This window comes from Parasteatoda tepidariorum, chromosome 4 (genome assembly GCF_982258835.1).
Source record: "Parasteatoda tepidariorum strain Cologne lab strain chromosome 4, Ptep-v5.0, whole genome shotgun sequence".
NCBI classification, from domain to species: domain Eukaryota; kingdom Metazoa; phylum Arthropoda; class Arachnida; order Araneae; family Theridiidae; genus Parasteatoda; species Parasteatoda tepidariorum.
In genome coordinates this window covers 72,893,832-72,965,705 of record NC_141758.1, presented here as the reverse complement: position 1 = coordinate 72,965,705, position 71,874 = coordinate 72,893,832, and the positions used below count along the sequence as shown (strand labels likewise).

At 28.6% G+C, this 71,874-nt stretch overlaps 1 protein-coding gene across 1 annotated transcript; it reads left to right on the top strand.

Annotated features, from left to right (window-relative positions):
* The first annotated feature begins 34,229 nt into the window (after positions 1-34,229).
* On the top strand, positions 34,230-46,282 carry LOC107452879 (uncharacterized). The gene is made up of 6 exons (XM_016069504.4): positions 34,230-34,347; positions 37,462-37,546; positions 40,584-40,649; positions 40,791-40,856; positions 42,340-42,420; positions 45,734-46,282. The coding sequence occupies exons 1-6, from the start codon at positions 34,345-34,347 to the stop codon at positions 46,147-46,149; spliced, it is 717 nt and encodes a 238-aa protein (XP_015924990.1). The 5' UTR covers positions 34,230-34,344; the 3' UTR covers positions 46,150-46,282.
* Positions 46,283-71,874: the final 25,592 nt, after the last annotated feature.

The window sequence follows — 71,874 nt, the reverse complement described above, 5'->3', positions numbered from 1 at the left end:
TTTTTTTTGTTTCTGTTTTTGTTTTTGTTTCTGCCGGTTACGTACGGTTTCTGTTTTTTTTTCTGTTTTTATATTTGAGAACGGAGGTCTATGATTTTGAGCATAACATAACGCTCAACGAACAAACCAAACGCTCAAAAATATTACTCTTTGAGCGTTATTGACTTTTTTAGCCTTCATGCATTTTTGAAGCAAATAAAGTTTATATATATATATATATATATATATATATATATATATATATATATATATATATATATATATACAAATGTGATAAATGAAGATAAAAGCAAGAAAAAATTATGGACATAAGAAAAAAAGTTGGAGGAGGGTTAAATAATAATTAAAAAAATAACGAACAACTGATTTAAAAAAAAAAAAGGATGAAATTTTATTTAAAAAACGGAAGAAAAAAAAAAGATATAATCTTTTCATCAGCCCACATGATTATATCCGCAAAAAAGAGTGCTTTCTGATATTGTATCAATATAGCCAAAGCAAAATATATTAATACAATAGTGTGAGGAGCGCTCAAAAATTTTATGTATATATATATATATATATATATATATATATATATATATATATATATATATATATATATATATATATACATATATATATATATATATATATATACACTACCGGTCAAAAGTTTGCGAAAATTTTGAAATCTACAAAAAAAAGGTCTAAATTCAAATGTTCATAGAACTACGAAAAATCATTCAAAATGCATGAAAATTTGATATGTTCTAAAGTGAACCTTCTACAGTTAGATACATATGATCAAATTGCAATACTTCGTTTTTTGCGAACTGAATCCAGCTTTTCATCATGGGTTGTTTCTATGGTGAAAAAAGTTGTTAAGTTAGAACGCTTGCCAAACTTGCAAAAAAAATTTTTTGCACTTTCTGCTGATAGAAAATAGATATTTGAACCATTCTATGTGAGTCCTCAAAATTTCAGATCGATTTGATTTTTTTTGACGAAGTTATAGAATTTTGAAAAACATGTGTACTATTCTCGATTTTTGAGCACTCCACATATGCGGTCTTTTGGTCCATACATCTTCTACCAAAGAACTTTTTAATTTTAACGTTTTCTATATTTTCAAATAATTAATATTGGTTATAAAACAAATATTCTTATTCATTATTGTAATTATTGTTATTAAAAAGAATTTATTATGAATATGATTAAAACAATGTCTCATAGATGTCACATTTCATCGAAAATTTGTTTGTTCTTGCAAACGATGCTCTGATATTTCGAATAGAAATCAGTTATGGGACATTTTACAACAGGAATGGAACTCTATATCACTTAAAGTGATTAATGGTTTGTTAGAACGAATGCCACGCATATGTAAGGCAATAATAAAAGTAAAAGGTGGATGGTTCGAGGAATCTAAGATTTAAATGTTAATTTATTTAATTACAAAATACGAATAAGAATATGTTATATATTTGACCTGTTGTAAATAAAATAGTTTAGTAAAAATGCGAATTTTTTATACTACTGATATTATTTTTTAGAATTATTTATGTAATTATTGTTATAACATTTTATTTTAATTTAATGTAAAGTAAAAATATCACAACAAGACTAATACACATGAGCAATAAATATAACAATAATAATTACAATAAAGAATAAGAGTATTTGTTTTATAATAATCATTAATTATTTGAAAATATAGAAAACATTAATATTAAAATTTTCTTTGGTAGGAGACGTATGGACCAAAAGACCGCATATGTGGAATGCTCAGAAATCGAAAAAAGTACACATATTTTTCAAAATTCTATAACTTCGTCAAAAAGAATCAAATCGATCTGAAATTTTGAGGGCTTACATGGAACGGTTCAAATAACTATTTTCTATCAACAGAAAGTATAAAAAATTTTTTTTGCAAGTTTGGCAAGTGTTCAAACTTATCAACTTTTTTCACCATAGAAACAACCCATGATGAAAAGCTGGATTCAGTTCGCAAAAAACGAAGTATTGCAATTTGATCATATGTAACTAACTGTAGAGGGTTCACTTTAGAACATATCAAATTTTCACTCCATTTGAATGATTTTTCGCAGTTCTGTGAACATTTGAATTTAGACCTTTTCTTTGAAGATTTCAAAATTTTCGCAAACTTTTGACCGGTAGTGTATATATATATGTATATATATATATATATATATCGTATATATAAAGACTATATATAATATATATATATATATATATATATATATATATATATATATATATATATATATATATATATATATATATATATATATATATATATATATATATATATATATATATATATATATATATATATATATATATATATATATATATATATATATATATATATATATATATATATATATATATATATACGAAGCATAAATTTACTTAGAAAAACAAATCTTTGTTTAAAAAAATCTTTACAATGGTTTCCTCTTTTTGGAGCTTGATCACTGACAAGCGGTCAAAAGTTTGAGAACTTTTCTTTTTTAAACAACTAAGCAGTTAATATCTAGGAATTTCACTATTTGTAACATATTTTTTTCTCTGACAAGTAAAGGTACTGGTGCTGGATAAATCATGGAAAGATTTCTATGCTACTAACTTTATCTAAATAATATTTCTTTAGCAATAAATATTTTGGGATATTTTTAAATGACGAACTGTTATTTACTAATTTAAAAGATCATGCTTGAAGCTTTTAGAAATAGTTGCTGATCGAGTTGAGGAAAAAAGTATGCTTATCTAGAGAGTAAGTATACTTTTCTGCTTGATTTGGTGTCCCTTTGCAATCAGTCTCAATCTTTGAATTGTTCAATTAATTCAGCAGCTTATGCCGCTAAGAAAAACTAAATTAATTAAAAAATTTGGACAATTTTAAATACTAATTTTATAACTTATCAGAGTAATAACGCATCTTAATATGCAATCCAGACATCAGAAATTAAAACTAATTAATTTGGTGTTAAGTTGTGTATTTATAAGAGGCCCACACCTGCAAGTAGAAGCCCGGTGCGTTTAGTTCAAACAGAACATCTGGCTGTAACAGATGAACACATAGGATAAAAATTATCACGTTCAGTAAAACAATATATTTAACCCTAGGTTAGTTACATCTTCCTTCGTCAAAGAGCTGAACTAAAGGGTTAATCAACACTTCCTGTTATTATATATACATTCTTAACATCTGCATTCATAAAACGTAAGACAATGTAAGGCAACTTCCGGAAGAATTTTTGCACATCTGTTACGCAATATAAGCTTCACATATTTTAATGAAATTTATTCAATTCCATGATTTTCTAAGATCTATGGCTTTCCATCTATTTTACGAAATTATGAAATATGCAAATCCGAAATCCATTATTATTTAAAATCAGTAATTATCCATAAATTAGAATTTAAAATGCTATATATCAAAATCAAAAATCTTTGATTACCTAAAATCCGTGCTAAGCCATTCATTTTACCAATTAAGATTAAAATTACTAAATGTGAAAATTTATGTTTCATGATTAGCTGAAGTAAATCAATCTATTAATCATGATAATAGATTGATTTACTTTATTAAATACTGCATGATATTAAAATAAATTATGATTAAAATTATTAAATTGCCTTTATAATAATTTTCTCCATTTTTGCGCAATTGAGGATCGCAACATTGTGGTTTTAAAATGTATTCAGACCAGTTTAAACGAGTTCTATGAAATCTCCAAATTTTAACAGCATTACTATAGAAAATATTTATTATTTCTTTTATATTTTATTTAGATTTATACTTCTTTATATTTTATTATTAGAAAATATTTATTATTTCTTTTATATTTTTTCCTCATCTGTTATACAATAAAAATTTTACAGATTTTAATGAAATTTATTCAATTCCATGAACTTTCTAAGATCCATGACTTTCCATCTATTTTAACAAATTATGAAATATGCAAATCCAAAAGCCATTATTATTTAAAATCCGTAATTATCCATAAATTATAATTGAAATTGCTAAATATAAAAATCAAAAATCTTTGATTACCTAAAATTGTTGCTAAGCCTTTCATTTCACCAAATTAAGATTAAAATTGTTAAATGCGAAAATCTGTGTTCCATGATTATCTAAAGTAAATCAATCTATTAATCATGATAATAGATTGATTTACTTTATTAAATACTACATGATATTAAAATAAATTATGATTAAAATTATTAAATTGCCTTTATAATAATTTTCCCCATTTATTTTGGAATTCGCAATTGAGGATGGCAACATTGTGATTTTAAAATGTATTCAGATCAGTTTAAACGAGTTCTAGAAAGTCTCCAAATTACTATAAAAAATATTTATTATTTCTTTTATATTTTATTTAATAACAGTCAAAAAAATTTTGAATTTTAAGGTGCAATTTTTTACATTCTTTTAAAGAATGCAATTTAACAATGGCAGAATGCAAAATACAAAAAGCAAAATTGGTTGAATAGCTCCTGAAAAATACGACTATTTTAACTATATTACTATTTTAAAAATACGAATTTTTTCACGAAAAAGTATGCTTATCAAAGTAAGTACGTTTTCTTTTCTGATCTCGCAACTGGTATGTTGTTTGTAATTAGCGTATGTCGAACTAATTCCTAGAACGTGAAAATCCGATCTTTAGATCGAAAGTTATTCAGGGTGGACTGTTTTTTATTTTTAGCATTGTACTACATACATGTTATATAAGTCAAATACATGTTATATTAAGCATACTATTATTTTAAAATTTAATTTTATGCAAAATATCGTAATCTCATTTTAGTGTCTCCTAATAACATAACTCGAATTTTTTTCTTTTTAAAAATTTACTACTTTGTGTCGGTTTTTTTACTCAATTATTAGTTAAAAACATTCGATTAGAACGTCCAAAATGGGAACATCGAATTATAAAAATAAGAATTTAGTGCATAAAAATTCGATTACAAAATCAAACTTTACTCAGTATATGTTTAATCTTTAAATTTACCAATAGTATGCCTGTATATTTAATCCGATTTAAAGTAAAATAGTGTCGAGGTGGCTCAGGGGATAGAACCTTCACCTCCGAATCTGGTGCTCCAGGTTCGAATTCCAAGGTTGCTGGTTACTACGAATTCTGATCTCGGCGTTCACCGACCACAGTGCTGACGTAAAATATCCCAAGTGGTAAATGGAGCATTGGTTAGAATCCACTAGCCGTCAGGCTAACCGTGTGAGGTTTTCAGGGTTTTTCTTTTCACTTAACCATTTTGTTTCAACGTCTGATCCAAGAGTTCTTTTCAAGGTTGGGTTCAAAATTACAAGGCTACAGTGTTGAGCATCGATTGTCTTAAACTATGAATCAGGTCGGCGTTTCAATGACTGTAAAATAAAATAAAATTGAAATAAAAATATTTAAAAAACAAAAGATTTCATTAAACAAACAATGTTTTAAAAATTTCATTTTTGATATTATTTCATACTTTTTTAAAGTCTGATATATTGGAAATGGCCAACAATGACCTAAATTAGTGTGGTTCATAAAGTTTTCCAGTTAGCAAGAACCAAATTAACTTAAAAGTTGAATAATTAGAAAGCTTCAAACTGATTCGTTTAAAAAACGCATCCGTTCTGTTGTGCACTTTATTGTGACGTTATTTTTTGATTCGCCTTATTATGATGGTAATTCATGTGATGTTTACAAGCATGAAGAATGCTTTCTTGTATTCAAAGACATGTCACCTTTGAAGTACTGAGCGTTTGAATAGATCTTAAAAATATATTCAAAACAATATTAATTAAAAAACCGAAAGACAATTGATAAAGAGTAATAATTTAAATTTAAAGTATTTCAATATAAAAATATAAATAACTATGCATCAAAAAAATATATATTAAAAATTTGTGTTACAATTTTATGAAAAATATGTTCACGGAGTATGTTACGTCGCCTTAAATTCACTTTTATTTTCAAAATAAATAAATTAATTAATTTAAAAATAATCATTAATTTATTAATGGTTTCAAAACTTTTCATTACATAGTTGATATCGAATTATTTCGGTTTTCTTCATAGTACTTAATTTAGTTGTTTACTTAAGGAAATATTCTTATTAGAGTGAACTAATTTGAAGTATGTTTCCCACGCGCTTTTTTTAAAACATTACTTTTTCATGGATTCAGTATTTTCAGGGAAGTTACATAGATGGCGCGCACATATCACATTTGACAGTTAAGTAGTTGCAATAGTGCTGAGTTTACTGCTTCTGATAGTGGAAAAATAAGTTCTATTCTATGTATAATTCTATATTGTGAAAAAAAATATTATTTTGGGGGATCATTTTGCTTGAAAAAATAATTTTCAAACAAAAGCTTTTTCACTTTTTCCTTTATTTTACCACATGATAATTTTTTAATAGCTTATGTATTTTAAATTAGTATATTTTTGAAATACGTGATTTTTCTTAAAAGTTTTTTTTTAAAGAATAGATTCGATAACGATTTTTCTTTTGCGTAAGATCTGTTCGTACTGATAGTTTTTAAAAGTGCAATTAAAAATCTTCGCTTATATTTAGAATTGGTTTCAAACCTTTTTAAAATTTTTATTTTAAACATAAAAACTGAAAAGTTTCCAATTTAATTTTATAACTCATTTTAAACTTAAGAACTTAAATGTTAAAAAATATTTTCCATTTTTTTAAAAATGATTTTAGATAACAATTGTAAATATGTTGGAAATATTTAATCAGTATCTTTTAAAATTCCTGTTTATTCTAATATTTGTTCATTTCTGAGATTTTTTTTTTTTTTTTTGCATTTAAACATTTTATTTTACCACATTCTCTAGTTTTATATTTCATAAATCTGTACAAACATGCTAAAACATGCTTGAAATTTGAAATGTCTGACAAATTAAGATAAAGAAAAATGACTATTTCAAGTGTTTGTTGAACTTTTTGTTACCTCTTTATGGTAATTAAGGAAATAAATTACCTAATCAAGCTCTGTATAACAAAATATAGAGTCCTAGCAAACAATTATTTGAGAGCTCCTACTTAGACTCGTAAAGTCAACGTTCTATGACCATTTTACATATATATTAATTTTATTTATAGCTGTTTTATTTCATAAAATAAATTAAATAAATTTCATTAAATAGATAATACTGACAATAATAGAATAAACTGTAGAGTGTATGACAAAAAACAGAAACATTCAATAAAAAAATTAAGTTTTTTACCTAACCATTCCATTTGCTGACTATTTTTACCGTTTTAGTGTATCATAAATATAATTCATGAATTCTTGATTTAGGCAATTGAACTAACATTTCGTATAATAATTTCAAGAAATGAGACTATTTTCTAAACAAAATATCATAAACTATAGGATGTATAATTAAAACAGAAGTATAATAGAACAGAATTTATAGTAGAATAGAAAATTTTGTAATATCCAATCTCTTTAAAAATAAAAGCAAATCCTTTACTTTATCTATTCAATTTCTAAACGATCCATTTAAATCTAATTTTTTTTAAGGAGGATTAAAACCTAATAATTATATTTCCAAGTCATTTGTCTGAAAATAATGCTGACATAATACTTTTTTCATGTTATTTATAGAAATGAAAGAAGTAACAAATTTTAGTATTCTGTATAGATTTACCTTCCCTTTATAATTTACGCTACATTTTACATTTATCATAAATTATTGTTTTAATAAATAAATTCACTAAATTAGTCCACGCTAAGCATTTGCCACCTCGCCAAATGCGATAAAATCGTAAATTTGGCGAATAATTTTTTGCTCTGGAAAGAAAAGAATATATTTAGCTCGATCCTCAAAATTACGTTAAAATAAATTTTTCTAAACAAATCAGTATTTTTTAATCGATTACAGTATTTTTCATTAGATGCGCTACACAACCGATTAGAATTGGGTCCAAATAATATAAGCCTTAAACAAACTTCCGTAAAATACAGATTAAACCCCGTTAAATAATTCTATAGAGAAAAAAATTACTCATAAAAAATTGTTAAGATTTGCATTTGGCGGAGATTTTCGGAAATTGGCGAATACTGGCTAATTTACTGGCTGATAATTTGAAATCCCTAGAGCGGGCCCTAAACTGTCTGGTTTTAATTTCTTAGACCTACGCATATTTTGTCTTTAAATTTATTTACAACACTTTCAGAAATAAAACACTTACTTTTGACGATTCAGAAATACTTGAGTTATATTTCGTTAATTTTGAGAATTATTTTACACCAAAATTATGTGATTTGTTACTCCGGAATATATGACAAAAGTGTTTCTTCATCTCAAAACCTTGTCTCAGTGCATTGTGGGAGATTTTTTTAAAACTAGAATGACGAAACTAGCATGAAGGCTAGACGGTCAAAAATAAAGTGGCACTGGTGGTTGAGGTGGTCGAGGAGTTTGCCTCGCACCAGAAAGATCCCGGGTTCGAATCCCGCTTCAGGCTGAGTGCAATTTATTTCTCTGTTCTGTTTGTCTTTCATGTGTTATTAAGATAACATAGCCCACTATAAAGTGATTAATAGTAAAGTTAGATATATTAGGCTTCTTCTTTTTCGATTTTTTTTTTTTTTAGTTTTTTGGGGGAAAAATAGAATGATGAAATATTTCGTAACTATTGACGGAATTCGAGTCGTGATTGCTCAGGGGACAGAGCGTTCGCCATCTAATGAGGAGAACCGGGTTCGAGTCCCAGCGATAGCGGATCGATATGAATTCCGCATCCAGATTGCACCGACCACAATGCTGACGTAAAATATCCTCAGTGGTAGACCGATCATGAGATAGAGTCCCCTTGCCGTCAGGCTAACCGTGGGAGGTAGTTTTCCTCTCCATGTAAAGCAAATGCGGGTTAATTCCATCAAAAAGTCCTCCAGTAAGGCAAATTTCTCCCAGTACTTGATCCTGGAGTTCCCTTGTCTTCTGGATTGTGTTTAAAATTACAAGGCTACGGAGTTGAACATTAGTAGTCGCGAACCCAAATAATTGAGTCTGCTGTTCAACGACAGTTATTAAATAAAATAAAGTATTGATGGAATTCGTTTCCTCAAGGAAGTGACGATAGTTGTTTCGTCAATTTAACGAAATGTTTTTTCGGAACATTTACTAGGAAACGGTTTTGTCAAAAATGAAAAGAGTTTCGTGAAATTTGGGTAAGCATTTTCTTACAATAAACAACCGTTTTTTTCCCTAATGGCTGTTACTGAATTATTACGTTCCTCGCCAAGAAAGATGCCAGAAGTATTGTTCATTTAACGTTACCACGTGAGCACCTGTGATCCTGAGCAATATTTGCACCCGTGAGAAACATTACCCGCACCACAGATGCCTATTCATTGAGTAGGTCACATACACACACCACAGGATCCATGCCCTGAGTTGGTTTCGAATTCATGACCACTAGTTTCACAGTCAGGCAATCTAAACGTTCTGCTAATCTGTCGAAACTGAAGCTAACTTAGGTCTAACATGGAGAAAAAAATAATTCTTAGGAAAATTTCAGGCAAAAGTAGTTTTACTGGCAATATATTTACTTCTAATCTGTAAAAATAAAAGCCCTTCAATGGAACATTGAATGAACTTCTTTAATTTATCTACATTAGATCCCACTCTCACAAATAATGACAACAAATTTATAAAAATAATCATAAGTACATATTCAACTTTAATAAATGAATTTAAATGAGTTAATGAAAAAAGCTTGTTTAATAAAATAAACATTAAGCGAATTGTATAAAATAAATTATTCACTGTGTTCCGTATGCGCCGTCCTTCAACGATACCAAAACTGAATTAAAAAAGTATACACATTATTGTATATTATTTAATATTCATACAAAAAAAAATTCAGCAGGGATGAAGCATAAACTTCATCAAAATCTCTTAAATCACACTAGAGGAAGGTGACATGAAAAACATCAAAACCAGTTTAATTGCTTAATGACACTTGGTGTTTCTAATAATCACCTCTAAAATCACATCTGTTTCCTCCGACAATCAAATGGGTTTCAATGCTTTCAGTTCTGATTGACGATTCATTACATTTCGATATTGTTTTAGTTTTTTTTCGTGCTAGCTAAAATATTGTTTTTTTTTAAAACTTTTTCCTTAAATTTCATTTTTCAAGGTTTCTAAAAATATATATCAATGATAGTTGAAGAAACACATACAAAAAGCCCTATATAAACAAATTTATTCAAAAAAAATTTTTTTTTAACTACTCAATTTATCAGCAAACTTACTGATTTTACATGTATGCGAAAATTGGCTTTGTTGTAATACGGATGACTTATAAAAAGACTGCGAATAGTTTTTCTTAAAAGCAAATTCAAAACAATGTTTTTTAATGTTCTTATTTTCGTCCATTTATTATATAGTTAAATGTATCTGTAGAACAAGAAATGAAGTAGACTATTCACAGGTGTTGCTGTCACCTGGTCTAGCTGTATATATTTGTATGTCTATGCTGCTGCTAATGAGGATCTAAGCACAGTCTGGAAAATTCAAATCAATATGCTATTATCCAGCTGTAACATGAAATAAAAAAAAAAGCATCTGCTTAGTTAGCCCTTTGCTGAAAATCTTCCGTGATAATATTGATTATTTATTTATTTTTTATTATTCGTTATTTTTTTTATTTTTTCTTTATTTAAATGCACCTCTTAACTCAATATATATTCTTTTAATATTTTTAAAAATAGGCTTTTTTTTACTCAAATGCTTTGCTTGTTTTATTTGCTTGTTTTTGCTTGTTTTGTCAAATAATTGATTAAAAATGTTGACTGTTTTTGAAATAGAAGAATGTAATCTAATAAAAGTTTATATAACATATAATTAGTGAAAATGTATGTATAATATAAATTCTATTTTTATATATTTTGCGTACTGTAATTATATGAAACTTTAGGTAGAGCATTTGTTTAAAAATTGCGCAATGCGCAATGTAATTATGTAATTTTGTATAAGGCAATTAGTTAAATCTTTAGGTAGTGCATTTATTCAAACATTTGTGCTATGTAATTATGCCAAACTTTTAGGCAGTACATTTACGTTAGATTTTGTGAAATACGATTGCATAAATCTTCAGATAGAGCATTTATTCAAACATTTGTGTAATATAATTCTGTAAAACTCAGGGCACTTAAGCTAGATTTTGTATAATTTAATTATCTAAAACTTATTGCAATGCATTTCTGCAAAGATTTCTGCAATGTAATTATATAAACGTTAAGGCTGTGGATGAATGTTAAATTTTGTCTAATGTAATTACATAAAATTTCTGACTGTGAATTCGTATGTACCGTAGTGTAGGTATCTGAGTTATGTGTACCGAAATTTTGCAAAACTTTAGTCAATGCATTTAAGTAAATATTTTTACAATATAATTTCATAAAACTTAATGAATTGCATTTATGCGCAGATTTGTGTAATACAATTATATAAAAATATTAACGGTGTAAAACTATGGACAATATACAGTCGGACTTCCATTTAACGAACTTCCATTTCGCGAATTTTTCTATTTTGCGAATTTTTTTGAAGAGCCAAGAACATTTTGGAAATTTCTTCGTATGTAACGTATGTTTGTTTCTTCGTATGATTCGAAAATGTATGTAACACTGGTGATGTAACACTAGTGTTATAGTGTAACACTGGATAATGTTTTGCTCTACTCTTGTTTTCCATGCAGATTTCTTTTATGGTTAAGATTTATAAAATAAATAGTAGATACTAATTTACAAGCTAAAGGTGTGTCCATTGCGTTTTTTTTAATTATGTCTAGTGTTTATGAGTTTAAAAACTGTTTTGTGTTTAAGCATTTTAAAAGGTGATTTTCTGTTTAACGAACTTTCCATGTAACGAACTAACGATTTAGCAACTTCGTTAAATAGAGGTTCGACTATAATTATATAAAAATTAAAGCAATGGATTTGCGTGCAGATCTGTATACTGTAATTGGGGAAAATTGTTCGCAGTGAATTTAGGTAAAAACTTATTATATGAAATTTTGTACAGTACATTTATGTGCAGATTTGTGTGTTACAATAATGCAAAACTTTAGACAGTGCAATTAGGTTAAAATTTGGGCAATGTAATTACTATGTAAAACAGGTGGATTTATGTGCAGATCTTATTTGCAAATGGAAAATTTCATGCAGTGCATTTAAGTAAACATTTGTGCTACGTAAATATATAAAACTTAAAACAGTGCACTCATGTGCAGATTTGTATAGTGAAGTTTTACGTGAAACTTATAACAATGTCATTTTATAAAATATTGCATTTATATGCAGATTTGTGTACTGTATTTCTGTAAAAATTTTGGCAGTGTATTTAGGTAAAAAAATTACGTAAAAGCTAGAGGGAAAAATTAATTTTTGTAGAAACTAATTACTAATTAATTTATGAAGCAAGAGACTGAGTTTAAGGACATGAAATAAGCAGTTCTAAATAAATATTTGTTTTTAATATTATTTATGACACATCTAAGGATTTAAGTTATGTATCCACTCATTGTTATGTATCGAAATATTTTTTTTTAAAGTTCTAAGCATTTGAAGCTCTTAAATAAACAAAATGCTAGCAATATTTCTTCTCCAAATAAATTGAAGAAAACAACAATTATTTTAAAGAACAAATGGGACTTCTGAAAAAAAGTGCCATCGGAAAAAAGTTTTATGCATTACTTGGTGATTGAGAATCAAATAAAATTTCGATTCGGCCCTTTTTCATTTGGTAAAAGAATGAATTTTTAACCGATATCGATGAAAACAAGAAAAAAAAAGAAATATTATAGTAAAAAAGTAATAAAAATTGCTGTTCAAAGATTATTTTTTATACTTTGTTTCTCTGATTGGTTTGAATCTCTGGAGACGGCGATTTGAAGCGAAGCAAAGAATTCCTTATATTTATTTTGAGCGGCTAGTTCTCCCAATGCTCCTATCGATCAGTTGTTTGCTTATTGGTGGGTGAGGAGACAGCTGCTTCAGATTGATGAATGAGTTAAAAGCAGCGCCACCTTTCTACTGTGTTTCCATACGACGTTAATTTTCTATCACGCCAAATTCTTGAACGCCAAGATTTCGCCAAAAGTAAAAAGATGCTCGTAATAAATGATCTGAAGTAAACATATAATTCTGAAACCAAATTTCAAAATTTTGTTAATTATTGCAGCGAACTAGGATTTTTAATGATATTTTTCAATGCAATTTATATAGCTTCAAAATGTTAAAGAATAATAGGAATAATATCTAAATATTTTTAAGAATGTTAGTTTCTCTTCGGTAGATTAAAAACATATACAGCCGAAATTTCTTCCAAAATATCTTAAAAACATGATTTTTACTTCAATTTAAAACCAGGCAATAAGAGAACACTTCTCCAAAACTTTTTGATTGGTGTTTTATCGAAGCTCAATCATAAAGTTATTCTCCATACTTTTTCAAAAAAAGTCCTGATAATATTTAAATTAAATTAAATATGTATTGTTAAAAATGGGAACTTAGTTTAAAAATTCAATTCATATAGCACAACTTTATTGAATATAGCAAAAGGTTTATTATTCATATACATTCACAGAATTAAAGCTATAAAATCTATGTGCATTTTTTCTTTAATTATTACATTTCAAGTAATTTCAATTCTATTTTCTTACGGATATAATTGAGAGACATCGAATTTTAGTGATTAGATATTAAAAAAACGAAAATGTCCTCACATATTTTTTTCTAATTCCGCTATATTTTCTAATAGAATGTTGTGCATAATTTTTTCTACATTTATTTTTTAATTTAAGGACGTTCTACAGATAATAAACTTTCCACATGAACATAACAAGATTTATTATTCTGTTATCAAATCATACACTCATTTATTTACATGTATGATACATTTCTCGAGAAGAGCTTATTCCTTCATTAATTGTTCAAAATTCTTTCAGTTTCGTTAGTGTCTTCCATCATAAATGATCATTGAAATTGTTCATTATTTAAATCATCTAGTTAATTAGCTTGTGATCAATTGCATCGTGTTTAGTAGGATACTCAAAGAAAATATCTTTTTGAAAAACTTTTGTTTTAATCATCGGATTTTCTCGTACAAAAAGAAAACTATCCTAACACAACAAGGTACACAAGGTTAACTTTATATAGGATAATTAATTGGTATTTGCTATTAGTCAAGTAAGGAAATCAAACACAAGAACGTCATTTGTCTGACTAAACTCACCTTTTTTCTACGTGTTCTGTTTATTTTTCGTTTTTTTTTAAATTTAAATATTAAGGGTGGCAGAATTTTGAAAAACAGGGTCTTGAAAATTTAGTCAAGAGAGCGGTCGAAAGTTTGGGCCCTTTGATATTAACTTCACTTTTTATGAACTTCACTATAACTTAATTTTCAAGTAAAAATAAACTTTTTAAGCAAAATTAAAAATATTTGCACACTATTTTAAGTCTTATTCATTCAGCTATTGGCTCTTATTTTAATTAGTAACAGTCGAACAACATTTTGAATTTAACGTAATTTGGGTTGAAAAATAAAAGAGTAATATTTTTAACTTTCATTCTCCATGAACTACGAGGCTGATTTCGTTTAAATCTTGTACTTCATCATTTAAAATTAGTTATTAAGTTTAAAATGATAAAAAAAAAAATTCTGCCCAAAAACTGAAAATTTAAAGCAAAATGATAATTAACTATCAAAAAACATATATATTTCTACATTAAAACATGTTTTTGATAAAAGCGTGAAAAAATTTCTTAATTTACTCAAAAATCTCTCTATATGGTGAAATACTCAAAAAAAGAAATTAGAATTTATAAGCCCGAGTTTCTGACCGATCTATTTGAATTGTATTTTCAGAATGCAGCTATCCACACTATTTTGAGCTTTAAGAATCAAAATCCTACGGAAAAAATGGAATGTTTATTTAGAAAAGGTAAGTGTTTGTGTCTGATTATTAGCTCTAATTAATTAAAATATTGAGATTGATACAAAAATTTGCAAACCATTAAAATTAAGTTTATTATCTGACAGTCCGATCAATTAAAAAATAAGAGGTCTTCAGGGTAGTATTTTTATTTCTTTTTGCGCACTGCACCCTACCCATTTTATACTTGTGTTGGTTGGAACTGGCTTAGAGTACTACTAGAATGTCTTTAAATTATTTTTAACGGTCTGCTGTAGTTGAAGATCATATATTGTCATGTCGGATGTCATGTTGGTTTACTAGGGGGCTTTGCTAAACTCTCCCTTCTTCATTCATTTCGATGAGGATTGCTCTAACAAACCATTCAAGAAAATCCTTCTCTAAGAATCTGGGAATCTTGATTTTGTTCGATGATAATCAAATCACTCCATAAATAGCCTGTTCAATGATAATCAAGCCACTCCATAAACATCCTGTTCGATTATAACCAAGCCAATCCATAAATAGCCTGTTCGATGATAACCAAACCAATCCATAAATAGCCTGTTCGATGATAACCAAGCTAATCCATAAATAGCCAGTTCGATGATATCCAAGCCAATCCATAAATAGCCAGTTCGATGATAACCAAGCCAATCCATAAATAGCCAGTTCGATGATAATCAAACCAATCCATATTTAGCCTGTTCGATGATAACCAAGCCAATCCATAAATAGCCAGTTCGATGATAACCTAGCCAATCCATAAATAGTTCGATGATAACCATAAGCAAACTCGACTGTGTGAGTTCGGTGGCTGAGTCTATCACAGTAAAATCTCTTCTAAGTTGAACCACAATATCGTACCATAAAGCTGCTCAAATTTGTATATTAAGTTGACAAATTAAAGTTTCCTTTCTAGTTTCACCTCTATAGTATAGTGTAATCAAGTTTCAACATAACGCCATATTTACAGCTCGTACGAGATTATAACAGCTAATAAGATAGTAGCAACTAATTGGAATAATACTTATGGTAATATTATGGTACAACACGCATCAAAATGTTTCAATATTGTATTGATATTAGCAATAATGAACATAGTCCCATTGTGAATTCTGTTAGATAATATTTTAAACAGTTTGATTTTCTGTATTATAATTTTTTATATTAAATTGACGATTGATTTTATCTACTAATTTAATTGTTTAATTGTATTAGCTTGATACCTGAAATATTGAAAAATAAATAACATTTTGTTAATTTTAAAGTACAGAAACATTACTGTTGCTCACAAGAAAAGGGCCTATATTTTTCCGATATTGGCCCTATATAGAATTGTGCATTTCGCCCAATATTTTATAGACACTTTTCAAACAATATCGGCATTTTATAGAACTGTTATTGCCATTTATTAAAAGCCATTCTAGAACCAATATTAAAAAGTCTGGACATTGGTTCTTCGATGCATTTTTAGAGGACCTTTATTGGGCCAATTTTGAGCCCAACTGGGACCAAGGTAAAATTATAAATAAATAAATCAAGATAAAAGCAACTGGTCGAAAATTTACAGGAAAACAAAAAAAGAAAAAAAAAGATTTGACAACAAGATATTTTTAGCAAACCCCGCCTAATTTGGTTACCATAATTTACAGAGTAGCCTACAATCATAAAAAGGAAAAAATAATATTCATCTATACTTCAAACTATATAAGATAAAAAAAAAGATTGATCTTTAATTTTTTTTTTTTTTAATGGATTGAAAGATCCTCCCTTCAGTTACTCTACAATCCCCATGGTGGCCTTTTATTCATTTATACTTTTTTCTTCCTCAAAGTCAAATCTTTTTTTAAAAAAATATAATTCTGTTTATGAGATGTATTATAATTATAAGAGCACCCGTTTCGCTCCGACCACGTGCTGACGCAAAACATCCCCGGTTGTAGGCGAATAGTGCGCTATATAGCCTTCAGGCTCACAGGGGAGGTTTTTGTGGTTTCCTCTCCATGTAACGAAAATGCAGATAAGTTTAATCAAAAAGTCCTCTATGAAGACTAGTTTCGTCCAATGCTTAGACACAGGAGTTTTCTTGTTTTCTGGGTTGGATTCAAAATTACAAAGCAACGGAGATTAACATTGTTAGTCGTGAAATCAGAATTTGGTAAACTGTATACCATCGGTTTTAACATAAAATAAAAGGAAAAGGAACATGTTAATCGTTACGGATTAATTTCGTACACGCGAATCGTACTGAATTTAAAAACAAATCAACTCTACTTGAAAAAAATTCAACTTAGTATAAAATATATGACACAATACGAAGTAATAAATGAGTAATTTTACTGGTTAACAATCTATAACGATAATCTTATGTTTTTATCGCTCTTAGACTCTCACTTTTTCAAAATTTTCCATACAAATGCTTTGATTTATGTCAGGAAATTATGTCAGAATTTATATCCGGATTTCTTTCTCGTTTTTTTTTTTTATTTTTTATTTTTTTTGAGACAAAGTGTGAGCGAACAAAAGGAAAATCTCGAGAGAAATACATTTTTCTACAACAATGTTTAAACATATCATTATTTAAGGTAAAAGAAAAGTTGAAAAAAAATCACGAAAAAATAATGCTTAAAATTGAAATAATTTTCAAACAAATTGGATTTTAAAAAAAAATTAATTTTTGAAATATTAACAAAAATGTCGTTTTCAACTCTGCAGTTGCATTTCAATGGGCAGTAGATGAGCCAAAATATTTGTTTTATCTACTTTCACTGCCGGTGAAATTTTAACTAATAGTTGATTTTTTTTTCTTTACGCACGCATTCCTTATATATATTTCTCTATAAATTCTAGTAAAAAGTCTTCATAATTTCAAGTTTCGAAATCTTATGGTTTCAAATGGAAAAACAAAATAAAACTTGAAGTTGAACTAGGAAATAGTATTATTTATAGTTTAAAAATTAACAATAGCTCTAAGTATTGGAAGTATTTATAAATTTACCTAAAAGGGGAAAGAGAGTCTCGTTATTTGTTTACTTATGCTGACAGGTAGGAGGGTGTAAGCAATAAAAAAAATTTTTTATTGGAAACTCGACAGAGTTTTTTTATTACGACTCGACAGAGTTAATGAGCATCAGTCACCTCATCACACGAACTCTCGGACATGGGTCCAGTGCCCTACTGACCAGGCTATCCCGTCCAAGGGTTGTTGATATTGCGATTATATAGTTATATCTTGTTAGTATATAGCTGCGATTATATACTAACAAGAGGAAAAGGATTCAAAAGATTCAAAATCACAAAAAATAATAAATAAAAAATTAAATAAATAAATCGCTTATGTGGTTTCTATTTAGTTTTATCATTTGCTCTTCCTTATATACTTCGCTTGAATTGTTCCTGAAATAAAACGTAGTTTGAATTCGCAACAATCAAATTTAATTAGAATTTTTTCTTTTTTTTAAAGAATTATAAATGTGCCTTAAGAACAATTTTGAGTAAATTGCAATTGCGTATGTTTTGTTGCGCATAGTTATAAAATTAAGAAAATTGAAAAGAATGATGGGGAAAAAATAAGGAAAGAAAAGGAAAAGAAGAAAAAGAAATGAAAATTATTCATGTGTGTATAGTCATCTGCACTGTGCAATTTTGTACTAATCTATATTAATATCTAGAAAGATTTTTATAAAACTGGGACAATTACCTTCCACTCAAACAGAGTTATTCTCTTATATTATTTTTTGATGAAACTTTCTTAATAATTACTTAAAACTACAGTTTTAACTAACATTTAATTGTACCTAACATTAGATAAAGTTAATTCTAGTCGTAAGAAAAATGCGTATCAATTCATTTTATGCAAATTTAGAAACATGTTTAATAGCAAAATGTTCAATTAATGAAACAGTATGACTATTAGTCATATTTCCATAGTTTACACCACTAAAAATATTAACTTTCCTTGAATATAGAATATTTTTCTACATTTAATTCTATGGCATCATTCCTTGGCACCATCTCAATAATTTTTTATCGCCAAACGAAAGAGTTCGATAGCAATAGGGCAACCGCACATTTGCTCAGGCTCAAATGGCGAAAACGAAACACAGGCTGCGCGTTGACAGATGTAAATGAATGTATCAATCATGTAGCCAGTGGCGCCCCTGCCCCTAATGGAGCGAAATAATGCCCCACTGGGTGCGCCCCTGGGAGAAAGAACACCTGTAATCGCTAATCTCTTAGGATGCTCTCCCCTCTTCCACACCCAACTTATACCTTTTAAGATTCTTCAAAACTTTTCGTCCGTGTTGTAAATCTCTTTAGTGAAACATCTCTTTCACAGGTTGAGTGTTTAGGTTAACGTTGAAGGTTGATTGGTAGGTTAATCCTAGCGCCAGATACACGGTATTTAAATATTGGATATTTTGATTATAGACCTAAGGCTACATTTTCTACTTCAAGAAAAGAATTGAGGCTGATGTGTTTACCACAAATGATAGTCACTATTTTTGTTCTCCTTTATTAATGAAAACATTTTAGTTATTAATCTTATGGTTTGAAATTCATCTTTTGTAAGAAAATGTAATTCATTTTTACTAGTTTTGTTTGAAATAATTATTACATTAAGAAACAATCCACACTAGGGGAAAATACTTTAGGTCAGGATTATTTCCTTGAAAAGAGATAAATTTTTTTAAGACATTTACGATATTAAATATTTTTAGAACGTATACAATTTTTTATGGATTCTTTTTCGCTCTTGTTTAAGAAAATAAATTATTTTGCAAATGTTAGATCTATGTAAATTTCTTTAGTGAAGCATTTACTTCTCAGGTTGAGTGTTTAGGTTAACGCTGAAGGTTAAATGTTTAGGTTAACATTGAAGGTTGAGTGATAGGTTAGTTCTAGCACCAGATATACAATATTTAAATTTTGGATATTTTTATTATAGATTAAAAGCTGTATTTTCCACTTCTAGAAAAATTGAAAACTGAGCGAAACAAGTTATTTTGCAAATGATTTCAAGCTGTTTATACATTTACTTAGAGTGGATATTTGTTCAAACTTTTCGTCTTTAATTTATTTTATAATCGTCTTTTAACAGATGAGCCAATTTTGGGCTTATAATTACTAATGTTCAACTCCGTAACCTTGTAATTTTTAACCCAATCCAGATGACAAGGGAACTCACGGATCAAATATTGGAAGGGGGGGATTTGACTTCGTGGAGGACTTTTGATGAAACTAACCCGCATTTGCGTTACATGGAGAGGAAGACCACGAGAACCTCACACTGTAAGCTTGACTGCAAGGGGACTCTATCCCATACGTCCATCTACCAATGGGGATTTTACGTCAGCACTGTGGTCGGTGCGATCAGGGTGAGGAATTCATATCGACCAGCCATTGCTGGGATTCGAACCCGGTTCACTTCACTTGAAGGCGAACGCTTTTCCCCCTGAGCTTTCCTCTTTAGTGAAACATCTATTTTCACAGGTTGAGTGTTTAGATTAACGCTGAAAGATGATTGGTAGAATAGTCCCAGTGCCAGATACACGGTATTTAAATATTGGATATTTTTATTGTAGACCAAAGGCTGCATTTTCTACTTCAAGAAAACAACTGAGGCTGATGTGTTTACCACAAATGGTAGTCGCTATTTTTGTTCCTTTATTAATAAAGGCATTTTTGTTATTAATCTTATGGTTTGAAACTCAACTTTTGTAAGAAAATGTAATTAATTTTTACTAGTTTTGTTTAAAATAATTATTACACTTAGAAATAATTTGTACTTATGAAAGCATTTTAGGTTTGGATTATTTCCTTAAATAAAGATTAAAATTTTCATGACAGCTAAGATAAAAAAATTTTTGAACAAATACGATTTTTTACAGATTTTTTGCTGTTCCTTTTAGTGAAAGAATGTTTTATACAAAAGATTTTTAAGTTGTATACAGATTTACTCAAAGAATATTCTCAAAGATTCTTCAAAGTTTTTCATCCTTCTTCTAAATTTCTTTTGTGAAACATCTCTTTCGCAGGTTGAAAGTTTAGATTAATGTTTAAAGTTGATTGGTGGATTAATCCTTGCACCAGATGTATTTAAATATTGGATATTTTGATTATAGACTTAAAGCTGCATTTTCTACTATTTCAAGAAGGGATTTTAAACAAATTAAAAAGATCATGCACTATTTTATAAAATTCATTTATCTAAAAACAATTCCATGCAAAATATAACTTTTTGTAAATAATTATTATTCTACTTAATAATAGAAAAAAAAATTAATGGTAAGGTATGCATTTTTGCATCATTTTAAAAAAGTTAATTTTACATGGCAAAATACAAAAGGACGAAATTGGTCGAATAGTTTTTAAAAAAAAAACAAATTTTAAAAAAATCGAATTTGAAAAAAATATTTTTTTTTTAACAACACTTTGATTTTTTACAAACTATTGATTGATTTTGCTCGATTTTTGCATTCTACAATGTAAATTTATATTAAAATAAATTATGTAAAAATTATATACCTTACAATTCAAAATTTTTCGACTATTGTTAAATAAAATAATAAAAAATCACAATATTTACTAAAAGTTATTTTTGGATAAACGAATTTCATAATTGTGTGAAAAAAAATTTCAATTCACTTAAAAAGTTTTTGAACTATGGCTAGCGGTGAAGAAAGAAAATTTAACAGTGAGGGGTCTCAAGCTTTAGACCGTTCTCTTGACCAAACTACTGTATTTCGGGTATCTGAAATCCGAGTCTATCAAAATATGCGAATGCTTTTTCCAAATATGCTAATTCGGAGAAAGAAAGTTTCTGTGTCTGATCTGATTTCATAACTTAAAACATCGTTTATAATTAATTAGCATATTAGAGACATCCTCTCGGACCCTTAATACTCGGACCTAGAACGTGAAGATCGGATCTTTCGATCAAAAGTTATTCAGGATGGTCCGTTGTTTTAGCACTGTACAATATACAGGAGCATCTATTGAAAAAAAAACAGCCGAAAAAATTACAAACAAGACCTCTTAGAGGAAGCATTTACGTCTCGGCACATGGATTTGCTACAAAAATTATTTCTTTGATCTTAACTGTTTCCCTGTTATAAATATTTGAAAACCTGCCAGTCTGATATTGAACTTGAACTTTTTGGTACAAAAGAAAGTTTCTTGTGGAAAAAAGAAATATGAAAAAATGGCTAAATGAGATATAGTTAAGCCTATTTATCATGAAGAAATAATTTTTACTACATCTGATTTTTTAATTTTAAATAGTTATTAGTTTTCGTTCCCTGCCAACAACAAACCAATGAAAGGAGAAAAGAATACATTTTGAAACACGTGATCTTCAAAAATTAAATAATAACTCAATTAAACATCCTTCTAATTCCACAGAAAATGCGGAAACACGTGTTCTCGGCCTCACACTAAGATGTTTTTAAAAGAATACACCTGCCTTTAAACATCGCTTCTAAAATGAAAACTGCTGCTGCAAAGAGATGTTGCACCTGTTTCGGTGAAATCGCGCGTTAAGCTTCAAAGAAATGCCCTTGCGTGTGTTTTCGATCAAGTTTAAAAATGGATGTGCGGGCACAACGTGTTACTCAAATTAACTTCTATCTGAAATTGGAAAGAAAGATTGCGAAATTTCTCGGGTTTGAGTTGAAAGTTTCTCAAGGTTTGTGCGCAGAGTAGTTTTTAAATGTAAAACTCAAAAGTGAAATTTGATGCAAATTTCATTAAAGCATTGCATCTCAATTTAACGTTTTCTTTTTCACCTGTTTTGAAATATGTTCAAGTCATTTTTATTTGAAAACAATTAAGGCAATTCTTATTCAATGTAGCAAATTTTCTTTCACAGTATTTATGGATAAGTCAAAAATGAAATGCAATTTAATGATTAGGAAAAATACAATATCTAGACTTTCTAATATTAAAAAAATTTATGATTGTATTCCAAGTTGAAGAATATTATAATTAGAGTTCGACATTCTAAAAAAGTGGAATATCTTATTAGAATAACTTATATTATATTTTAAAATGCATATTTTTTTCTACAACTCAAAACTTACAAATTAAAAAATGTCACTTCTGGAACTTTTTTCTCATTTTTGGATCACATATATATTTTATAAAAGCTATACATTGTATACATATATTTTATAAAAGCTATCATTTGGACAGGAAGATTTAAGTTTTATTTAATTTCTCACATTTATAGCATTATTTATGTACGTTAGAGACAAAAACAATGACTGATATATTTGTTTAAAGAAGCATTTGAATAAATGTTTTCTAAAACATTTTTTCCACTCTATTTGCAAACGGAAGGTGAGTCATTTTCGGAACTTTCTTCTCATTTCTGGTGTCCTTATATATATTTAAAAAGTCATTATAAAGTAATACATTGCTGTTGGAAAGCAAAAATTTAAGTTTTATCTAATTTCTCTCAATTATTGCATTATTTATGTACGTTAGAGACAAAAACAATGACTGATATATTTGTTTAAAGAAGCATTAGAATATATGTTTTCTAAAATATTTTTCCTACTCTTCTTGCAAATGAAGAATGTGTCATTTTCCTTGCAAGTGAGTCATTTTCGGAATTTCCTTCTCATTTTTAATGTCCTTGTATATATTTTACAGAACTCTTTACCAGGTTATTAATTGTAGTTCGGACAGGAAAATTTTTAGTTTTATCTAATTTCTCTCATTTATAGCAGTATTTTTGTATGTGGAGACAAAAACAATGACTGAAATATTTGTTTAAAAAAGCATTAGAATATATGTTTTCTAAAATATTTTTCCTACTCTTCTTGCAAATGGAAAGTGAGTCATTTTCGGAATTTCCTTCTCATTTTTAATGTCCTTGTATATATTTTACAGAAATCTTTACCAGGTTATTAATTGTAGTTTGGACAGAAAAATTTTAGTTTTATCGAATTTTTCTCATTTATAACAGTATTTTTGTATGTGGCGACAAAAACAATGACTGAAATATTTGTTTAAAAAAGCATTTGAATATACGTTTCCTGAAATATTTTTCCTACTCTACTTGCAAATGGAAAGTGAGCCATTTTCGGAATTTTCTTCTCATTTTTAGTGTCCTTGTATATATTTTATAAGACTCATTACGAGGTTATTAATTGTAGTTTGGACAGAAAAATTTTAGTTTTATCTAATTTTTCTCATTTATAACAGTATTTTCGTATGTGGAGACAAAAACAATGACTGAAATATTTGTTTAAAAAAGCATTTGAATATACGTTTCCTGAAATATTTTTCCTACTCTACTTGCAAATGGAAAGTGAGCCATTTTCGGAATTTTCTTCTCATTTTTAGTGTCCTTGTATACATTTTACAAAACTCATTACGAGGTTATTAATTGTAGTTTGGGCAGGAAAGTATTAGTCTTATCTAATCTGTCTCATTTATAACAGTATTTTCGTATGTGGAGACAAAAACAATGACTAAAATATTTGTTTATTGAAGCATTTGAATAAATGTTTTCTAAAACTTTTTGTCTACTCTACTTGCAAATGGAAAGTGAGTCATTTCTGGAACTTTCTTCTTATTTCTGGAGCACACATACATTTCAGAAAGGTCATTATTAAGCTATACATGGTCGTTCGGACCCGAAAATTTTAGTTTTATCTAATTTCTCTCATATATAGCAGAATTTATGTATATTGAGATAAAAAAAAAAACAATGATTAAAATATTTGTTTATTGAAGCAGTTAAATAAATGTTTCTTTAAAACTTTTTGTCTACTCTACTTGTAAATGGAAAGTGAGTCACTTCTGGAGCTTTTCTCTTCCTCAAAAGAAATACTCGAATCGCTCTCTTACCTCCTTTCCTTCAAGTCATTCACAACCTTTTAACTTGTCATCAAAATGCTCTGCGTAAACGTCTCCGCGGGGATGCAAGAAGAAAAAAAAAAAGATCCTCGAGAAATATCAGCAGTTTCGTTTTTCTTTTTCGTTTCTACATGTGATAGGAGTAAAGGGGCAAGGCATGCATGGCTAAACATCATCAGCCCGCTCTGCCTCCAGCCAAACTTTGTTGACGCCCTCTCTACCCCCCAGCAGCTTGGCGCGTGCCAACATTTTTCGGGGCAATACCTTCACTGCACCGCAAAGCTCGCCCGTGACCAAAAAGGCGATAGGGTTGCTTTTGGCGAATTTTCCTTTTATTCTCCATTGAAAGACACTCAACATCGCCAATATTTATTTTAAAAAATCATTATTAAATTAAATTTTTTCTTCAAAATACGAAATCTGTATTTATAACGTAATATAAATAATTGTACATAAAAATTTATTCATGAATGAACTGTACATAAGTGAATGAATTTTACATAAAAATTGAATAACAAAAATATTCATGTTGGAAGGTTAAGTGTAAATAGATATTTAAAAGCGATAGGAACTATGCGTCACATACTTTAATATAAAATTGTTTCAAGCTAAAATATTAATGTGGCCTTTCGGTGATATTATATAATCTTTATTAGCATAGAAAAGTCTCACTTATTTATGAAAAATGAAAAATTATTTTTAACTATTCTCATGTAGTTGTGTTTCTTGGATGAACTAACCAATGTAAAAATTCAACTGACCAACATCGGAGTTTTTATTTAGACAGGTACTAACTTTTCAAATTAAGACCGAATTTTTAATCAGGGTTAGGTTTCAAATAAGTTAAGATCAAGGTTCTAGACGAGGTACAAATTATATTGGCCAAAGTATAACTTTTTACTAAGGAAGGCAATTACACAGCAAATTAAGAGAGGGCTTCTAATTAAAGCAGGACTTCTATCCAAGGTTTAAATTCTATTGATCAAAATACAACTTTTTACTAAGGTAAGCAATTACACTACTAATCGAAACAATACTTCTAATTAAAGTATGACTTTCGATTGGTCAAAGTACAATTTTTCATTTGAGTTAGGCAATCGCATTGCTATACAAGAGAGGACTTCTAATCAAGATAAGACTTCAAACCAAGATAGAAATTCTATTGGTCAATACATAACATTTTGTTCAAAGGAATACAATTGCACTGCTAACCTAGGGAGGACTTCTAATCAATGAAAATTTTGAACCAAGGTAAGAATTCTATTTCGCCATATCACAAAGGGAAGGTAACTACACTACTAACCAAGACAGAATTTCTGATAAAAGAAATACTTCAAAACCAAAGAAGTAATTCTATTGACTAATGTCTAACTTTTAGGTTGACATTTTCACTATTAAGCAAGGCATGCCAAAATTTTTAATCAAGATTGCTCTAAAAAATTAGATATTAAAAGAGAATCGCAATATGACTTCTAGGTTCTTCCTAGTGTTGCTGATGTCCTAGTCATTGTAAACTTAAACTAGAAATGGTTCCAACTCGCATAGCCAGAATCTAAACCTGAGCTACTTATAAAAGTAATAAGAACTCTATTTAAATGATTAGAAGCGTTAACTTTTTATAATTAGAGAGAATTAACTTCTTAACTAAATGTTCAGGTTGTTTTGAACAATTACTTGAAGGGAAGCTCAGAAACTGGCTCAAAAAGTAAAAAAAAACTAAATTACAAGATTATAAGTAGTAGATTCTAAAAACTCAAACAAGTATTACGTACTATTGAACTATGTTGTGTAAAAACTCACATAAATATTTATGACACTTAATATTATCTATATTAGTAGAAATGCTTAAAAACGGTCAAAAATTTTATTGCTATTTCATTTTTTACTAAAATAAGTTTAAACTAGAAGAATTTAATGGTTGAATTTTTCTCATATTTAGCAGAAAACAATGAAATGTAAATTGAACTGAAAAAATTTATCGATCAGCAAGCCAAAGGGGATTCAAAATCTGCAATACATTTTTAAATAATGCTATTCATGCTTTACCTATGTTTATAATCATTTTCAAATTTTAAGCAACTTACAGGAAATACTAATAAGTAAAAGAATGTTATGTGACGAAGAGAGCAGAATGGAAAAAGGTTCTAAAGCAGACATTATCCCGTCTTTGTATTCGAGTCGATAACGAAGATGAAGAAATGAATGTTAAAAAGGAATTCTCATTTTCCCATGAAATCAATTATTAGCGAGTGGGAAAATGGATGTTGTTCTAGATCTTTTATGCCCTCACATTTTGCGACTAGTTTAACTTTAACGTCATAAACAAACATAAAGAGACGTAAGAGTGATAAAGAATCAGGTTAACATAAGCATTAATAAAATAGCAGCACAACAAGATCAAATAGGAAAGAAAAAAAAACAGACGATAATTTTGGAACTTTTTGGAGTTGGTTGTTTTATAGACTTAATTTTTTTGTTTTTATTTTAACCAGTGTGCATTTTTTATGTTTTTTTTTTATCTTATATTAAGTTAAAGGTAGCTTTATGTTCTTTTCGTGATTGACTTATTCATAATTACTGTCTTGGAGACGATCTAGATATGAATCCAGAAAATGACAAGGAATTTTGTGACGTCTTAAGAAATGTATATTTGCAGAAATTGAAAACCATACATTCTTATTGAGTACTTATACTTCAAGAAGAAGATCATGGATACCCTACATATGTGGTCAATGACGTTAGTGGCAGCTGATCGTTTATAAGCAAAATAGCACGTTAAAGTTGAACTAAGTTTTTCCTGCTCTGCGTGAACAGCTCTGTATCACGCATCGAATTTATTGAAATATAATTCTTCCTCGCTTTCTTACGTCCTTCCTAGGTTTTTTCACTTAACTTAGATTTACTATCTGTTTATGTATTTTATTGTAACCGTGATATATTTTTGTTTTGTGTGTCTGGCAACTTCGATTCATAATTAGTTTGTTTATGTTCTACATGGCTTCGTGCCGGTCTTTGCGTGAAGTAAGCCAAAGAATTGAAATCTTAGTGATAGAATCTTTGTGTAAGAATATAGAACTTGTCACTTAAGAGAATTGATACTTGATGAATTTGGTTTACTCGAAATTGAATGGTAAGAACAGTTGCTAACGTAATCAAACGCCACGTTGCAGCAACCAATCAGGATCGAGATACCCATACTACGTCACTTGTAGGTATCTCAATAGAGGATAAACATAAATTGATGCACTTATTGCAACATATGTCTTGAAATATTGTGGCGTTAATAAAACTCTATCTAGAAAAAAAGTACCAATTGGTAACTAGCGATCACAGTTTTCTCTTTTTTGCAATTAATCGTCATTATATTATTTTTTCTAAGGCCTTTTTCGCGATAATTTTAATTGTCAAAAGTTATCAACAAAAAAAAAATCGAAAAATTTAAAAAAATTATATTAAATATAATTGTTTGTGTACAATTGGATACCTGCTAGTGACGTCATTGTATCTAAATCGAGACATTTGTCGATTCAGAAGCCAATCAGGTTCGCCACACACGCGTGACGTTGCCCAGAGGTATCCAATTAAATCTATTTTAAATTACAAGGTGTATTCACTTCATTTCTTCTCCAGTTACAGGTATCCAATTACTTGTTAATTAAAGTTTTCTTTTATCGAAAATACATAAAAAATATACGTACTAATTAATTAATTAACTGTTTAACTATTTGAAAGATATTCTACTACATGCAAAAGTTAGTGGCTCGTTATCTAAGAAAAATTTCTCCTGACCATGTTTGTGAGATGTCTCTTAACATTTTTAGATAAAAATTAAGTTTTAATTAACCGCAATTTATATGTTTGGATAAATTTTTTCACCATATTTTCACACTGGAAAAAAATGCTATAAAGCTCAATTTCTTTGTATAAGAACATCAGTTTGAGTTTTACATGTTTAATCAGTCATCGTAGAAGTTAAGAAACTTTAAAAAATATTTACATGTATAATCAATAAATGAATACAGCAGTAGCTGCCTTACTCACCCCAAATTGTCTCATATGAAAAAGATAAAAATGTTTGCAAAAATAATTTTTTCTCTCTATTTTCTTTGAATTATTGTCATTTTTTATACAAGAATAAAATTTGCAAGGATGATATGTTGCTAATATATCAGAGTTTCACTTTTATATTTGCTTAACACCAGTTCCAGTTTCATTTATTTTTCAATTAAAACAAATTTTGAATGGTGTGATAAATTTTTACGCACTCTACCTTTGCGTCGACTTAACTTGAAAAGATTGACGAAGTTGACATTGAACATATAACACATGGATCAATAAGTTCCGAGACTAACCCAGAGATGGCTCTCGTAGTAAACCAGTAACCAGGTCTTTCTAGAGTACTAACCTTTGCTTGAAACGTGTCAAAATTTTAAGTCGATCGGACCAGAAACAGCTGAGTTATCGAGGTTGGAGTAAAGTCGTTTTGTAGTTTGTTTAAAAAATGGAAAAAACAGAGTTTCGTGTTCTGATAAAACATTGTTTTTTAATGGGTAAAAACACCGTGCAAGCGAAACAATGGATTGACAAATGTTACCCGGACTCTTGTCCATCAAAAGCAACGATTTGTCGGTGGTTTGCCGAGTTTAAACGTGGTCGTACCGACACAAATGACGCGGAACGCTCGGGTAGACCTGTGGAAGCCGTTACACCGGAAAATGTGAGTGAAGTGACAAAAATTATAATGAAAGATCGTTGCTGAGATGACACAGATATCATATGGAAGTGTATTTACTATCCTTCATGAAAAATTGAGCATGAAAAAGGTTTTTTCCAAGTGGGTGCCGCGATTGCTTTCGATGGAACAAAAACAGCAACGAGTCGATGATTCAGAAAGCTGTTTATCGCTATTTACTCGCAACAAAAAATATTTTTTGCGTCGTTACGTGACATGCACATGCAGAGAAAAAAAATCCTTTTTCACCAAGACAATGCACCCTGCCACAAGTCGATGAAAACAATGGCAAAATTGAACGAATTGGGCTTTGATCTGCTTCCCCACCCCCCATACTCGCCAGATTTAGCCCCCAGTGACTACTGGCTCTTTGCTGATCTTAAAAAAGTGCTCCAGGGAAAAAGATTTGGCTCAAATGAGGAGGTCATCGCTGAAACTGAAGCTTATTTTGAAGCGAAAGATAATTTTTTTATAAACATGGTATTGAAAAATTGGAAAAGCGTTGGAACGATTGTATCACCCTAAAAGGTGATTATGTTGATGAATAAAAAAAAATTTGCAAAAAAAATGTTGTTTTCATTGTTAGTCTCGGGACTTATTGATCCATGTGTTAAAGTAGCAACATTGTAGAGGTTAGTGAGCATATGCAACTTGGTGGAGTTGAAGAATCTGGTGAACACACACAACTTGATTTGCTATTACAGTGGATTCAGCATTAAACTTACCTCGTTGTAGAAACTAGAGAACATTAGTTATTTAATTTGGTAAAGAATTTAAATAATGATAGCGATATGCTTACTTTAACTTGGTAGCATTTGAGAATGTAATGAACAGATGCAACTCCACTTTCCAGCACTGTAGAAACAGTTTGCTTACATCCTAGAAGCTAAAAAACATAAGGCTTTAACTTGACAGCATTAAAGAATTAAGTAAATATAATATACTTGATAGCACTAAAGAAGCAAGTTTAAAAAATATATTTTAACCTCACATTGCAAAAAGCTGGTTAATCTAAGTTTTGATTTGTAATAAAACAGTGAACATAGAATGCCTTTGATGCTAATCTGCTAATGTGATGCACTTAAAGCATTGTAAACTATCGTTCATTTTAACATTTTATTACTATCAGTTTGATAATTGTTAGGATTTATTCCTTTTAATTTGTTTCTCATTTTAGTTAATTCGAGCACTATTTGAATTATTGAAAATTATAGATGACGTGTTTGTTGTTTAAATGTGACCTATAAATTTTTCTTAGACTCTAAAATAAGGCTTTAATTTTAAAAAAGCGTAATTTTTTCAATTTTTTTAATTGCCGTATAAAATGTAGTAGGCAGGTGTGGTAGGCAGAGGAAAGAGAAAAAAAAAAGCATAAAACCCCCGAAAAAGAGCACCGGATAAAAGCTCCGAAGAAAAGTACCTGAAAAAAAACCCCGAAGAAAGCATCTCATTATATGAAATTAGCAACTCTATTCAATGTAGGCCGTCGGGTTAAAATTTAATGCAATTAGATGTTTATTCGAACGAAATTAGATATTCCTTTAAAAACTAATTAAATAGGAGTTAATTTAAATAAATACTGAAAAACTTTCATTAGACAAGAAAAATTTAGAAGAACTCTTAAGCAATTCTGAAATTATTCTAAATTTAAATAATTACATTTATCGTATCGTGAAACAATAATGATCTACAAACAATATTTTTTAAACCAGTTATTTTTTAAAAAAAAAATTATTAAATGCATCATTTATAATAATGTAAATGCATCATTTATAATGATATATAATTGCATTAAAATATATAAAGTATTAAAAGCTTCTCTCATTCAAATTTTTTTAAATTCATTAATTACTTAATATCTAATTTACTTCGAATATTATTTAATTATATTCAACTCGGGTTCAACGGGACAAATGATACGAACGTTCAATCTATAATGATTTATGAGGTGCTTTTTTTACCGGAAGTTTTCTTGCAGTGCTTTTTTCTGGTGCTTTTTTCTGGTGCTTTTTTCCGGTGCTTTTTCCCCCCTGATTCTTAATATTTAGAATCTGACACTTATATAAAGGAGAAGGAATATAGATTTCAAATTTATGCCCACATGCATGGTATAGTTTTCCAAAACTTTAAATAGCATTTTCCCAAAACAGCGTTTTTTTTTTCTACCACAAGCTAGATTTCTAAAACTGCCGGCCCGGTGGCCGAGCGGTTAGCGCGCCTGTCTGCGAAGCCAATGCCAGCGGGTTCGAATCCCGCTCTGGGCATGGATGCTTGTCTCTCTTGTGTTGTCCTCTGTTGTGTGTGATGTGTGAATGTGGCCCACCCTATGAACGGGTTTGTGGCAGTGTGATTATAGTAAGATTATAGTAAACTTTAGTCTCAGCTATAATATTTAACTTTCACAGGAAAAATACAGTTCAAAGCAATGTCCATAGAGGGCCATAATTAGGATCTTCTAATCTACTATGACGTCACGACCACTTTTTTTTAACACACTGTGTCAGTTTTTAGAACCATTCATTCTGTGTAAAGGGATAGTTAAAGGGGTAATTGCACGAGCTTGTTATTCAGGTCCTCCAGGTTCTTATCCCCTGGCTAAATGACTAAGACTTCAGTTTTACAATACAATACAAGTTTTATTCGACCACAAAATTTTTTTTAACGTTAAACATCAAATTTACAGTAAAATTACGAGCACCAGCATTAACGGTATTCAACCGTAAATTTTTCAGGAATACCTATTATTTTACAGGATAATATAGCTAAATAGAAGCTTGATTTGCCTAGGGGAAAGTCTGAGACAAGTTCAACATTAAAACACATATAGATATCTACTACGAAAAGAAAAATATCTGATATATAGTTTTATTATATTACTGTAATTTAAATTTATTATTTAAGTAATCAGTAAAGACTCTCGCCAAAAGATTCATAAAGAGAATATTTCTGGCAAACCCATCGAATAGAAACAGCTGTCGTCTCTTTCCGAAGTGCAAGCCAAACCGACCAGCACTTGGATATTAGTAGCAGCTGTTTCCACGTTGAGCCACTTGCTTTTTAGCCGTCTTATAATGGCTTCCACATGTTCACCCTTTACAATGCCTGCGGTACTATAATCACCATCCAACTCTCTGGCGGCCTTACTACTACTATTGCATTCTTATTCTAAAGATTTACCTCTCTCTTAGTCAAATACTTTTTCTCTTTCTTTCTTTCCACACTATGGGTTTTCCTTTCGAGAACTCCACATCAACTTGTCATAAAAATATGACTTTTTTTGGTTTTTGTGCATGGTAAAAATACGCAAATTTATTTAGTCATATGACAAGAATTTGGATTAGAGGTTATTAAAAGAATAGAAATTGTGTGCGTTTTAAATTCTTTAATACCTAGCATCTTTTTCGAGAGAAGGTTTTAAAATTCATCATATTCTTATTTTCTTTCTTTCATTTTCATTGCAGATCAATTGAGGACTTCAGATCAACTTGTCATGAAAATATACCTTTTTTTATTTTAGTTCTAGGAAAAAATAAGCAAATTTATTTAGTCGCAATATGGATTATAGGTTATTAGAATAATAGAAATTGTACGTATTTTAAATTCTTTAATATCCAACGTCCCTTTTGAGAGAATGTCTTAAAATTCTTCATATTCTTATTTTCTTTCTTTTATTTTCATTGCAGACCAATTGAGGACTTCAGATCAAATTGTAATGAAAATACTCTTGTACATCTTTTTTAATTTCGTTTCCATGGATAAATAAGGCAATTCACTTAATAATAAAACAAGAATTAAAAACTTTAAATTTAGATGAGATTTAATGGATAAGATATTGTAGGTTCCATTATAAGATTAAAACGTAGAAAAAATGACGTTTTGTTAAAGAGCAAGGCACTTAAAAGTAAAACTAAAAATTTTTGATTATAGTATTTACAAGGTTAAAATAATAATTAATAGTAATTAAAATAACAATTATTTGCAACGTTAAAATGATTATTTTTTTATAAAGTGCATTAAAAAAAGACTTTTGATCATTTCATTTATTGCGAAGTATGACAGCGTTTTCAAAGTATTGTAATTGATCTGCAATTCTACTTTTAATGGGCGTAAATTACCTATCTGAATTATTTCCAAAGCCACAAAGCAATCAAATTTGCTGTAAAAGAATATATTCCAGAAAAAAAGTTTCTTTTTTTGTATTGGAATGCTTACATCATTTTAAACTTCTTTGTAAAAATATTATGAATTATTTCCCAAAAAAGTAATATGCTTTTTAGGTTTTTTTCCCCTTTATCGGAAATAATCTTACTAAATGACTAGGAGAAAATAAACAATTTTAAAACAAACTATGATTTCATAAAAATAAAGCTTTGCAATGAAAAGTAAATCGAAATATTGATTATTTGCAAAATATTTGTTTGTTTTGTTTATCAGAGAAATTATTTATCTGGTTGTTCAAACACTTTCATCTATCATTAAGTTGGTGGTGAACACGAAATACGTTCAATTTTGCGAATAAGCGGAATTATCAGTAAGAGAAAAGAGTTTTTTTGTAATTTTTTCAAAATTTTGTACACACATGAAACAGTGTTTTATCTTTTAACAAGGCTTTTCTCTTATAGGATATTCTCATTCGAAATTGATGATTCAAATTTAGCTATCACTTTTTTCTTATAAAAGCTTTTAAGCAGTAAAGCCATGTCAGTTTTAGCATTAGTTTTTCAGTCTCTAATATTTTCAAGCAGTTTAGCAAGAATTACTGATTTTTATGCTATAAAATGGTATGTTATGTAGATATTTTAAATTTTTATAGAAACGTATTTTGTTTAAAAAAAGAGTTTGAAAATACAGCTATTAAAAAAATTAAATTAGCAAAAAAATTAAAATAGTTTTCAAAATAAAAATCTAATATTTTTTCAATTATTTCTTATTATTCCTGATCTCATTTCTAAAACAGAATAAAAATTATTTTATTATTTTGTAACTCTAAAAGATGCTGTTAGATAAAAAAAAAAGATACTCTTATAGGATATTATTTAAATTTGATGATGCAAACTTAGATGTCTTTTTTTTTTCTTATGAAACCTTTTAGACGGTGAAAACATGTCATTTTCATCCTCATAGTTTTTTAGTATCTTACATTTTCAATCACTATAATAAAAATTGTGGATATTTATACCATAAAATGGTATTTTGCACGGTTATTGTAAACTGCTTAAAAAAATATTTTTAGGAATTTTAAAAAGAGTTACTTACTACTAATAAAACCTAAAAAAATTAAAATAGCTTAAAATAAAATATGAAGTTTATTTAAATTTAATCTCCTATTATTTTTGTTTATATTTTTGAAACAGTTAAAAAAATATTTCATTTCTCTTGAAAATCTAAAAGATACTGTTATAAACAAAAACAAAAAAAGATACTCTTAATGGAAGTTCTAATTGAAAATTGATGACTCCAATTTAGATGTACTTTTTCTTTCTTATAAGAGCTTTTAAAAAGTTAAAGCATGTCTTGTTTAGCATTAGTTTTTCAGTTACTCATATTTTCCCACCACTTTAGTAAAAGTTACGGATATTTATATTATAGAATGGAGTGCTATACAGATACATCAATCTGTTAAAAAAATTATTTTTCTGTTAGAAATTTGGAAAAGACTCTTATTAACTACTAATAAAACATAAAGAAAGTAAAACAGCTTTAACTATTAAAATATGAAAACAGCTTTAACGATTAAAATCTTCTGTATTCATTTTTTGTTGCTATTTCTGATGCAGTTTAAAAAATTTTTCATTGATTTAGAAACTTTAAAAGATACTGTTATATAAGGAAAAAAGAAGCCCATATAAGAGATTATCTGAAATATTATCTAAAAAATACTCCTACGGGATATTCCCATTCAAAACTGATGGCTCTAATTTAGATATCACTTTTGTCTTTTCTTTTAAAAGCATCTAAACAGTTAAATCATTTATAGCATTGCTTTTTCAGTCTCGTATATTTTCAGCCACTTTAGTAAGAGTTGTGGATATTTATACTATAAAATGGTATGCTCTATAGATATTTTAAGTTAATAAAAAAAATTTTTAGAAACTTTGAAGGATTATTATTTACTACAAATATAACAAAGAAAAATGGAATTGCTTGTTATTAAAAAAAATCATAGTCCTGATTTATTTTGTTCATATTTCTGAAACAGTTAAAAAATATTTCATTGAATTTGAAAGTCTAAAATATATTGTCATATCAGAAACAAAATATAGTCTTATAGGATGTTCTAATTCGAAATGGATGATTCTAATTTAGATGGCACTTTTTTTTAATAAAAGCTATAAAAATCATGCCATTTTTAGCATTAGTTTTTCGCTCTCTCACATTTTCAACCACTTTCGTAAGAGTTACGGATATTTACATTAGAAAATACCATGTTATTAGATATTTTAAACAGCAATAATTATTTTTAGAAATTTTGAAAAGACTGTTATTTAATACTAATAAAGCATAAAAAAATTATATTAGCTTTAAATATTAAAACATTTAAAAAATTTTAAAAATTAACATTTTTAATTATTAAATATACGGTTTTCTTAAAATTTGATTTCTGAGGAACTATTCAACCAATTTCGCTCACATTTTTGTTTTGCCATGTAAAATTAGATACTTTAAATTTAACTATTATTAAATAAAATAATCGAAAATAATAAATATTTACTAAAATTTATATTTTTTGTATGGATTTATCTTTGGATTAGCGAATTCTATAATTGCATGCAAAGGTTTTGCAATTCGTTTAAAAAGTTCTCCAGATATGACGAAATATGCAAAAAATAAAATTAACATTATTGGGTTCAAACTTTAGATAGCTTTCCTGACCAAAGTATGGGGGCCATATTTCCCATATTGCAGCTGCCCCCTCTATTTTGTAAGTCAAAAATCCGAATCCGTTGGGAAAAAAAAGGTATGTTTATTCAGAGAAAGTACGTTTTTGTATCTGATTTCGCAACTTAAAATATTGTCAGAACCAATTAGTTAGCATATTTGAGGTCGTCTAGATCAAACTTTATTTTGGGTGTTTTTTTTTATTCTCACTGCATAACATATACTCTAATGGTAACAATACCGGAAGCACACCACAACAGTATTTAAATATTCTAATTCTTCAGCTGTTGCTCGCCCAATAGTAGCTTGATCTTAATTTTAACTGTTTTCAAGAGATGTCTGCGATATTGTCAAAGTTCTTTGCGCATTTAAATTTAGCAAAAATTAAAAATTATTTCTTATTTGAATATTAATTGAATTCAAAGCAAGAATAGAAAGCCATTGAACATCACTTATCGCTAAAATTCCAAATTTTCGGATTTCATTAAAATGCTGTAGTGTTTTCGACTATAATAATTAAAAAAAAATTAAAAAAAGATTTCAAAATAAAGCTGCTTTACAATGAAATAAACAATGTCAAAAAATCTAGATATGGCGAAAAAAAGTTAACTAAACGAAAACAAATAAATTATCTCGAGGTTTAAAAATAGATTCAGTTTCCGTGTAGTTTATATAATTTAGAGATTCAGTTTCGAATGGTTTGTACTGTGTTATTAAAATACAAGAAAAACAACTATAAAAGAAATAGGAATTTTTACGCAGTCTCAATTATAGATTTTTGAATATCAGACTAAGATGCAATTACAAATAGAACAAAACAAATCCTAAATTTCATGTTAAAATGAGTTAACAGCAATTGAAAATACAAAAGTTGGAATAAAAACTTTATTGCTTTGCTAATAATACTGATTCTGCTATACTTCAATTGATTATTAGAAATTTTTCCCCACGAGCAACTTTTTTTATAGTATAAACTGAATCTTTGTTTTTAAAGTCGTTTTTTTCATTTTCCCCAGGCGATGCTACTGGCAGTTTGTTTTGCTACTCTCTTTTTGTTTAATGGTTCTGAATCTAAGCCTATGTTATGTCCATGTACTAAAGGTGAGTATACGTATGATTTCTACCATTTTTAAAATCTTTTATCATAACATTAAGGTCAAATTTTTGTAATCTTTTCTGCAAGTAATAAAACAATAACTCTGAAGCATACCTTCATATAGTTACAGTATCATATTGTTATTGTAATATACAAATCAAACAAATATATGTATGTATGTATATATATATATATATATATATGAAATTAAAAGATCACTTTGTTTATAAAATATATAATTATTATTATAATTTTAGTACATTTAATTAATATGTTAATCACAATTAAATGAAATTTAAAAAAATAATTAACTGTATTTGAGAAAAGATATTAAAACTCAGAATGACGCAATAAAAATTGTCAACACTCCATAAAGATAACCTTATATTATATAAGAGTTCAAATTACGAACAGTTTAAATCTTTCTCAAGAAATTTATGCATCGAAAAAAATTTGATTTATCCATATGATATGATTTAAGTCTGGCAACAAATATATATGCATCCTAAATAAGTAATTTTTACTTTGTATTTTCTCTTAAAAATAAGTTTACTAATTTTTATGTATATTTTATCGTACTTTATTTACAAATAATAAATGATGAAATGAATAATAAACTACCATCATTATTGCTGAACACCAAAAATGATGGTAGTTACTTCACACCAAAAATGTGCTTCAATTTGTCAGGAATTGTCCGTAGTTCTACACCACTTTGACGTAAAGTAGTTGCCACTTTTTTTTGGTGTTAAAGTGCACTAAAATTTTTTGCAGTGTACTTCAAAAATGCATTTCTATTCATGTTGTTGTTGTTGTTGTCGTGTCTATGCATACAGTGCTAGTGCAAAGATTAGAGTCCTCCAAAAGTCTTGGATAACAAGATTATTTCTATCCATTAAGGTTTTAAGTGACGAATTAGTGAATTTGATAAATTAGATTTAAAGTTTAGGCGTTAACAAAAGGAAATAAAGACTATGCCTTGCTTTTATTTCTTGGCTGACAATTATCAAATTGGCGAAATGTATAATTCTTCGTTTTAAAATACAGTCGAAAGAGAGGCTGTTATAGACTATTTGGTGCCAAATGGTGTTTCAAACTTCCTTCAGCTTCCTTATATTTTAATTGATGAAGATAACTACTTAGACTATTTCTAATATTTAGTCTGAGTAGTTATCATATATGGCAACGTTACTTTTAAAAAGTAACGAGTAAAAGTACAAGTATTTTTAAAAAAAGTATCGAGTAAAAAGTTCTTATTTTAAAAAGTAATGAGTAAAAAGTACAAGTAGAAGTACAAGTACTAAACAAAAAGTAACGATTTAAAAGTACATTTCTAGGAAATCGAAAATTCAAAGTAACCTAAAATTTTATAGAATAATATTCTTATGTTCTTTAATGTTGTTACAAAATTGTTGTTATTTATTTAATTGTTTTTAATATTGAAAGTTATGGTTATTAATTTATTTTTAAATTCGGAAGAATATTATATATAATTTTATAATATAATCATATAATATAATTTTAAAATCAAATATAACTTTAATATCAAACTTTTTATAGATTTGCCCGAAAAGGAAATTTTATCTATAGATTTTAATTTTTAGTTTATTATTTTTATTTATTTAAATTACCATTGATTTAAAATTTTTTTACTCTTTAGAAACGCGTTTTAAAAGTAGAAACATAAACAAAGCAAACACGGGGTTTCAGATAGCTTTGTGATCTTTGAGCTAGTAAAAAATAATTGAATGTACAGTATAAGATGAAACAGAAGGTATTTAAACACGAAGTTAGCTGTGAATGCATATATATTGCACATTAATTTTATAAATTAAAAAAACATAAGCATTTTTTTTAATTTAAATTTTTTATTTATTTTTTTTATTTTTTAGAAAGCTTACCGAGTTTTAGGAAAAAGTAACGATTTCATTCGATATTTCCGTTACAAATACTTGTACTGTTTTCCTAAAAAAGTAACGAAAGTACAAGTAAAAGTACTAAATTTAAAAAGTAACAAAGTACAAGTTAAAGTACTAAATTTAAAAAGTAATGAAGTACAGGTAAAAGTACGTACTTTTTACTTGTACCGGCGGTACAAGTAACGAAAGTAAAAGTACTGCCATATATGGTAGTTATCTTCATCAATTAAAATGCAATATTCAGAGAGCGTGGAGAGACTATTCGATATTTACTCCTACGATAATGACAGTTGGAATGTAGCGTCTAGCCAAGGATCTAAATTAGTTAAGTTCACGCCACTTTCTTTACACGATTTTTCTTTGGACAAGGCAAATAAAAAAGCCACAGTTTAACTGCCTTGCGCTTCCATAATTCCATGATAACAAATTATGAAATTTGTTATTATGGGATGATAGCAAATTCATAATTTTCAACTAAGTACATGAAGAATTATCTGGGGTTTAGAACAGACAAATAAATATTTTAAAAATTGTTAAATTTTTTTAAAAAATTGCCAGTTTGGCGACATTTTGAAGCATAGATTGAAGTGATCAAAGTCATTGTCTTATATCCTTTTTTTGCAAATTCTTAAGAGCCCAGGTACTGCAGCAATGGATTATGTTTTTAAATATTAAAAAATTTAACTACAAATGCTTTTTATTTTCTCAAAACTGTGTCTTTTCTCCGTATATTTGTTTTGAGCCATTTTTTTTTTTTGATTAATCATTAAGGGCGCTGGCTAAAGATAGGCTAAACTTAGCCTAACAGCCATAAGTAACTGTTGTAAACTCACAACAGTTATGAAAATAACATATTATTGGTAACAAAGCATCAAAAAATGGAAAATAAGCAGGTGGCTGAAAGGTTGTAAATGAGGCAAATTCATCATGAGTAATATCCTAGAACTTGTATTCTCAAAGATTTGGCTAAATAAATTTATGTTTTATAGTTTAATACAGCTAGACCTCTCTAAAAATCGAAGAAATGTAAATTTTTTAAAAATGCCACATAGATTTTTCTTCCTCTGAGTTCACTATTTTCTCTAATGTTTTTTACTAAGTGACTAGTTTATCGTGATTTCAGAAATATCACCTGCTCTTTCATCGGAACCAAGAACAGAATTGAGAGATGCAACTTCACCTGACATGAGTAAGTATTTTTCAGCTAAAATATTATAATTGAATCGAAGAAATTTAAATTTTTTAAAAATGCCACATAGATTTTTCTTCCTCTAAGTTAACTATTTTTTCTAATGTTTTTTACTAAGTGACTAGTTCATCTTGATTTCAGAAATGTCACCTGCTCTTTCATTGAAACCAACAACAGAATTGAGAAATACAACTTCACCTGACTTAAGTAAGTATTTTTCAGTTAAAATATTATAATTGAATCGATGAGTCCAAAAACCATTAATTATCTCCATTTTTTTCATCAAAATTACGCTTTTTACATTTTTAAGTTTAGCTGACGTAGATACATGGTTAGGATTTTAAAAAAATCATTCCTTTCTACTTGGCACAGTATATTTTGTGCTGATAAATTTCAACTTATCTTGTGGCCTGTTCCACGGAATAAAGTTGGAAATATACGGCTAGATGGCTGCCATTGTTACTTAAGGAATCGTTTGAATAACGTAACGATTAATTATTTAGTTAGGCTTGTTATTTTGTTGATACTTTTTATCACACAATGAGTGATACAGAGAGTAGTTTTTAGATGGTATTTGCAAGAAAATATAGGGGTATAAGAGTAACTAACTGTAAGGGAGGTGACTACAAATAATATATATGATACTTGATTTCAAAATCTGGTGACCGGAAATATAAGAAAACTATAAGAAAAATGTGTTAACAAAATGCTCCTGTGGAAAAGCAACAAAGGAGAAATAACAGTTTCAGGAGTCACATTATAGCAATTTTAGTTTTTAACGCACGACACCTGGTAAATTGTATTATCTCTTTCCATTGGTCGTTTATGCAAACAAATCGCTCATGGGCTGCATTAGTGACACAACTCAAAAAACTCGCGTTTTGGACTAAGAACAGGTGTAAATATGAAAATACACACTCTTTTCAGCAGCAATACTAGCACAACTCATAATTCAACTTGAAGGTAATCTTCGTTGAAGCAAACTAAGGCTTTTCTTATGCATTTTCATTAGCAATGAAAACTTTAAACCCACTTATCTCAAAACATGAGTTTTTTGAGTTTCGCCGCTATTGCTGCCCATGAGCGAAATGTTTACTCAATACAAAAAAGGTACCCAAAAAGTGGCACCATAACCATTTATGGAAGCGTATCTTGAAAAAGTTGTCATAAACCACTGAAATTTGTAGACATCAAAAAAAAAAATTTACATTATAAATCAAATATGTTTTTGCCTTTCTATAAAGAAATTTGTAAGTACCCAAACACAGGTAATAATAATCAAAAAGATTTTTTCAAATCTACACAAATATCCATGAAAATATAGTCTAAGACTTAAATAAAGTCTTTATTTTATTTGTAAGTGTAATTCTCTCTTGTTAAAAAAATGTATAGAGCTCGTTTCAACGTTTTATCCGAAAACTGGTCATCTTCAAGTTCTAATTATATTTTAAATTAAAAAATTAAGTCATTTGTCTTCAATTGCAGTCGAATATTTTCTAACCAGCCACACATTTTAATAAAAAAAAGGAAAAAAAGCTCCAGGCATGAAGCTGATACGTAACTATTCAGTTTTTTGTCTTTCCTACAAAATTTGTTTCGCTGGAGATGATCGGTTTTCGAAGTCATTGATTCAATTACATTCATTTATTCAAGTTGTTTTAATAAATGACTTGTTGACACTGAATTTCAGCAACAACTCTTTCATCCAAAGCAGCAAATCGAGTACTGGAACCTGTAACAAGAAAATTAAGAAATGTGACTTCGTACACGAGTAAGACTTTTTTTTGTTGTCAAATTTAAGATTCAAGTTATAGATTTCATTTGAAACGAAAAGGTCAAATTTAAAATTTAAATGGATAAATTTATAATTTTTTAATAAATATAACAAGCACCACATCTCAGAACACACCTGAATTTTAAAATGTTTTTTGAAGGCTCAGTTGTCTCACAAATAGCGCGTTTTTGTAAATAACAAGCTATTTTCATAACTGCTGTGGGATTTCTATAGTTAGTTATAACTAAGGCCCGGATTTTAAAAACATTTGCATTTTTTTGCATTTTTGGACATTTTTTGTCCTTTAGAGCATTTTTTGAGATTTATAGGGCATTTTCTTTAAATTTTGGGGCGTATTTTGCATTTTAAAACATTTTTTAAATTTTTTGTTAATTTTTTCTAATTTTTATTATTTTTTATAATTTTTTATTATTACACTGGCTTCTAAACAATGAAGAAAATCTTTAGGATATTAAAAGTTGAAGCAAAATCTTTTCACATTGAAGAAGAATCGTCAGTAAGTGTGACCGTCCTTTTCAAGTACGCACCAATAACATCAGTAGATGTTGAAAGAAGCTTCTCCTGGTATAAAAATTTGCTTTCAGACATGAGACGCTCGTTTACATTTCAAAATATTAAAAAAAAATTAATAATCCACTGTAATTCTGATATTTAGTAATATTATGAGATGGAAGTTGTTATATTCATTTAAGTTTCTATACAAAATGAAAATTTTTTGGAGACAATATATTTTCCTTTTTTTTTTTGTTATTTTAGGATATAAAACATATTTTTCAAACTTTAATGAACGTAGAACAAGTATTGCTTTGCTTTATATTTTTTAAAACGACTCATAATAATTTTAAAGAGTAAAACATTGCTTCAGTTCAATATTTTTACTTCTATTTAAATCATGTCATAAAAAAAAAGTTTTCAGAAAATTTTGTAGAAAAAATGCTTTTATTTAAAAATTTTGCATTTTAATACAAAGACTGTTTTTAGTTACATGTAATAAAATAACTGAAATAAAATAACTATGGTAATTAATATTGCACTAAATTTCTAATATTTTTTACAAATCTTTACATCTAAAGTACCTTTGAATATGTATTGTTCGACGTAAAACAAATAAGTTTCTATCCAAAAGCAATCAATATAAGCTCTTTTTTTTTACATTTGAAAAACCCATTGTCCAACATGATATTATGGTTCAATTTAACATGGTTCAGTTTGTCACATTGCTGTCATTGCAATTAAACTTGGAAATGTTTTCATGGATATCATAATGAAAAATAATAGCATTACAACTTTTTAAACAATTTATGAGTTAAATTTTTAAAATAATGATTCTTTTTACAAAAGATCACCTTTCAATTCTTTCCTCCTTTTTGTTATCAAAAAATAAAGAAGACGTTTCATGTTAATAAGTTTTTAATTACAACCCTAGTGACAAATAGAATTACTCTCAGAATCAAACTCTGTTACACTAGAGTCAAACTGTGTAGCTTTTAAAGTACAATTCTGTTACTCTAAAGTAAAATTCTGTTAAACAAGAGTCAACTCTAGACTAACTGTGTAACCCTAGAGTCCGATTCTCTCTCCGACTGGGTCAAACTCTGTTATACTGTAGTCAAATTCTGTTACTCTACAGTAAAATTCTGTTAAACAAGAGTCAACTCTAGACTAACTGTGTAACCCTAGACTCCGATTCTCTCTCCGACTGGGTCAAACTCTGTTATACTGTAGTCAAATTCTGTTACTCTATACTCTAGAGTCAAATTCAGCTACTCTAAAGTCCGTTATTTAAAAATCAAGTTTCCTTACACTAGGGTAAACTTTTGTTAATCTAGAGTCAAATTCTGTCATACTAGAGTCAAATTCTGTCATACTAGAGTCAAATTCAGCTACTTTAGAGTCAAAGTTTATTATTTACTCTCCAGTATTTGATCGGGAATAGCGAATTTCACACCATTTTTAATCTATTCAGGTCTTATTTTTTTAAACTTTCTATAAGCTTGAAATTTTAAAAATGAACAATTTTTGCCACTCTATTTTTCGAACTTTATTAAGCAAATGTAAAATTGAAATATTCCAATGTTTTAAACAATATTAGGGGAATGCTGCTCACGTTGAAGTTGGCAATCAGGATAGGTCTTGATATTTCAAGTAGTTGAAATTTTATGAAAATATGTAGAGTCTTTTGTTAATTTGAATATAATGATGAATAATGGCATTAATAAATATCTTTAATGAATATAATGAATATAAACATTCTTCTTAGTGAATATAATGAATATAAACATTCTTTTTAATGAATATAATAAATATAAACATTATTTTTAATGAATATAAACATTTCTTGGCAAAGATTTCAGCAAAACATTTTTAAAAAAAAATAAAATTCATAACTTTAGAAAGTAATGTTTTTAATTTTTAAAGTTGCGGAAAATATTATGCTTTAATATTAACAATATTTTTATTAGAATTTAAAAAATTATAATTTTAATATTTTTTTGTTTTTTCTTCTTATTATTTTTAATGCTACACAATACATCAAAATTAAACCTATTTCTTGAAGTAAAACATTTAAAATAATGTTCGGAAAATAGTTTTAAAGTTAAAAAAGAGCGAAAAATAAATTCATCATAGAAAAAAAAGCCTCCAAAACTTTAACTCGAAAATTGAAGCTCAGACGGAAAAAAAGAAGTCCTACTTCACGTTAAAATTTATATTCATACGTAGACTAACATAATTCTTTCAACCCAGTTTTAGAGATGACTACAATAGCATTATTTGTTTAGTAATAACACAAATCTTTAAATTTTCAAAATTTTACGATCGAGTCTCCTTAATTTTCAGCACAAATTTGAACCATAGAGGTATATTTCTAACATACAGAATTTCTCTTTAAAGTTTAAACCAGAGAAGCATATTCTTAATATATTGAATTTCACTTTCAAGTTTGAACCAGAAAGGCATATTTATAGTATATTAAATTTCATTTCTCTTTAAAGTTTGAACCAGAGAGGTATATTTATAGTATACTGAATTTCTCTTTAAAGTTTGGACCAGATAGGTATATTTCTAGTACATAGAATTTTTCTTTAAAGTTTAAACCAGAGAAGCATATTCTTAATATATTGAATTTCTCTTTAAAGTTTAAACCAGAAAGGCATATTTCTAGTATATTGAATTTCTATTTAAAATTTGAACCAGTAAGGCATATTTCTAATATATTGAATTTCTCTTTAAAGTTTCAGATTTACAGGTACAAAAATTTCACTATAAACTTTTCTTTTCCTATTTTCAGCATTATCATCTACAACAGAGGTTTTATCAATTCCACTTGAGAATACAACAACGGTATTTCCAATAATTCCACCTGATTTCAACAATGAAACAATGCTTCTAACATCTACGCCCGATTTTAGCAATGTAACGGTATCTCCATTTATTGATAAAACAAGTCTCATGAATATACCAGTGCCTATTGCTGCTACCTTAACAGGCATCTTCAGTCTATGTTGCTTTTCTCTGGCATGCAAAGGAGCTAAAGCATATATTGCAGACTGTAAAAATAAAGTTACAGCTAAAAAAGAGCTAACAATAACCACTAATAAAATAAAGTCAGAAACTAAATGTTGTGAAGGAAAACATTTGAAAAAGAAATCATACTCAAACGAAACATGTCATTGTAATACTTGTATTTGTACGCAATACAAATAGTGAGATAATTTTATTTAAATATTATTTTTACTTGATTTCAACAATGCAATGATATTTTCAAGAAATTCAATTGTTTTAAAAAATAAAGTCAATATTTCCAATGATTTCTTTTGCTTTCAACAATGATAAATATTTTAAATTGATTGGTAACCTAAATTTTAAGAATTTTTCAATGAAGTGCAAAATTACGCTAAAAAGTACCGGCATTTAGGGTGCTGGTTGATATACAATAATTTTTACAGTAATAATTTCCGAAAAATCCCTGAATTACACTAATTATATTATATATTTATACTAATTATAATAATACTAAATATATTACAGTAAAAATTACGATATAATATTTTACGGTTAAATGGATTTCAAAAATGAAGTCAATATTTCTATGATTTTACTTGCTTTCAACAATGAAACGATATTAATATTTATTGGTAATCAAAATTTTAAGAATATTTCAATGCCATTCACAGCACAAAATTACGGTAAAAAATGCCGACACTTAGGATGTCGGTACCTTTTACTGTAAAATCCATTTTTACCGGAAAAGGCTACGGAACAAAAAATCTGATATACCGTAATTTTTACAGTAATAATTTTCGTAAAATCACTGAATGACTCTAATTAAATAAATATTACTGTAAAAATTAAGATATAATATTTTACGGTAAAATGGATTTAAAAAATAAAGTCAATATTTCCGATGATTCCACTTGCTTTCAACAATGAAGCGTTATTTCATTCAACGTTATTTTGGTAATCAAAATTTTAAGAATAATCCCATGTAAGAACTTCATGATCAACATTGAGAACATTGTAAGAACTTCATGATCAAATTACGGTTAGAAAGTAGCAGCACTTAGGGCTCGGAACATAATAACGGAACAAAAAATCTGATTTACACTAAGTTTTACCGTAATAATCACCATAAAATCACTGAGTTGCTCTAATTAAATAAATACTACTGTATCATATTTTATAGTAAAATGGATTTTAAGGATGATTTGCCCAAAATGCCGGGACTTTAATACCGTAATTTGATCCGGACTGTTTTATAGTGTACAACTGTTACTTTTTGAGCTGTCTCATAACTGTCACCTTAACAGTCATAATTGAAAAAGCTAAAAATAATTCATGCTTAAACGATAAATGTGAAACTTGAATATGTTTGTAAGATTGTTAAATTGTATTTTATTTTAAAAAGATCTGGTGTTTTGGAAATTTTTTAAAAATGCACGTATTTTTTTAAAATCTTTTGTATTTTACTTTTTAATTGGTGTATTTACAAAATAAAAAATAAATGGAATTTTTTGTGGGGTTTCTTTATTTAGTTAGATAATATGCAATACAAATGTTGATCGAAATATCTTTAGGTCTTTATTTGCTGTATTATGTACATAGATTCAGTATTGATATTATGTTGTTATAAACACTAGTAAAGTAAAATAAAATTAAAAAAAAGAATTTTTTAAAACTCGTTTTCTTTCTATTTAAACGTAGATGAGAAAACCTTAAGAGAACTCCGGCGTTTTTTATTAACCCACGTTGAAATTGCCAAGTCTGTTCCATTTTTTTTCTTCAAAAATACTGAATACTGAGGAGATTTTTTTACAAACAAAAAAAATTTATTTTGTTATTACGTATTTAAAACATGTTTTTAATGATTTGAAATAGCATCTGAAACGAAAATTTGAAAAATGATAATTGTTTTATTGCAATTTATAAGTCCCTATGCGAATTTTAGAGCGAATTCAATCAAAATATCAATCAAATTTTCTAATACCCAATATAGTGCTCAAATAAACCATATTATGGTATTTCTCAAACGTTTTTACAAAATACTATCCCATGTATCATGGTGCGTAAATTAAACGTATATTTTTGGAAAATTGGTAAAGTTAATACGTGTTATACGTAAATTTTGCGAAATATATTGACGGAATGATATTACCATTGAGATATTTGGTGAAAAAACTTTTGTATATTTTACGTAATATTAACGTAATAGATTTTACCAATTACCTTTCGATAAGATTGCTTAGCTATATTTTACGAAAGATTGACGAAAGATAATTTACTACTTAGATTTAGTAAAAATGATTCTGTGAATTTCACGTATTATTGACAAAGCAAATTTACCATTAAAATTTCGGTTCGAATTTATCTGCGTAAATTTTCTGTTGTTTGGATAACCACTTTTTTGTATAATTTGAAGTTTCAACTTACGCACATTTTGACGTATTGTTGACGTAAATATTACGTAAAAATGACGTACTCATTCTTACCTAGCAAAAAGTGGTTGATAAAAGAGCCGTAAAAGAAACGTATTTGTTTACGTAAAATTTTCCTTCCATTTTCCGTTTTTTTTAAATAATTTTTTGCTATAATTAGACGCTATGATTTGACGTAAATAATAGGAAAAAATACCGCATACATTCTTATAATGTAAAAAATAGTTGGTAAAATGTTCGCAAAAGAAAAGAAAAGAATTTATTTACGTTTAATTTTTCGTGAATTTTACGTTTTTCGGTTAACCGTTTTCTCTTATAATTCGACGTTTCAGTTTTACGCAAATTTGATGAATGCTTTAACGGAAAACTATACGTATTCTTTACTTAAAATTGATGGTTCTTTGCAACCTGGGCAATTTGAATGGAAATGGGATTTTATTTAACACCATATAAAAATTGAGGAAAACTTTCCCTAGCTGTGGTTCAATGTATGGTTCGTTGTTGAACAGATTTTTACGAATATTTAATGCTCCGGAACGACATTACTTTCCGGTCCACCTAAAATATAACGTTTGAGACAGTTTGTCAGTACGGCGGTAATTGCTGACTGGAGAATTTGCTCTAGTGATGACGTCTTGTTTCACTGAGAAAAATATAGTCAAAACTATCAGAATTTTGTGTTTGGCTCTAAGGAACACCAAAGAGCTTGGTAATTTTTATCGAAGTTCTTTCCTTATGATTTTAATAAAATTAACAATAAAATATTGTTTTAGGATGTATTATAAGATTTGATCAATGTGGTAAAATTTGATAGTTTTATTCATACCTTAGAGCATAAATTCCATTTGTTCGCTTAAATTTACTTTTCAATTTTCTATTTTTTATTAAAGGTGTAAAAACTTTAATTGTAATAAGAACTATAATTTTAAAAACCAAAATTTACTGTAAATCATTACCATATGAACGGAAAAATTACCAAATGATTGGCTTAACTACTATATATTTTGGTTTATTAGCAAAATTATTTTTTTTACCAGAAATGTCATTACCATAGAGTGCTATAATTTTACCTGAATTTTTTTGTCTATGTGCGGGCTATAAATCTGTCTATAGTTTCCTATATTCTTCATGAAGTATTTATTGGAGAAAAACCTACCATTATTTATTGAACACTTTTAGATTGTACTGCCTAGTTGGTGTTCATGTACCAGAAACTAGTTACCCCTTGAGTTATAAAATCACTTTCTTGAAGATAAATTAGCACTCCAACAATTATAGAAAAGGAAGAATGTTTTTTTTTTAAATAATTGCTTTATTAAATGTTTTATAACTATAATTTTTTAAAAGAATTGCTGAAAAAGCAGTAAAAAAATTGAAGTAGGCACACACCATAAAATATTTTTAATCACACCATTTCCATAAATTAAATAACTGTATAAAAATCGGTGAATTTCTTCCTTTACACCAATTTCCATAATTTAAAACAAATCCAGAAACTTATATTAAGTATTTCTGAAAGGAAAAAAAAAACACTTTTAAAAATTTATTCCAAGGAACAAGTATGGTACCAATATACCATCGTATAATTTCCATAAATGAAATTTTTAAATCTACCAAAATATATAAAAGGTAAATTAAACTAAAAATATTAAAAAGCTGCAGAGGCAGTGGAGGTAAACCAAAGGAAAATGCAATTTGGGAAGTAAGCAAGCGTAAGCCTAAAATCCCCTTTTTCAAATTATTTACACAGAAGAGGAAATTCGTATTTTCTCTAAATAACCAAATTATTTACCGATTCTCGCATACATCAGAACAATGGAAACATTTCTCTGATATTATGAAGCGTGGGGGAAGCCTATTCTTCCTGTTGTTTGCTATGTAGACACAAGACATGAAACAGATGAGGGCTTTGAGTAAAACAAATTCCAGAACTTTTGAAGAGGGGTGGCGTAGAATCAGCAGGGGATACGGGCTGCTACCGTAATTCTTTTAAGGGAAAATTATAATCACGATAAAATACTAGAACGAGCTGTTTTACCGTTGGATTAAACCAAGACCAACAAATAGTCTGCTAAGATAGAACAGATTTCACCCAAGATGGCGGTATGGAGGGAGAATTTCGAAATTGATGATTCGTTTTGGTGTTTTGTAACTTAAGTTCTATCTTTCTTGAAAGGCAAGATTTGGAGAAATCCTACGAGTGTTTTTTTATTTATTTTCCAGTAAAAAGAAAAATTTAAAATGGCATTAATGTAATGAAACTGATGCTTTTTTTTAAAAAAAAATGGAAAAGTAATTTGATTATGAAATATGAGGTTCGGTTTCTGAAATATTTACAGATACCGTGAAGTAACACCAACTGGCTGGGAATGTTTTAAATTAAAGTGGCGTTTTGCTTTAGATTCTCCGTTTTAAGTTAATTTTTCAATGCCAAACTTACCAGTGCATGGTAAAAAAAAAAGGCATCAGCCACAAATTGATTGAGTCAGTAACACCAGGCGTAAAGTGACAACCTCCCAATACAGGCTCGAATCCCACATGATCCGGGCTCAGAAAAACCACAGTGCTGGTATTTTATATCCTCAGTGGTTGATAGATCGTGAGTTGGAATTCTTTTCCGCTGAGCTAACTGTGGTAGCTTTTCGAGAAATTTCTTTCTATAGAAGGCAAGTGCGAATTCGTAACGCTTAAAAGAGTACTACACGAAGAACACCATTAGCTTTAGGTTTGGGCACAAAATTACACGGCTGAGGAATAGAACATTGATTGTCCTAAATTTGATATGAATTGGCTGTTCAATACCAGATATAAAATAGCTATGAGGATAGAGGATAGCTTGGAAGGTAGCGTTCTGTCTAGGAATAGCTCTAGAGATAAGGAGTTTGCTTTGGACATCAGCAATCCAGATTGTAATTCTGGTAATAACGTAATTCGTTTATTTGTACACTGGTTCAAAGATTCACTAACTACCATTTTGGTATAAATATGGTAGTTGATGTATAATTTGTCAGAATCTCTTTTCCATCATATATATATTTTAAGTTTTTGCTAATTGGTGAGGTTGTAATTCACATTTTTATAATTTTGCCTTTAAGCTGAATTCAAAACTATAAAAATTAGGACTGCAATTTTAAGGAGGATAAATGCCAAGCTTCAAAGGTCAAAGAGATTAGTCTAGAACCCTTCAAAATGTGCAAAGGCATCCACTTAATTTTTATCTTCCCACGAAATGTCTTCATCTACTAGATAAACTTGTCTTTACTGTTTCATCACCTTCTTTATCAATTCTAATTATTCTTTTAGCAACTTCCTTTGGCTGTCATATGTAACATAGTTTAAAACTTACTGCAATATTTGAAAATATAGAATTATACCCAGAAAAAAAAAGTGCATCCTTTTTCATAATAATTTTTTTCCCTGTTTTAGCTGTTTTCTGAATGAACTGCAATTTATCCACATAATTTTTAAAATTATGCCTCATCCTTATCACACAATTTTAAAAAAAAATTCTTCTTAATTTATGAATAATGTTTCAAATAATACTCAAGGTAAATGTTAAAAAAAATTTATGAAGTTATTATTATTATTTTAAACTACTGCGCTAGTTTAGAGATTTTTTTAAATCACATAGTCCCATACTTTGCGAAAGCAAAACTGGAATAAGATATTGAGACATTTCTAAAAGACATCATAAGCTAACGCTTCATTTTCAGGAGGCCAATCTAGAATATTTGGAGGCATTTATAAATGGCTGCTCAGTGCTCGAATTCTGCGTATTAAACAAACGTATTTGCTGAATGTTTAGGCAAGTAAAGCAATCCTACAACAAACAGTTGTAGTCTAAGGTAGTTGGGAATGTTTAAACTCCACAATTGTGGTAATGTGATCAGTATTGCGAAACCCTCCCCCTTTACTTCTTAAACAAGCTTGTACCATTTGAAGCTGGGCGGGTTTCAAGTTAGAACTCCATTTTTGCAATAAGACAGCTCAGTGCCTTAACAACAAACAGAGCCTATTGCATATCAATATATGCAGATATTGTCTTATTATTAATTGAAAAGATGTATTCTAAAATTTTTTATATTTTCTTCAAAGAAATTTTTTTCCTTTGTTTAAAATAGTATTTACATTTTTATACCTTATTGTATTGATACACTTATCATTACAAGTTCTTGTCAGAGAAATGTATTAACATTAAATACCTGTATCTGATATTTGATGGATGAAATGTATATTAAGTAGGCGTCAAAGCAAAATACGCAAATGCATAGAGAAATATACCAACAAGTTCTACCGAGCATATAGGAGAAGTTCAGTTTACTCATATCTCCCCCACTTCTTGAAGCGAGAGAAAGGTGTGAGATTCTATAGGCACCCATGGATGACTTCTGTAATAAATCTAGATCTCTTTCAACATGTGAAGGCAGGTACTCCGACCTCCCAAACTTTTCTCCCTCGCGAGGTGGTTAAAGAGAGCAATATCGAAAAGCTGCCTCGATCATCCGACCGGAAGGTAAGGCCAAAGCGTGTGTGTGAAAGAGAAAGCGAACTCCTAAGGTAATTTGATGAATTGCTTCTGTTGCCAAGTCAATCAGATGTCAGAAATTCTTTTCCTACATAGGTTGAGGAACGTTTAAAGACGTGCGTTGGGTGACGAGGTTCATGACCTTTAGAGAAGCGTTCGTATGGATTTGATTGATGCTTGTATGAAAGTAAAGATAGATTGAACAATGACATGAACGGTTCAATTTTAGTTGCTTTCTTTTTCTAAAGTTTTTACCTTTTTTCTTTGTCAGTTGCGGGGAGTCAGAGAAAATTTTGCGGGAGTGGAAAAATAATTTTAACTTCGACTTCCGGGGATAAAAAATAGGTCTTAAAGGTGAAATTAAATCTTTCACCTTATAAAAGTTATTTTGTTTTCACAAATGTTTAAAATTAGTATGTCATTTTACTCATCTAGTTTTCTTAATTAAAAATTTCCGAGGACTCTGTAAGAGTTTTAATAGTGTATAAGACGGAGTTGGTGTCGAACATTTCAGCGACCGTTTTGTTAGCTCTGATTTTTGTATCACAAATGTTCCAAATATGTAATTATTTATAACAACTATGGATTCAGAAAAGTATGGAATAAAAATTCGGTACTTACGTATTAACGCCACCGCCGCTACAGATTTGGCGGTTTTTAAGTGCCGCCAATCTACACTTAAAATTTTTGCGACAATTCATAAAATAAAACACTTTATTTAAAATCAAAATAGTCAATCGGATTTCGGTGGAAAATGAGCCGATATAGAGTTTAGCATAGATTCAAAACAATCATATCGCCATATGAACTCTGATAAATAAGATTCCAAATGAAATAACATTTCCAAAACATACGTTTACCAAGATAAAGTTTCATGTTGTGGGAATTGGTACATTTTCGTTTTTTCGGTAAAATATTTCCCTCCTGAAAAAATAAAATAGCATCTTGTTTTGTTTTTGGCAAATCCCAAAGACGAATTTTCGTAGCACTAAAAATGGCGACAAAAAAGAATTGTTTATTTGTTTTTGTTTCGTCAGCATTCTTTGTTTTACGTTTCTTAGTTTCTAAATAATGATTTTTATTGAAACTTGAAATTTTTTGATAAAAATTGTTGTCAAAAAACTTTGTTTACAAAATTAAATTTCATAAAATTATGAGGCTTATGTATACTTTTTGTTCATTTTAATTTTTGAAGTAATATGATTCTTAAAACTATAGAATGCAAAGTTTAAATGGGCCTTTCATGTTATATCATTAAATTTAGTAATACTATTTCTCGGGCATTAGGTTTTAACTCTTATAAGAATATACATATTTTTTTCTGTTAATGTACAAATATTTTTCTGATGTGTTTTGGATATTCTTTCTCTAATAAAAAGAGATACCATTTTGTTTTCGGTTGTACAAGAAAGAATATCAAGCATTTTTCTTTTTTAAATTTAATAAGCCACATTAAAGAAGGAACGTTGCAATGCTACACGCTACATTAACGACGTCTCCAGAGTAACTGAATGACGGTTGATATAGAAATCGCAGGTATGCGTCTCATACAACAACGCCCCCTATAGTTCGTTGCGATCGCGAATTGACTTCAAAAAGCTTCAAAATTGTCGTCTGCTTTTTTTTTTTTTTTTTTTTTTTTTTTTTTTTTTTTTTTTAAATTGATCTATGGCTGCTTTTTTTAATACTTAAGCCGGATTTCTTATGACACTTACAACTCTTTACTTTTGATAATGATGTTGAAGTGTGGCCAAGAAAAACCAAAAACAAGTCCCATCTTTCCAAAGGTTGAAAAAAAAAATTCCAGCACTCTATCTACTGCTTATCAATTTACTGTTAAACGAAAGCTGGAATCTGATAAATCTTAGACTGCTTCAAATCAATGTATCTTGGAATCTAGCATTCAAGCATTATTCGAGGAGTTATACTTCGGTTAATCATTCTTTCCTGCTGCGCTCGAACAAGGCAGTTGCACATCAGTGTTCACCTGTAATGTTAAGTAAGGAATTCGTGTTGAACTCAGGCATGAAAGGGTGCTCGGGTTAAAGAATTTTAAACCGATATTGCAAAGTTTCCCTTTCAGTGTGGTTTCTACGGAGGAAAAATGTGAAGAGATGTAGGTGAAGAGGGGGGATCTTCTGCACGTGCCAGCTGTCAGTTTCAGACACCCCTGATCAATTTCAGCTGCCAGTTTTACAGAGCAGAATCAGTTTTCAGGATTCTAAAATGCTTCTGGTAGAAAGTTCTCATCATTCCATGCATTTTGGAAATTTCATTTTCTAGTGATGCGGTTTACGGTTATTCCATTAGAACAGGAAGAGAGATTATTTGCAATTCGAATCGATGTAGCGAGCCAAAAGCATATGATAATTTAAAATAGTCCCTTTGAAGATAAGTTGATTCCCTTCGGGAATCAACTATTTGAGAGAAACTCCATTATTCCAGTTAAAAATATCTAGAATTGATGTGAAATAAAGATGATTTTATTCCTGTATATTATCAGTGAAATAAAGATGTAGCAGATTTTATTTTAAGATTTATCCCTACATAACTTTTACTGAAAGAAAGATGTAGAAGAGTTTTTACAATTCATTGAAAGTATTTTTTGTAAAATTTTAAGTGACATAAAAATTTGACAGTAAATCTCTGAGAATTTTCCAACAAAATAAAGGTGAAACAGATTCCCTTCAAGATTTTTTTCTATAGATAATTTTTAGCGGAATAAAGCTCTAAAAATATTTTTACAGTTCATGGAAAATTATCCATAAGTGAAATAAAATGATTTTTTGTGTGGATAATTTTTGTTAAAATAATGATTGAGAAAGCTTTTGATGGTTCCTATGTAACTTTAAAAGTTTAAATAATATTGCCTGTAATTTATTCTTAACTATTGTAAATGTCTGTAAAGTAATTTAATTTTAAATGTAAGACTTTTTTTAGTTGAAATGTATTATTCGGAAATTTTTTATTTATCTTGATTTTCTTTTAATTTTTAAAATTATGAAGATATTTATTACTGATATTATTATACTGTTTTCTGTAATTCTTTTTAATATTTTTTTTTGTAATCAAAGTATTGCCAAAAAATTCAATTAATTATGTTTAAAATGTTCAGCAAAAAAAAAAAAATGAATAGGGAAGTTGTTTTTTTTAGCATAACTGCTCAAAACTGTGAATAAATAGTCACATGATTTTAAAAAGGTGATTATTTAAATTCTTTTAATCACTTCCAGTCAACAAAAAGAGTAAACGTTGATAAGTCTTGAAATATGTCTTTTTAAAAGTATGAAAAGATCTATTTTATATTCTATTTTATAACCGGCATTAAGTTTACGACCATCAGCATTCAACCCCGCAGCCTTGTAATTTCGAACCTTAAGCTAGAAGACGAGAAACTCCTGGATTAAGCATTGGATCAAACTAGCTTTCGTGGAGGAATTTTCGATGGAACTAACCTGTCTTTACGTTATACGGTGTGAAAAGCCCCGAAAACCTCCCAGGGTTAGCCCGATGGCAAGGGGATTTTAACCCATGATCCGTCTACCACTGAGGATATTTTACGTCAGATCTCTGATCAGTGCGAGCCGGGGGCAGAATTTGTATCAAAAATTCGTATCTGGTAAAAAGTCAATACAAGGAGTAAATAAGCATTAATTTAATTTAAAAATGAAATATTAAGAAAATTCAAAACCAACAACAAATTCTCTAAATTAACATTTGCAACTTGATTTTATTATTTCCATTATTAAAAACAAATACTAAAATAGCAGGAAATAAACAGCATTCCTTTAAATACAAACTGAAAAGAATCCAATTGACTGCTGCATCTTGACTTATTTATCTTTATCCATCAATAAATACAGAATAGCCAGAACAAAATATTAGTAAGCACTCGTTTAGTTTCAAAATTGACAAAAGAAACCAAATCCACCAACAAATTCTTTAAATTGTCAGCTACAGCTTGACTTTATTATTTACATTCATTATTAAATATAAAAACCAAATTAATTGGAATAGTGAAACAACATTCTTTTAATTACAAACTGAAAGGAATATAACAGTGACACCAAATTTGTTAAAGTGACAGCTACTTCTTGAATCCATCAATATCCTACGTTAAAAAAATCACAGGAATTCTAAAATAACATTCCATTAATAGCAAATTGAAAAGAATCCAAGACTGACTTAAAGACATTTGCTATGATCATTTAAATATCTATGTCTGGATTTGAAGAAATAATTGCCCACACATTTTAAAGATATCTTTCAGTGATGATTTATAAGAAGGCTTAAGTCCTCTTAGAACACCCAAAATACTGCACCTCATGTAAAATACACGAATTGTTACACCTGGTTCAAGGCAGATACTTAGATGAATTTCACCTGCCCGCGCACTTTAAAGATTGCGGGCAGCTGAATGTTCTTTTGCAAATCCTCTTTTTCCCATCTGTCATAGTTGCGATCTTCTTCTAAGTTCCAAAGATAGAAATGATCAGGTATGCATGTAGAGTGTTCACTGCTGTAATGCGGATATCCGCTTCTTGGTGGCGCTGATGACGGCACGTGTCCAGGTTTGTTTACTACTTGAAGAGAGGGGTGAATAGGTGTGGCAAAAATTAATAAATAATTAAGCTTTCTTTGATGTTGCAGTCTATCTATATTCATCAGGACTAAAGACTTTTTCTTTGTTAAAAAAAAACTAGCTCAGATTAAATATATTATGGAAAAATTATTTTTGTTATAAATTAATCAAAAAATAATTTAATATTTTTGGCATCTAATAAAAAATAAATTTCTTAAATGCTTTTAATGAAACACTTGAGAAAACTATTTTATTTGATATTTTTTTTCAATTATTCTATAACATGTGTGGTGGCCGCGATGGTTCAAAAGATAGAGCGTTCGCCTTCCAATGAGGCGAACCGGGTTCGAATCCCTGTCCATACGAATTCCGCATCCGGCTTGCACCGACCACAGTGCTGACGTGAAATATCCTCAGTGGTAGACGGATCATGGGTTGGAGTCCCCTTGCCATCAGGCTAACGGTGGGAGGTTCTTGTGGTCTTCCCCTTCATACAACGCAAACGCGGGTTAGCTCCATCAAAAAGCCCTCCACGAAGACAAATTTCTCCCAATACTCGATTCAGGAGTTCCCTTGTCTATTCTGGATTGGGTTCAAAATTACAAGGCTGCGGAGTTGAGCTTTAGTAGTCGTAAACCTATAAAATTGGGTCTGCTGTTCAACGACGGTTATAAAATAAAATAACATGTGTGGCAATATTACTTTAAAAAATTATCGCGTAAAATAATGACCACAGCACTGAGCAGTTGCAGACAGGTGGGTCAGAGCCACTTTACAACGGAACTGAACGTGGAAGGTTTTCGTTGTTTTCTTTTCCATATAACACAAACGTGTGTCAATTTCTCTGCCCATTAAAGAAAGTTGTTTCTTTCATTGCAACTGTTTTAAGAAATTTTCATTGCGTCCACTTCTTCCTCACTGTTTTCTATGGCAAAGATATTTTTTTAATCACAAGTCACGTGAGAATTTCCAATTTGACTATAAATGACGATTATATTCGTGCTATAGTAGTCAAAGCAAGACAAAAAAATTCCGTAGTAAAATGTCTGCACATTCGAAAGAAAAAAATGCTTAAAATTTTTTGTATTTTGCGTAAGTTAATTTCTCTGTATTTGATACAAACTTTTTTCTTATGGTTTTTGAAACTAAGAACAGAATTACGGATGAAAAATATGATTCATTTTTGTTCACAATTTGAAAAATAGCAATTTTTAGTTTTTTTTAATTTTATCAAAATTACAGTTTAAACAGCTATAAATGATATTAAGTGTGACACATTCTATAAAAGACTCCAATTCTGAAGAATTAGTTGACTTTACTGATGATTTTTGTTGCAACAAGACACTCCCTCAAAAATTAGAATTAAGGTTTGTTATTGTTTGCTAAAATATTTCAATAAGCAAAAAAATTGTAAAAAAACATTTCCGCAAAAATGTAATTTCCTCAATAATAATTGTTATGGCTTTGACTTTTTTTAGTTTCATTCATTTTTTATTTTACAACGTTGTGATTTGTGGTAATGACATTAAGCATGTTGTTCAAAGCTCAAAATCCAAATTCACAATCTCAAAATCCAATTACATTACGGTGAATTTTTTCTTCTAAAGTTGAAATCATTCAGTTCTTTAAATACAAAAATCAAATTTTATTTCAAGTTTACTAGTGGATTCCATCTTCGCTCTTTATATATCGCTCTCCAAATAAACAACTAACGCATTTTCCTCGCTTCACAATCTAAGCTCGCTTCTTTCACTTTTTTCTTCTTTGTTTTGTATTAATACTCCAGTTTCATATCTTCATATTTTTTACAGTTTATTTTATTTATATAAGAATCTACGCCTTTTGTTCTTTTTCTCCGGCAAACCTCAAGACTGCTTGCGTAGTTCTTTCCAGATCCTTGCACACGCTTTTTTTACTTGTCCAGCATGTCATGAGACGAAGAATCAAGAAAATTCAGAAGATCAAGATATTGGAATGTTTGCTAATGATTGGATTGATATGGGTTAATTGGAATGGTTGGATTGATATGGGTTATATTGGTAAAATGTAACTTTACAGTTTAATTGCTCCAAAACAAATTAGAAAATTTGACATAGTATGACAAGTACAAAGTTCAACATCAGACTTAAGAGTACGCAAGTGCAAGAATTAGTAATTGCCCTGATTATAATTTCCCCAAAACAAAATTAAGCGGTACGATGAAAAATCTTCAACTTTGGCATAAAATAGCTCACAAATTAATAGTCTCTTATTTTTATTATATTACGGACTACGCTACGTGCGAACTATGTCTCGCTAACAGTCTGAATTGCTTTCATTTCGCTCATTTATCTCACCTATCTTAAAATTTCGAAATAAAATTCATTAGCTTATAGATGTTAAGATGTCAAATGTGAAAATTCAAATCGAAAAAGAGTTATTACCCATTGGCAAAATGGGTCTTGGTTTGGATTGATGGCGTTCACACACTTTTCAACTGTGTTCAAGAGTAATAGTAAACAGTGCGCATGCGTTGTCATTGCATGCGTTGCTATGGCGACCGCTGCTGTTTTTCGTTTTCTTTTCTCTAGCAGGCATTTTTAATGTATTTACGTAATAATAATTTAAAGTATTATTACATTCTATTTATTATTAGAGTATAATTACTGTCTTGACGGTGATTTTAATATTAATATGAATGCTGAAGAAGGAAAAGTATTTTGTGATGTCTTGAAAGACGTACATAGGCAGGATATCAATCCGACGACAAACATCAATTGAGACAGTTTTTGCAACCCATGATTTGAAATGCTGTGACGTTTAACGTAGTCAATCCAGAAAGAAAAAGCTATTCACCAATGGGTAACCAGTGATCGTAATTAGGTGATGACAACTTTTTTGTAGATTTTGTTTTTGTTATTTTAATTTTTATTTAAATATGCTTTTTATGATTCCATCATTGAGAAAGATTCTGAAAATTTACAGAGAAGGTGGTCATCACAAAACAGTCTGTAATCAATTTTCGAACGAAATACTGACATTTTTTAGATTACTCTATAGTTGTATAAGAACAGCTTAGTATTAATTGCTTAGGCTTCAAGTGCTTGTTGTATTGAAGCCATGATTATTTCGTTACTTTTTTTCTATTTGGTACCCTTTTAATTATTCTTCTACTTTTTCTCTGGCATTAAATATATATGAAATATTAAGCTCAACTGAAGAAAAAAAAGTAAAAACTATTTAAGTTCAGAATAAAAAAAATGAAAATTGAATTCTAAAAACAAAAATGGAAACTCAAAATGAAAAATTTTGAAAGTTTTAATTTATTATTTGAATTTTAAAAATGTGGCACGTACGTTTCGATTGCTAAATTAAGCCTGAAAGAAAAATTTAAATAGCATACATATGTTTAAAAATTAAAACCGCAAATGTTAAAATTGAAAACTAATTTCTTGGAAATGAATAAAAACATCGAATGCAAGAAGGATTGTTGAAGGAAGAATTGAAGAATGCGAATAAGAGAAATGCGATGATAGAAACAGACGAAGAACCGGAGAATCTGTGATTTGTAGTTAATAAAAAAAAACATGCAACTCCTTGTTTAAAATAATATTTTTTTTTAAATTAATGAAAGAAGAATATTTGGGCTTGATTTCGCCCAAAAGATGAAAATATTTATATTTTTTAATGTTCCGAGGTTGTACAAAAAACATTACATTAGAATGCCATACATTAGACATTAGAATGCTCTATGAATATTTTTCAAGAAATTTTCAAATTTTTATATCGTTTTATCAAAACGTTTTTGAGCTATGACATTGGGAAAAAATTTCCTGAATCAATGGTAACAGCAACTGTAGCTTTTTTTCCTAATATAGAGAGATATGCACCATTTTTTAACTCTACATAATTTCTACACAAGAAAACCAACGTTTAGCAAAAATTTAACTTGCAATAATATACATAACACCATAATAAAAATGCCAAGCATAATTAGCATAGTTTTTAAAAGCCAATAGTTCACAGAATATGTTTGTTTAATAATAATTTTGGATATAAAAGAATAATTTAATATTTCATTTCAAAAGAAAAAAAAAATACGCACCGGTAGTTTTGAGATTCCGCCGAATTAGGACACTACGCTCTCTAAAATTTAAAATATAACCTGTTTTCCACGTCCAGTTAAAAAAATGTAAACAAATTTAAACTAGAATTTCAGAGGGAATGCATATGTAACTAGTCCATTATTAAATGCATGGAAATTTTCATATATCCATTTAAAAAAACGGAGAGAAAAAAAAGAAAATTTGGTAATAAAGTCTCTTGTCACAAAAAACAGCACAACACAGAAAATTGTCTTGGAAATATCACAAAAATGTGTTCTAAAAACGGATTATCCACCCCTAACTGCGATGCATTGGTCTAATCGATTTTGCATATTGACCGGCTCCAAAATAGGGAGCAAAAACCAGACTTACCCTTTTTTCAGCTCATGTAACGACCGTGGAGGAGTACTACTCAGAGCAGAAGCTTCTCCATGGTCTAAAATGTTATCTATCGGAATAAGACCTGGAGATCTGGCTGGCCGATCAGTTGGGAAAATGCACAGTTAAAAAAATGAAGTCAAGATCCTTACTGAATCTCTTAAAAAGCAAATATAGGGCTTCTAGAATATATCGATATACTCATAGCAGTAACTGTGCTCTTTCAAAAACATGGTGGGGAGGGGTATCATGTGACCATCCAACATGATGTCATCCCAGATTATTAAAATTTTGCTTTCATAGTTATCAATTTCGCCGATATTAGGAGGCCAGAAGTGTCCCCTTTGGTCCTTTTAAATGTAGGGTATCAGGAATATTTTACTGGTCCTACATTTTTTCAAGGCGAGTTTCAACAAAGCATTGTATTGTTGAGTACTCAGTATTTTTTTGTTATGTATACATAGATTTCTGATTAAAAATAATAATATTTTTAAGACTTTTTAATTTAAAAAAAAAAAATTCTCTTTAATTAATTAACAATTTTTTTTAATTCTTTATTTTTCACAGTTCTATTTTTCGCAAAGAAATATTTAGTATACGGTCCCAAGCAAAATTATTAGACCTCGCAATAAGATTTTATGTAAAATCCTAATTATCAGGTAATACTGTACAGCATTATCTTTTTTACGCGATTGAAACCGGTTTGTCCTTGTTTATGCTCGTGTATCAATTTGTTAACATTGTAATGCAATAGTTTAAAAATAAATACACATAGGAAGCATAAAAAAAAGTATCCTGAAAAAAAAAACACATTACATGTATGTTTAAATATAAAAGTATTGCATATAAACTCGTGCAAAACATGCTATTATTAAAACAGAACAGCGCGTCTAATAATTTGATCTAATTATTATAATATACTAATATAATACCTGATATAATAAACATTCCATATTTATATAATATATCGTATAATTTATCCAATAATCGAATTTATATTATATATTGTCTAATTGAACCAACTGCTACACGAACGTAAGCAAGTGCAAACTGGTTTGAGTCGCGTACAAACAATAAAGCTGTATAGTATCAACTGATACTTAAGATTTTACATAGAATCTTATTGTGTTTCTAATAATTTGACCAGGGACTGTACATTTAATAGCGTTTCCATATCATTTGTCACTGTGTTTATATTTCGCCGATGTATTTTATATGTTTAGTCATTTTGTTTTAGAGGTTTTTTTATATTATGTTACTACACTTACTAAGCATTATATGTTTGTCTCGGTATTCAATTCTTATGCATCTTTTTATTTTTTTTAAACATACTTTTGTACGGAAGGATCTAAATACAGAATTGGGACATGGTTTAGCTTGAAAAAATATCAGAATAACAAATTGCGTTTTAAAATCTTAACACACTTGCCCCAGTTAGCAGCACTACATTGATACTACTATAACTTCTTAGCAACGGAGGCTTTTTCATAAGGTCATTTAATATTCACTTATAATATATTTGTTGATTTTATCTAAAGGAAACTACTGGTTGGTCTCTTACCATGAACACAGAACCGGAAAATGAATTCGGAAGTGATCTTTGCACACGACCTTCGTAAATTTTCTATTTTCCGTTTTCCCAGGCACCTACTACGAGAAAACCCCTTCTCCCACTTCCATGACGTCACCAGTCAATCTTCTGAAGTTCTAAATCTTCCTTCTCGCCCGCTGATTTATTATTTTTTTGTACCTTTCCTCCTTCTTTTACCACATCCTTTCGAACTCCACCTGCATCAAAGGGACATCCTGTCAATTGGAAGGGGCAGCTGATATACACCTTTGGTTGTTTTTGGATGCAAAAAAACATACCTTGGCTCTTGCATGGTGTATAATAAAATGCCTGGAAGAATATCAAACTTTTAAAATTTAAATGATATTATGAGTGATTCTTTAATGCTTTTTACCGATGAAAATAGGAAAGTTAAAATTATTTGCTTTTTTCTTTTTTTGGCAGATTCTTAAAATATGATTTTTTCTGCAAAAAAATTGAAAAATTTATTCTATCTAAATTTTAAAAAATTAAAAAAAAAAAAAATAGTGAGCAAAATGTTATAGCTGGGTAAAACGCTCACTAAATCCGAAACTATGAACTAGATCAGCGATTCTCAACTAGTGTTCCGTGCGTTCCGTGATATAGGTCTTTTTTATCAGTAATAATGTTTTGACACCTATAATAGGTTTGTGTCCAACCTGTAATACATCATTTATTATTATGGTTGTTTTTATGAAATTATTTATCTAAAATTGCAATAAATATGAAATAGGAAATTTTTTAAAACTTTTTTTTTCCAATAACAATACATTGAATAAATTGCTAAAATATGCATTTACAAATTATTGCATTGGTATTTCTCATCAAACTTTGAAATTCAAAATAAGAAAGACACAATGATTTGCTTTTCTCTTTTTTTTGCAGATTCTTAAAATATGATTCGTCCTGCAAAAAGTTGAAAGATTTATTCTATCTAAATTAGAAATATTAAAAAAAATTTAAAAAATAGCAAACAAAATGTTATAGCTGGGTAAAACGCTCACTGAATCTGAAAATATGAACTAGACCAGCGAGCTCAACTAGGGTTCCGTGATTTAGGTCTTTTTTATCAGTACATAATAATATTTTGATACCAATAATAGGTTTGTATCCAACCAATAATATATTATTTGTTTATTATTATGGTTGTTTTCAGGAAATTATTTAAGTAAAATTGCAATAAATATGAAATAGGAAATTTTTTTAAAAATATTTTTTTTCTTCCAATAGCAATACATTGAATACATTGCTAAAATATGCATTTAAAAATTATTGCATTGGTATTTCTCATCAAACTTTGAAATTCAAAATAAGAAAGCCACACTGATTTGCTTTTCTCTCTTTTTACAGATTCTTAAAATATGATTCGCTCTGTAAAAAGTTGAAATATTTATTCTATCTAAATTAGAAGCATTTCAAAAAATAGTAAATAAAATGTTAAGAAGCTTGGGGAAACGCTCACTCAAACCGATATTATGAACTAGACCATCGATACCTAAGTGGTGTTCCGCTTAACCCAAAAGTTCCGCGGAAAGGTCACAGGCAACGGGAGTTGTCTTTTATTCTTTTTTTTTTTTTTTTATCAATAATAATTTCTTGACACCTGTAATAGGTTTGCATCCAACTAATGATCCATTATTCATTTAATATTAAGGTTGTTTTTATGAAATTATTTATGTAAAATTGCAATAAATTTGAAAAGGGAAATTAAAAATTTTTTTTTCCAATATCAATACATTGAATAAATTGCTAAAATATACATTTACAAATTACCTCTCATCAAACTTCGAAATTTATTATAAAGTAACCAAATTCAAGAATAAAGAATTATTTTTCTCTCCATTTTCTATACATCTTTTCCGAAAAAAAATTATAATTCAACTCATTTTAAATTAAATTGATATTTTTACGAAAATTTATTAATTTTATTAAAAAAAATTTGTTATAAAGTTGCTTAAAAAGTAATAATTTTTTTTAAAAAAAAATTTATTAAAATTTTTAAGTAAATCAAATTAAATTTTATTTTTAATTTTTAATTTAATTTTCAAAATTTTCCACATCTATGAAAGCTTTTAAGATTAATAAATAACTCTCAATATTTTAATGTGTTTATGAGTCAAACAATGCATTGTTAGAGAAACTTTTCAAATATTCAATCATTAGAGCACAAGCGCTTTTTATTTTCCCCCAAAACTGTATCTTTTCTTCTTATTAAAATTTTCACCATTTTCTGAATAAAAAGCATAGAGGGAGCTGGTTAAAAATGAAAGAATCAGCCAAATAGTCTTGAATAACTGTTGACACAATTGAAATAACGGATGTTGAAATAAGATATAGAAAAAGGCAACCAAAATGGCAAAATGTGTAACTTTTAAACCATTATTCTAGTTTATTATCTAGTTTTTTGCTTAAAATCGTGCATAAGTAAAGGGAGATATTTCCGTATCGTGATCTGTCGCGCCAACTACAATCGCCAAGTGTGCCAAATAGATTTTAAACTTGCAAATCTTTTTAAAAAAAACATGTAGATGTTTGCTCGGGGGTGGCTACGAGTTATGCCTTCCGAGTTGGTCCCTTTCTGTGATGTTTTTTTTTCTTTAGCTTCTCGGGGGCCACTGCCCGGGAGTTTCCAAGACTTGGCAATTATTCTGCCACAGATCATGATACGGAAATCTAAGTGAAGTATGAAAAAATTCATTGCAAGAGTTTTGTCTTTTTATATGATGTACTTTATCGAAATCGCAAAGAATTGTGTTTCTTACGAATTGTTGTTGCGATGATAAGCCCCCACGAAGAGTGTTTTCGCGTCAGCGAGTTTTGCCGAAGACGAATTGTCGATTGGACGAATTGTGCCGTGATGAATTGTTCCCTTGACGAATTGCGAACCTGACTATTTGTGCCCACGACGAATTGTCGTACTACGAATAAGTTGTGCACGCAATAAATTGTGCCAGCTACTAATTGTCTCTGCGACAAGTTGACCCTACGTCTCGACGAATTTTGCGTGACGAAATGTAACACGACTACATTAGCGCGGCGAATTGACGTGACACCTTTAGGGGTTTATTAGAGCTGTCCTATATCCAATGATGTTCAGTGATATTTTTAAACATCGCAATAACGATATTTAAAAAAAGCATCCTCACAATAGATCACAAATATTATATCTTACGATAAATAAGGAAGATTCGATAATTTGCATCAACAGAAATATTATGAGCATTAAAAACAGCGACAAATATAACGTAACATTTACCAATTTTAACATTTCTTTTTCCATTTAGTGTTTAATAGAGCTCTACTATATATCATAAGATATCGACGTTTTGAAAATCGATATTTACAAGGATTATCTCACAATAAATCATAATTACTATGTTTTGAGATAAATATTGCGTATTTTCGTCAACTACAACATCGCGAATGTTATCAGCAGCGATAAATATTAATTACGATAATATCGCAGATATTTTCGAATGTGATGCAATCGTGGGTATTGATAAATTTAATTTGGATGACCAAAATCTTGATCAATTAAAATATATGTTAAATTTAAAAGTATCGCAATCTATCGTAAATTATCAATATTTTTTAACGGAACATCACGATATATTGAAATTCCGATATCACCCAGCAATGTTGTTTATGGTTGTGGATTTTTTTAATCTTCTAAAAAATGGAAAAGAACAGGAAATTTTTCATGTGTTCTTTCCAATTTTTTTTGTGTAAAGACGAAATGTCTTAAAACTTTTTGAACATAATTATGCGAAATTTGGAATACATACATTTGAGTTATTTTACTTTAATTTATCTATTCCCATAAAACAGCAAAACATTTTAAAATGTGTTTTTTGTAATTTTTTTTTTTTTTTTTTTTTTTTGGAAAATTATTACAAAAATCATAAAATTTTAATTGTAAATGTTTTTCAAACTTTCCCTTCGATTTAAAAAATAGAAAAGTTCTGAAGAAAAATTAGATAAAAAATAAGTACATTTTTATGCTAAACATATAAGCTGAAAAATTTTAATACTGAAGAAATTTAAACTATATCAAAAATAAAAAAACTCCAGTAAATAAAATTTTATTTTTTCTTTCTTTTTTTTTATGTAAAAATGACATAGAGAACTTTTGAACTTATTTTTTATGAATTTTTTTATGAGGAAAAAAAAAACAATATATGAATTTTAAAAAAAAAAATTATAGTCTCCATATGACCCTATGATGATTATATTTATTATGTATTTAATTTTGCAAATCAATACTACTGCAATAGAAACTTTCCGACAAATTTTATTAAGGGAAAACTTTTTGCCAGCGAAGAAAAAGTTTTTATTCACTGTTTTATTTATTTATTTTCGTTACTTTCGCTTTTCAATATCGAAAGTAAAACTTTTTCTTTCCAAAATACGTTTGGCCTTACCAGTTGCCAATTTCGAGAAAGAAAAAAAAATGCTTAAAATATTAAAAATAAAAATAAATAAAAAAAAAGTAAAGGGGGGGGGAAGCAGATGGAAACCAGATGTCAACCAGTTCCCCCCCTCTTCCCCATTTCACCAAAGCGTGATGTTCCCTCTACGACCTGACAATCACGTGACAAAACTCACGTGAAAAAGAAGATCCCTACCTTTTTCCTTCTGTTTTGTTTTTCCCTTTCTCTCTCGAAAATAATATCCAGGGTTCCTTATTTAAACTGAATTCTGTCTTAACTGAAAATGAAACAGATCTTAAACGTGAAGGAGATACAATTTTTTCCGACTTTCTTTTTCAGCTTTATTTCGCTTTTCTTGTTCATTCTAGGATGTCAGGCGAAAACAATACCCTGTTCTTCGTTCTATTTTTGAAAAAAAGAAGAAAAAAAATTATTTGCCCATCCTATGTTAATTTACAGAATGATTGTCAGAAAGGGACCTTATAGCTTTAGATAACTTTTCAAACAAAAAAGCCATTTTATGATACGTTTGATAAATCCATTAAAAATGGAACAAATTCGGAATTTTATTAAAACTCTGAAATGATGTATTTTTAAACTCTTCTCACTTCAGACCAATTTCTTTCAAATTTTGTATTTTAAAATCTAAAATTGCGTAGTTCAAAATCGTAAGTTTGCATACCTTACAATTTATAAATCTTTTGAGTATTATTGAATAAATTAACAAAAACAATTAGTTTAGAATTTCAAAAATTATCAAAAATGCAATTATAATGAACATTTATCAAAAAATATTTTTCTTACATAGAATTATTTTCGAATTTTAAAATTGTGAGAGAATATTTTTTGACTCGCTAAAAATTTTTCCAAGATGTGAAGAAATACGTAAAAAGTGAAATTAACTTTAAGTAGGCCCAAACTTTCTACCGATCTCCTGACGAAACTTTTTGAACCACATTATACAGACTGCACTTTATTCTCTTTTCGATAATCAAAATTTCAAATCCATCAAGAAAGAAAAAAAACATGTTTATTCAAGAAAGGTACGTTTTTGTGTCGTATTTCGTGCAAACGTTATATTATTTTATTAAACGAAAATATCGTGCAAACGATATTTTAGTTACGAAATACGAAATAAAATCTAAAATATGCTAAAATAATTGGCATATTTTAGATGTTATTTCTACTGCACTATTGAAAAACAGTACATAGTTCGTAACTATCTGATCATTAGAACAAAGGTTCTTTTTTTCTTTTCTTCCTTTTTTCTCTTTTTTTTTCATTTGCGTTTTAACCAGATCCATTTCGTCTACCAACTATTTCATTTCTTTTTTCTGTCTTCTTTTTCTTTTATTGTTTTCTAGTATTGAAATGATATCCTTCAAATTACAATCAAATTTTATTTCAGTTTCAGTGATAATCAGCTGACATACATAGTGATACATTGTTTTTAATATTCACTTGTAATTTTAAACTCTAATTCGTAGACAATGGATTTCCTGATATATTAGGATTGTAATTTATTACGACTAACTCAAGGTTATTTTTCAAAATAATGAAGGAAAAAAAAAGGAACTCAGTTTTTCCCTTGAGATAAAATGGAAGAAAGGTCGGCATGAGTTTAGCACCTTCAAATATATTACAAAAACTAAGAATTACTTCAAATATATTTAGAAGTTCCAATATATTTAGAGTGAATAAAAAATTGTAAGGTGTCTAAGTTGTAGATGTCTTAAAGTTGAAGGAATAAAAATAAAATGAATTGGAAAAGGTTAATCAATGTTCTTAGAAAAGTTAAATTCTCTCTCACACACAGAGAGAAATGTTGTAATATCCTATTCGTCTCCCTTTCTTCGAAGCCGTTTTCAAAAGTATTATAATATCTATCTCTTTTAGGATTTTCAAATGAAAAACTTTCTACTGCATCAAGAGAAAGTGAAGGCATGAAACTGCTGCTTGTACCATGTGTTACACACATGACAAATGCCTAATGTCATAATTTTTTTTCTTCAAAACAGCTCTATCTTCTCTTTCATCTTTAACTCTTTTTTTAAAACAAGACCATAAGTGACTTACATGTCTGGAAGTTAAAATAAGAATGAACCCTTGCTGCTAATATTTTTTTTGAAAAAGGGTACTAATTTGAGATGTAATTTCTTGTATAATGCTCAAGTGTAATGTGATTCTTTGAGAAAGAAGTGAAATATTTGAGTGCAATTATCCAACTATGTTTGCAACTTGATGTTTGATTTATGTCTTTGTAGTGCTGAAATATAAATCTTAACACTCATTAATTTGCTCCTTGATATTTTACACATTTTTGTAAAATATAGAGGTGCATATCCATAATAATTGCTCTTAATGTGAAATTTTAAAATACTTGTTACCAAAATTATCAAGATTAAGGTAAGGAATTTATGTGACACAAAAATAATTAACCTCTTTCAATTTATATTATTTCTAGTCCTTCAACTTAAAAACATCTACAACTTAGACATTTTAAATTTTTTATTCAATCAAAATATTTTAGAACTTCTAATTATATTTGAAGTAATCCACAGTTTTTAAATGTATTTGAATAAATTCACAATTATTTTTACATATAATTAAAATGATTCTGAATTTTTCCATAGATTTGAAGTAATTCGCAAATCTTTAATATATTTGAAATAATTCGCAAATCTTTAGTATATTTGAAATAATTCGCAAATCTTTAGCACATTTGAAATAATTCGCATATCCTTAGTATATTTAAAGTAATTCACAATTTTTTAAATATATATTTAATGCATGTAATTTATAATAAATTATATATATATATATATATATATATATATATATATATATATATATATATATATATATATCTTTCTGCGAAAACATTTTAAAATCATCCTTGAAAAATTTCCCGTCCATGTAAGTTGATCTGATTTCGCTACTCGCAGTCCATTTTTATACTGTTTTTTCTTTTTCTTTTATTTTATTTTCTGTTTATACATGTTATTTTTACTTATTTTTACTTTTTGTGTTATATTTTATTTGTTGTAATTTTTATAAAAAAAATTTTTGAGTGCTCCTCACACTATTGTATTAATATATTTTGCTTTGGCTTTATTGATGCAATATCAGAAAGCACTCCGTTTTGCGGATATAATCGTGTGGGCTGATGAAAAGATTATATCTTTTTTTCCGGTTTTTCCAAATAAATTTTCATCCTTTTCTTTTTTTTTTTTTAAACTGTTGTTGTTATTTTTTTACTTATTATTCCCCCCCCTTTCCTTTTTCATATATATATATATATATATATATATATATATATATATATATATATATATATATATATATATATATATATATATATATATATATATATATATATATATATATATATATATATATATATATATATATATATATATATATAAATAATTAATTTAATGTATTTAATATATATAATTTATTTATTTGAAGTAATTCATAATATATGAATGAAACAAAACCAAACAAATCCTTCTTCATCATTTCAGACTTTAAAAAATTGAAAATCATTTCTGATGTATTGAAATGAAATTTGAATTTTCCCAATTGTATGGTGAATTGCTTCAAAAATATTAAAAAAAAACTGCGAGGCATAAATGAAGTAATTTTATGCAAATATCCTATCATGTTTGCAATCTTCATCAACTTGTTTGAAGCGTGATGGCTGAAGGGATTTAGCGCTCACCTTCCAATGAGGTGAACCGTGTTCGAATCCCTGCGATGGCTGCTTGAAACGAATTCCGCATCCGGCTTGCACCGGCCACAGTGCTGACGTAAAATATTCTCAGTGGTAGACGGATCATGGGTTAGAGTGCCCTTGCCGTCAGGCTAACCGCGGAAGGTTTCCGCGGTTTTCCTCTCCATATA

Bases quoted from the DNA above. Each gene is read 5' to 3' on its own strand.
- LOC107452879 (XM_016069504.4), top strand. The intron at 37,547-40,583 runs GTGAGTATACGT...TCGTGATTTCAG, and splicing joins GTTATGTCCATGTACTAAAG to AAATATCACCTGCTCTTTCA. The intron at 40,857-42,339 runs GTAAGTATTTTT...ACTGAATTTCAG, and splicing joins TACAACTTCACCTGACTTAA to CAACAACTCTTTCATCCAAA.